The following is a 71,482-nucleotide window of genomic DNA, read 5'->3' as shown; positions in this document are numbered from 1 at the left end:
TAATTTGGATTTGGCAATTGAAAATTCTGATTATTTGTATGAGTTATGACTACTAGTATTGAACTTTTGTGCATGAAAGAATGCATACTGCAAAGTCTTTTATGTATGTATATGTTGAAAAAGAAGAAGGGAGGATTATGGACCTATGATCATCACTTTAGAAAATTAGACTTCTACAGGAAGGCCTATGAGATGATCGATAGTACAAGAAAATGAGATATAACATGTTGATGACAACTTTTGTCTAAGGGGCGACACTTGGATTGGGTCGACACTAACTAAGCAAAAGAGTAAATGAAGCAAGAAAAGAGAGACGACACAAGGAGATGGTGACGCGAAAAACCCAGGAATAGGGAGAAAAACCTCAGGTGGCAATGAGGCCACCAATCCACTATAATACCTAAAAATAATCTAAGTAAAAAGAACTAGTGTTTGCGATAATGAAAGTAAAATGATTGCGAATAGTTGACAAAATGCTTAGAATAATTGATAATGCTTGAATGCTAGAGAGAACTTGTGTTTCTGTCGTGCCTGGTTTCGTCTTCTTATAGCACTAGGGCAACGTCTACATTGGTTAATAGAATCCCCGCAAAGTAGGAGTTAGTTGGGTGGCCAACCTCTCCACGTCTCCCGCCTATCCGTAACATATTATTTAGTTGTTGGTTGCTCCTTTGACTTGATCAACCTTAAAGGCGGCGTTGAATACCAGACCTCGGCCCAAACTCTTGACCTAGCTTCTGGTCGCTTACTCCCTGTCGTCGGTCGCTTACTTCTACTCACGACCCTTCCAGGCGACACGTCCAAACCTGTAGACATGAGAGTACCTGGCGACACGACATGATCATTCGACAAGAAGTTATGACGTTGGTACAAAAAATGGGATAACAGTTTGCCCCAAATTGTGATTTTGCGGAAAGAAGTATAGTAAAATTACAATTCGAAATTTGAAATAAAAACCACCCCACTACTCGGAAGTTAGACAACTGCATCATAATTGTATCAATTATCATAATAGATACTGAAAAAAGAACACCTTGGAGTCACAAAAATATTTCAAAACAAACCGTGAAACTTCTAGATCTGAGTTTTTAGAGAGAGAGAGAGAAAGAGGAGAAATCAACTTTCCGTTCACCTTCTAGCAGCACCCAGGCAACTTTCTTCGAATTTTCCTTTGTTATTTCATGAACGATGGCTAGATCTAAGGTTATAGCTGTTAGAGATAGAGTGAGAGAGAGGAGTGAACCTGGTCGGGTTGCTTCGAACAACCCAATTTGTACTTCTTACTAAAGCGAAGAGTGAAGAACTATTGGGGATTTCTAGCTTACCGCCGTCGGCGGAGATTGCGATTCCGGTTCCGTGTGAGGAAGTGTTCCACTTACCTCGGAGGTATGTGGTGTTGTATGAGTACCCTTTCCTTATTGGGTTGCGTTTTCCTTTTACTCCTTTGGCCAAATCGTTTATCGAGGTGCTGAATCTGAGTCCGGGGCAGTTGATGTCCCAGATCTGGTGAACTTTCTCGGTGATAGACCGAGTTACTGCTGATTGGAAGAAGCTTTTTGATTGGTCAGATCTACTTTACACTTATGATTTGAAGCAGAAGGATTGTATTCGGTATACACTGGTTACGAAGTCTAAGATGACGAATTTGACGACTGGGTTGGGAGTAAATGACAGGGGTTGGCAGAGTAGGCTTTTTTTTGTGAACAAGGAGTCGCTTGGTGAAGTAGGCGACTTTTTGGTTGAGGAATGGACTTGGGAAGGTAAAAATTTGTCGTACTTTGTGTTTTATTGCTATTTTACTGAACGTCACCTTACTTTGTCTTGTTTTGCAGTTCTTGATGTGTCGCTAGTGGATCTAAACGTCGACTCACAAGAGAAGACGGTGAAGTTTCTGAAATATTCTGGAAGTGAGAGGAAGTTTCTTCGTGACGTGAGTCACTCCGAGGAGGTAGAAGGTAAGGAGACGGGCGACGTCGAGGAAGAGGTTGAGGAAGAGGTCGATCGGGTGACACAATGAAGGAGGAGGAGGGACTTGCGTGAAGTGATTGTCGCTAACTCGTCGTCTGAGGAAGGAAAAGAGGTCGGCGACGAGAGGGAGGTTTTCAAGAAGAAATGGCCGACACTTCAGGTATTTTTCTATGGATTTGTGTATTTTTGTTTGACAGTTGTTTTGGTTTTGGGGAACACTACTGATGCTAACTAAATTTGCGCAGAACATACCTTGTCTTCTAAGCCTGTGGCTAATATGTCTCCGTCTGAAATTGCAGAGCGTGTAAGGAAGCGTCTGAGGTCATTTGTTGTCGTTGCTGCTCTTGGTAGCCAGAGCTTGTCTCTTGTTGCGCGTCATTCCAAGATTGGTGTCAGCATGGAGACGCTTGTCGTTATTGGTGGCGACGGTCCTAACCCGATAGCGTTGTCTTCTCCTCCTAAGTCGTTTAGGATGCCTGCTCCGTCGCCAAGGTTGTCGTTTGCGTTAGGGTCGAAGCCGTCTTCTGTGAACGTGACCACTATTACTCTGCCGCCACACTTCTTGTCTTGAGATGGCAAAGCAGTTGTTTGGCCGTATGCGGAGCAACTGCTGCTTCCCCCTTCGCCCGAGTGCGACATCTAATGTGTGCAGGCGTTACAAGCCTTGTCGGCCGCTTGTGTGTATTGTCGCCAATTGGTTGACGACACAGCGAAGGCTGGAAAGTCGGTCGATAGAGCATAAAAGGTTGTTGCGTCATTGGAGGTGAAGAGCAAGGTAGAGGACAAGAATGTTTTGGATATGGCTGCAGTGGTGAAGGCCAAGGACGACCAGATTAGGGCCATGAAGAAAAAAGTGCAAGAGGCGAATGCTAAGTTGGAGCATCAGGTGGTGGAGTTGGGGGGACTGAAGGAGCTGTATGAGGCGTGCCAAGAGGAGGTGAAGGACTGCAAGGTTATATTTTTCATTAGGACAAGGGCACATTTACTATGGAAGTACCTGAACGACAAGGCTAGCCTTTGGGAAGCTGAAAAGGAGGTGGACGCCTGCCTCGCCTGTGGTGGCTATGCAGCTGATTTGGTGTCGGCTCGGGTGGCGAGGATGGAGGATACCATCGACACAGCTGGTACCGAGATTAACGAGTCCATCTTGGATCAGATAATCGATGACGACGTCGTTACCCCCACTACTTAGGGAGGAGAAGAAGAGAACAAGGAAATAGAAGCGTTCGTCGATGGCGACGTGCCCCAAGATCGGGAGGAGGAAGAGGCTCCAGCTTTGCAGGATTAGTTGTAATAGTTATAGTTATTTTAGTTTCAACTGACTATGGTTTCTTTTGGTTTTAGATGTTTTCACTCGTCATCGAAGGCGGCAACGAGGTGTTTGAATATTGTTACTTTTGGCGTGGTTTTTCCGTATGAATTGGCGGTAGTTTGGATTAAGGTCGCGGCCCTGGAGGTCGCGCATTTTGATGTTTATATGAATGGGTAATTTTGTGTTTATTTTGCTCGCATATGTTTGGTTGAAAAAGTGTTTGATGGATTTCTATGTTTCGTGCGTTGTCGCTGTCGTACGCAGTGTTATAGATGTCACCGGTAAGGTACTCGGAGAATGAAGTATGTGCACATAAATATAATACCTGCATTGTTATTGGTCGCGCGTTGTGACGAAGCGTCGTCATTGGGATCCAGTAAGTTTAAGGGTCATGACCATATTGACGTGGGGTTAATTGGTGTAGTCGTCGTTTGTTGATGACTCATGCCCTTGTCGATCGTTGTTCCTGCAAGATGAACATTGGTCACTAGGAGAATAGGCCGTTGGGGGTTCCAATGGCCCTCCGATGCCTAAGTCAGTAATTGTTGAGAAAAAACGAAAAGCGATAAAGTACGTAAAGAAAGAGAAATGAAACGAAAGCGATAAAACTGATAAAATTGTGAACGACGAAAGTGTCAAAAGTGATAGAGTTTAAGATGGGTGGCATTCCAGCTTCGAGGGACCTACTTCCCGTCCTTAGTGGCAAGTCTGTATTGTCCTTTGCCATTTATCTTTTCGATCAAGTATGTCCCTTCCTCAGCTAGTTCCAATTTACATGCGTTTAACTCCCTTGTAATTTGAAACACTTTGCACAGCACCCAGTCGCCCTCTTTGAAGATCTTTGCCTTGACGTTCTTGTTGAAACACTTTGCGACGATTTTCTATTGGAAATTCCTCCTTATCAATGCTTCTTCCCTAAGTTCTTCGGTGTCGTCGAGGTTCTCACTTAACTCCACGTCGTTCTGCTCCGACGTCATTAACCCGTATCTTGCATTGGGTAGTTTTACTTCTGGGGGCAGTACAACTTCACACCCATAAGCGAGTGAGAAAGGTGTCTGCCCCGTCGTCGTCCTAGGCGTCGTCCTATTCGCACATAGGATGGAGGGAAATTCTTCTGCCCAACGCCCCTTCTTTGCGTCTAGTCTCTTCTTTAATGACCCAATGATTGTCTTGTTGCTCGACTCTGCTTGACCGTTCGCTTGGGGTATCTTGACGTTGATGTTTTCAGCTTGATGTTCCACGTTTTTCAGAAAGCTCTCGTCTTATGGCTTATGGTTTGGGATCCGTTGTTGCATATAATTTCTGATGGTACACCAAACCTGCATATGATGTTAGTCCAAATAAACGAACACAACTCTTTGTCCCTTACTTGTTGGAACGCACCTACTTCTATCCACTTGGAAAAGTAATCTATTAGTGCTAGCATAAAGACCTTTTGTCCCGGGGTTACGTGTAGTTTTCCAACGATATCCATCCCCATTTCATTAAAGGCCAAGGTGTCAAAGTAGGATCGGATGTAGTAATTCACATGATTTATGCGTTATACCTGTGTGCCTTTGGCATTTATTGCACGTACCTCATGGCGTCTTTGAACATTGTCGGCCAGTTGTACTCGTTCCTTTTGACTCTGGTTGTAACACCCTAATAATTCATTGCCTTTATAAAACCATTTTCCAACTGAAATAAAGGAATTACTAAAGTATTACTGCCACCGTGATAACGGTTAAGGCTATTACCAGAATTACGCAGCGGAAATAGCCAACTTTCAAAACATTAAATAGTAGTTAATGGCCTCCATACAAATTGGAACCATAACGGCCCAAAACCAAAAAATTTAAGTAATCAAAATCCATTAACTAGCAGATTAAATAGTTTAAGTAGTCTAGACTAATAAAATAATAGAGTTTAACAATGTAGGAGAAAAACAACGCTCATTCAACATCCCCATGATATATAACTTCTCCAGCAAGTTATCTCTACAAACCTGTTATTTAAAATCTACTCCCCAACAACGCAAATACAATGGTGGATGATCATAGGGTCATTAATGCAAAGGCCATGACCAAAGACATGAAGCACGAAATCAGCGAAAGCTGAGTATGAACAAGCTAGAATGACATTCTATTCTAACATGCCTCACTCACAATAATAATCCACATGCAAAAGCCATATATATAAACAATTAAAGTCATACAAATAAACAATTAATCATGAAAACAAGACTCGACTCCTGAAACGACTCTTGACTCATAGATTAATTAAGAATAAGGTTCGAACGGGCCTAAAGAAATATCCATAAAAGAAAGGGTGTAGGCTACCAATTTGTATGTTGGCGACAACATGTGTACTAACGGTATGGTTGAGAAGGGTGATTTTTTGAGTGCCAATCCTAGGTTTGCGAGTGCGTTGGCTTGGGTATTTTGGTCTCTTAGGACTTGTTTAATGGAAAATGGGTTGAATTTTTTGGTTATCTTTTGGCTGCTTCGAGGTATAGGGTTATTTTGAGGTCTTTGGCTTCGAATTCTCCATTGATTTGGTTGACGATCAATTGGGAGTCACTGAAAATGTTGAAACCTGTAGCTCCTAGGTCCTCTTCCAACGTTATTCCGGTGATCAGCGCCTCATACTCTGCTTCGTTTTTTGTCGCCCTGAAGTCGATGCGTAGAAGATGGCTTGTGATATCATGTCCCCTTGTGGTGATTTCAGCATGACGCCTAATCTGCACCTCGAAAGTTGGAAGATCCGTCGATGAGTCATATTTGTATAGGGTATTTTAGGCGCATTTAGGTTGCATTATTAGGCATTTATATCATTTTAGTTGCATTTAGGATCACATTTTCATAAGTTATCGTTGTCGTACTCTATTACGCCCCGTTTGTGTTTTCTTAATGTTTCAGGTGATTTTACGGTCATTTGGATGCTTTCGGAGTGTTACGAATTGATTTGGATGATGAACAGATGGAATGTTGACTCGAGGATCATTGCATATCTCTACGGATAATTTTGAGTCAACAACGAAGCTAAACGCTATTTTTATAAGCATCAAAACGGACAAGCGTTCACTCTTTTAATGATATCTCAAGTTCTACATGTCGGAATGAGGCACTTTTTATTGGCCTAGAAAGTAGGCTTTAAGAGCTTTCTAACGACAGGTTACACGTCCTTATAGGCATTGTAGAACAAGAGTTATGACATAAACAAGATGGCTCGACTATTCGATTCGCCCACGGCCCACAACGCATGCCCAATTCTTCTCCTTGGGCGCGAAAAACCAACGACCAACCAGCGGGGCCGCCGGTTTCTCCGCCCAGCTACTTCCACGCGGGTTCGTTGCGTCGTTTCTCGTGATCGTTCAATTAAATGATAACTTATGTAATTATTATTTTCCTTTTTGTTTAGAATTTAGGAAACACTAAAATACCTCAAGGGAATTAATGTATTCCCTTATGCTTTTATTTTCTTTTACGTTTTCAATTCCTAGCACTCTTTCACGTGAGTTTTCTCTATTCTTCCCTTTTTTCCATTGTTGAACCCCAACTTTTCAATTTTCAATTCATCAATCTAGAGGTAATTCAAGAATCGTTTTTTTTTGCTTTAATTTATTATTATTGTTTTCGTTCCTTAGTTTAATTTTTCCTTTGATTATGAAATTCATGTTTATTATTTCTATCATGTTTGTTAATTCAATTATGAGCGAGTAGTCGTATTCTAGGGCTAAGTAAGGGAAGCCATGTTTATACCATGATTATTATGCATAAAGTTTGTTAATTTATAGATTATTGCTTGAGTATTCCGATTGATTTGTTTTAATTGTTGATTCATGTTATCGGCCAATTTCATGAATGGATTATCTAGCTAATAGGAATTAGAATCGAAAGATCGTATTTTTAGAGGCTTAGTGCAATTGGCAATTCTGATTATGTTAGCGATCGTACTGCATATGTTGAATTGAAAGTGTTAAGACCCGATCGTAGGATTAGCATGTACTTTAATTACTCGGCTTAGTTTATTCATTTCCGAATTTATTTGTGCTCTTGGATTGGAATAAGCATGGTGAACCGAACAGACGCCCTAGACCTTTAATTCATTGATAATTTGTACATTTACATTATTGTTTTAGTTTCTTGGTTAGCAAACCAAATTCAACTTTCGTTATTGAAATAGTTCGTATAATTGGGCAAAAACTAATAGAACTTGTCTCCCTGTGGGATCGACCCGTATTTGCTAAGTATCTGCTAACAACAGACACCGTGCACTTGCGGTATCACTTTTTAATCTATCATCCGTCGACGAATAATGTCCATGTTCCGCCTTTTTCTACGTTGTTGATGTGTTCTACTTCGTCGTTTGCTACGTTTTCCAAGTCGGGTTGAAGTCGGCAACAAAATCAGCTAGTGATTGCGACTTCACTGCTGTCCTTGGTCGGTATTTGATGTCAAATTCTCCCAACTCCATCGTCCATTTCTCCATGCGACCTGTAAGTTATGACCTACGCATCACATACTTAATGGGGTAATTAGTCATCACCACTATTTGGTGGGTTTCAAAGTAATGCTTAGCTTTTGGCGGCAATGACGAGTGCTAAAACAAGTTTTTTTAGAGAAGATTGTCGCAAGTGTTCCACATGGTCGCCTGTTTTCTTTGATTTCACTAACATGTCGTCGATGTAAACTTCCATCTTGTCTCCAAGCTGGTCTTGAAACATCTTGTTGACTAGTCTCTGGTACGTCGCACCTACATTCTTAAGACTAAAAGGCATGAATTTATAACAATATAATCCTATATCTATTACAGAAGCTGTTTATCCTAATCCTCGGGGTGTATGATGATCTGATTATATCCAGAATAAGCGTCCATAAATGTTAGCAACTCGTGACCGGTTGTGGCGTCTACGTGCGACAAAGGAAAGGGATCCTTAGGGAACGCTTTGTTGATGTTGGTAAAGTCTATGCAAACCCTCCACTGCCATTCCTTTTGCTGACGACGACCACATTTGCTAACCAATCCGGGTACTTGACTTCACGAATCTTCCTTGTCTCGATCAGATCTGAACCTCTTTGTCTATTATCTTGTTCTTTTCAGGTGCAAACTTTTGTCGCTTCTGCTTGAATGGTTTGAAGTTGGGGTCTACGTTGAGCTTATGGTTGATGACGTCTGGGCTGATTCCTGTCATATCTTCATGCGACCAGGCAAAGCAATCCATGTTTTCTTTTAGGAACGCCACTATCTGACTTCTGATGTTGTTAGGGAGTGACGCTCCGATCCTTACGACCTGGTCTGGCTTAGTTGGGTCTAACACAATCACGTCGATCTGTTGGTCGTCCGGCTCGTCTGTTGTTGATCTTTGCTGTAATTGCTAGATGGATGACTTGGATGGCTTTAGTGCAGTCTTGTAGCAGCGTTTGGCCTCGCGTTGTTGTTCTTTAATTTCCATGATCACCCATTTGGTAGGGAATTTTATTGATTGATGGTAGGTGGATGGAACTTCTTTCATCTTGTGGATCCAGGGTCTCCACAAGATGACATTGTATGCTGATTGGCAGTCGACGACGTTGAACTTGGTCATCATGTTGACACCTTATGCGGAAGTGGGCAAGGATATCTCCCATACCGTGCGCAACGATTCTCCACTGAATCCTACCAGAACTGCCGATCTCTTGACTATGTTCTTTTCGGCGAGCCCCATCTCTTGCAGAGATTCAAGGAACAATACATTTGTGGAACTCCCATTGTCAATTAGTATCCTTTTGATTAGAGAGTTGCCGATGGGGAGCGATATCATTAATCCATTGTGGTGCTCCTGGTTGCGTCGTCTGAATCTGAGTCGTCAAAGGTGATTAACATTGCTGCAAGGGTTTTGTCGAGTGCTATTTCATGCTTAGTCTGCCACTCTTTGACGTTTCCAAATTCGCCTCTGTTAATCTCTTTAGATGCAGAAGAGGTTAGTCCACAAATATCTGAACCAACAGAAATAACATTTACCACTTTATTATATTGCGTTGGGGTGGTCAGTCGCTACTAGGCATTGGGTTGGCCTGGTTGGTATTTTGCTTGTTGTAGGTCTTCTTCCCTTTGTAGCTCAGCAGCTCCTTTAAGTGCCCCCGCTCCAACAGATAGGGGTGTTCATTACCAGGTACCCGGCTTTTCGGGTACCCGAAAAGACGGGTACCCGCTTTTGCGGGTAGTGGAAAAGTCCGCCCATAACCCGACCCGCGAAAACCGGGTACCCGGTGTAGACACCTACTTTTGTCCCCATTCCCGCAAGGGAAAGGTTCGATGATGAAAGCATAAATCTCCACTTGACAACGCATCTCCTATAAAATAACCGAATCTCGATTCCCCATTTCATTTCATCCGAAACCTGCTATTTATGGAAACCTGCTAAAAATATTAATTGCCGTAAAAGGTAGCTTCTAAAAGTGGCAAATCATAAAGGATAGAAACCTGTCAGAATTAGGTGTTGCACTCAAACATAAATCCTAAATGAGATAGAAAACCGCGAGAATCCTATTCCTAATAGGATTCGGAAATAAGAGTTACGTATTAATTAAAATCCTAACAAGCCTAGAGTTCGTAACGGGCCCAGACGCATTCCGTCATAAAATTGATACGCGCTAAAAGACTCGATTAAATCTCAAACTCTACGGATTTCAGGAATCCGAATCTGACTAAAGAAAACAGTCCAGACCCTATTTTCAACGCCTGGCTCTGGGCACCGAAATCTTCGGCGCCCAGGCCTGGGCGCTGAAAATACCTGGGTACGTGTTTTTTCCTAATTCTTTGTGGATTAGAACTCTGCAATTCTATCTTTCCACGAACTCTTCCCTATAAATAGACCCCTAAATTCGACGTGAAAGAACACACAACAACACATAATTATATTCTGAGTATTGACTCCAACCCTTAGCCTAAGCCTCTCGCTGCGAAATTGTTCACGCGTTCTGTCGCAATCGATCCATAAATCGAACAGAACGTATCCTGTCCCATAATTGAGATTCGTTAAATAAAAAGGAGAAATAGCAAAGTCAAAGTGGTTAGTTTTCTGAGAACCGTGACGCACCTCTCAAGGGTGCGTCGTAATGTGTCACTTTTCGATGATTTAACTGCTTTCCTCGCCCTTTTTATGAACTGTTAAACTAACCTAATCTGATTGTTCTATCACACCTAACAAATATAATATTTTTGGGAAATCGGATTATCATGCTAGGTCCCTCAATGCTATTTAAATCAGATAATCACGATCGAATTAGTATTATATGTTGCATATTGCTAAAATCAACTCAGATTAGTTTAATAGTTAACGCATGTCCCTTCAATTATTTATGCTGAGCTAGTAAGGATATCCTGCCTCTGGAGTTATCGACGAGCGAAGTACTCCTCTCGGTAGTTACAGTCCCCCGAACCCTCAATCTCTACCTTGCGAGTGTATATTGAGAGATCCCCACACCAGGGATCACAAGGGAACCTACGGCCGTCGTGGTCAAACATAATTGCACTCCCTTTATGTCACGATAACCGGGTTTTGTCAGTTTTTCTCATTGTCGTTAAAAACTGAATGGCGACTCCTATATTACTAGTCAATTGGGTGTAAACTCACAGGAAATCCAATTACACTTGATTGAATAAAAAGAATCGTCACACCCACGAGGGACGAGGTCATGCATTAGCCTCGTCTTTTTCGACCCCCTCACAGTGGCGACTCCACTGGGGATAGTGAAGGAAATACTCGTGCTTGTAGGTAATCAAAATAGCCGAAGGGTGAAACGATCCTACCCCGCGTTTATTTCCCCATCAAGTTGGGAAGACCTGAAAATCAGCATATTAATGTGAACGGGCAGAACCTCATAACGAATCTCGGCTCCCTCGGGAGTTGGGACTAAGGATACCTCTTTTTCGCCAATAGGGGGGTGCATACGCCGCGCATGTCGCCCACTCGGTACTTGTGCAGGTAGTACACCTATCCCGAACCCAATCGCTCGCTCATTAGGTCCCTCTCGCCTGCATGCCCCCTTGGCTTGCCCTTGCGGGTTGGCCTCTTGAGCGAAATTCGTCTGTTGAAGACACTACCTCGACCGGGGCATGTGTTGAATCTACGATAGAAGCGGTACCAAGCCAGGCGCAAATAAACTACCCATAGAAGCCTATCATAAACTACGTGGCATATTTAATTTTTAAATCCATGTTTGTAATGTAGTTATGTGTAGCGAAATATGTGATTGTGTGTGACAAACTATCCTAGAAAACCCACGACCTTAAAAACTGCCCAAACATTCATAGACTAATTTGCCAAAGAGTTATACCGAAACACGTGTTCCGCAAACCCGAATGATCGCCACAAAATAAGCGACGCTCGGGATGGCTTGTAACGAATCCCACAAACACTGTTACGCGTAAAGGACGTTATTAGGCAAGCACGCAAATCGAAGTCGCATAAACAGAAGACAGAAAACGAGAACCAGCCAGGGACGCATTTTCAACGCCCCTGGCTGGGCGCCAGAATTTCTCACGCCCCTCGCTGGGCGCTGAAGTTGCTGCTTGGCCTTCTGGTCAGGCGCAGCAGCCTCGGTGCCCGCGCGAAAGGAAAATATGTAGCGCAAAAAAATGTTCATAAAAATGATTGCTACGAGGGCGTAAGAAAAGCACTCGATTTCAAAAGCGACTCGCGAAAAAATTAATAACTCTTTGCGTCGTTGTTAGGCCTCCTACGACGGCAATGCTCGACACTAAAAGTCGACCATGCAAATAATCATGAATGTCACACGGGCAGAGATTTTCAAAAACATAAAGAGTTCAAAGTGCACACATAACAGTCCAAATATACTAGTCCGACTTAAGGGTAGTCATAGAATGTCTAAAAAAAAAAACCGACTCACGAAACAAACTAATGTGTCTCCTACTCCACAACAATAATGCAGGGCCCCTGAGTACTTGCCCCTGATAGCCATCAAGGAACGCGATGGAAGAAGCATATCCCGAACATCTATACCTAGAGGTCGCACAAACCCAAGAGATGCATGCTCTGGGACACGACCCTTTACGTTCTCAAAGGCCACTCGCCCCAAAGAACCATGCTATGCCAAAAACACTCCCCAACTCACACGCTTTCGGGCTATTGTTTGGGTTAGAAAAGAAAAGAGCGAAGAAAGAAACAGAAATTATGGCATTAGCTCTCTAAGATGAAGTGTTCGATCCTACTAAATTGATCGCTCCATCACCCTCAAAAGATGACCAAATCCAACGAGGGTGGCGCAAGACTTTCAAATGGACTAACGCTCGTGGGATGAAGTTCAAGATATCTGCGGGAGAGGGTCCGATGTACGAAGAATTAGAGTCTGAATCCGAGTCTGACTCTAAGTCCGAACCTAGCAAAATTGCAACCCCTCCCAAAAATAGTTTAGACCCGGAAATCTCTACTCCAGGAGATCTTTTTGATGTAATGCTTCATGGCTTTAATAAGATAAACAAAACTTTTGAGTATGTGCCGCTTAAAAATCCGAGTAATAATGCAGAATGTCTCGCCACTAATGAGCACGAAAAAGAGCCAGAAGAGGAATATACCGAACTAATAAAAGATGTAAGTAAACAAGAACTCAAAACTCCTATAATTGAGGACACAGAATCGGTAAATATTGGAACAGAAGAAAATCCTAAAATTATTAAAATTGGCCTCACCTTAACTCCCACTGAAAAGGCCGATCTAATCTCCACTTTGCGGGAATTCGAGGGTGTCTTTGCTTGGTCCTACAAAGACATGCCAGGAATAGATCGAGAAATCGCTGAGCATAAAATTCTGCTAGATCCCAAAATGACGCCAGTAAAATAAAAGCTACGGCGGCTCAAACCAGAGATAGCCTTGAAAATAAAAGAAGAAGTCACTAAGCAATTAGACGCCGGCTTTATAAAAGTCTCCAACTACCCAGAATGGGTGGCCAATATTGTCCCCGTAGCTAAAAAAGATGGACGAGTGCGAATGTGCGTAAACTTTCGAGACCTCAACAAAGCCAGTCCTAAAGACGACTTCCCTCTACCTCACATTGACATACTAGTAGACAACACCGCAGAACACGCGCTCCTCTCCTTTATGGACGGGTACGCCGGATATGACCAAATACTCATGGCAAAAGAAGACATGGAAAAAACAACTTTCATTACCCCTTGGGGAACATATTGTTACACTGTAATGCCTTTTGGTTTGAAAAACGCGGGGGCCACCTATCAAAGAACAGCCACCACGTTACTGCATGACATGATACATAAAGAAATCGAGGTCTATGTGGACGACATGATCATCAAATCTAAAGACCGGCGCGGTCACCTCCCGGCACTTAAAAAGTTCTTCACCCGAATCTTGAAATATAACATGAGACTAAATCCACAAAAATGTGTGTTCGGGGTAACCTCCGGAAAATTGCTAGGATATGTTGTTAGTACGCGAGGAATCGAGATTGACCCATCTAAGATCAAAGCCATTACCGAAATGCCCCCACCAAAAACTGAAAAACAGATAAGGGGCTTCCTAGGAAAGCTGCAATACATTAGTAGATTCATTTCCAAGCTTACTATGACTTGTGAGCCAATATTCAAAAAATTAAGAAAAGAAGAAAAGATCGAATGGGATGAACAATGCCAAACTGCCTTCGATAAAATCAAAGAATACTTAAGCAAACCACCCGTCCTCTCCCCGCCTTTGCCTGGAATCCCTTTACGCCTATACCTAACCGTCACGGATACTGCAGCAGGAGCTATGCTCTCACAGTGTGTACATGGATCCGAGCGAGCCATTTACTACTTGAGCAAGAAGTTCATACAGTACGAGACGAGATACACAGAACTTGAGAAAACCTGTCTCGCCCTCGTCTGGGCATCCAAAAAACTCAGACATTACCTATTGGCCCACACTGTTCATATAGTGTCGCAACTAGATCCCTTAAAATACATGATCGAAAAGCCCGCCCTAAATGGTCGCCTGTCCAGGTGGCTAGTCATGCTCTCAGAATTCGACCTAAAATTCATGCCGGAAAAAACAATCAAAGGAAGAGCGGTAGCCGAATTCCTGGCCGAGCATGCCACGAATGAGAAAACCACGGAAGCTTACCTCCTCCCCGACGAGGAACTTCTGATGATACGAAACGACTATTGGACACTATACTTCGATGGCGCGTCCAACCAAAAAGGATGCGGCGTCGGAGTTCTCCTAGTCAGTCCCGAAGGAGCCCATATACCAATTTCCGTCAAACTTGACTTCGAGGCCACAAACAATGCCGCCGAATACGAGGCCTCCATAGTTGGGCTAGAGGCCGCAGTTAGCCTCGGAGTCAAACATCTACAAGTCTTCGGGGATTCTTCCCTAATAATCAACCATATATCCAAAAGATGGAAGGTCCGAAGCACTAGTCTCTCAAAATATCAAGCTCACTTGGACCAAATAGTCGAGCAATTAGAAAAAATCGAGTATACGTACTTGCCAAGAGACGACAACCAATTCGCGGATGCACTAGCGAAGCTAGCTTCAATGCTCAACATCCCGAATGAATGGGACGGAATGACCCTTCGGTCGAGCGAATGATAGGTTGTCGTACACCCGTCAAAAATAAAATCCTAACGAAACCTCCTAACAATGTAGTAGGGTAAGCAGGGTCGAATCCACAGAGATATGGCTATTTAAATCTAGCTTTCAAGGTATGGCGAAACTAACAATGTCACGAAATTTAGGATTCAATGTTTAAACTAAAATAAATAGAAAAATAAACTAAAATATCTAGGGCAACGGTTCACCATATTCATAGTTCAGAATCAATCAAAACATCATCAACAACTCAAATATTCAAATTATCTAGAGCACAAGTTAATCCTACGGTCGGGTCTTAACACTCTCAATTCAACATATGCAGTACGATCGCTAACATAATCAGAATTGCTAGTTGTAGGTAAGCCTCTAAAATTCGATCTTTCGATTCTAAATCCTATTAGCATGATTTAATCAAACAATTGATCAGATTGCAAAGATTAACAATATAAACCTAATCAACTAGAAATATCAATGAATAATCAAATCATCAACAATAATAATAAGGATTCATAATATAAACATGGATTCCCAAACCCTAGAAAGCGAACTACTCAATCATGAAACGAACAATGAAAATCAATTCTAAGAATGAAAACATAATTAAAAGCAATAAATAAAATAAAGAGAAAAATCAATTATACCTCAAAGAATTACATTGATGGAGTATGTAGAAAAACTAGGGTTCATGAAGAAGAAAAGAGAGAAAAAGAACGTGAATTCGAAATCTAGGGAATTGAAACCTAAAGGAAATAAAAGCATGAGGGATAAAAGCATTCCCTTGAAGTATTTATATGCTTCTCAAATTCTAAACAAAATAGGAAAAAATAACAATTACATAAGCTAAGATTTAATTGGACGATCACGAAGACCAAAACACGCGCGGAAATCACTTGGGCGCAGAAACCAGCGGGCCCGCTGGTTGGTCGCTGGTTTTCGCGCCCAAGGAGGAGAGTTGGGCCTGCGTTTTGGGCCGTAGGCGAATCGGATAGTCGAGCCATCTTGTTTATGTCATAACTCTTGTTCTACAATGCCTATAAGGGCGTGTGACCTCTCGTTGGAAAGCTCTTGAAGTCTACTTTCTAGCCCAATCAAATTCGTCTCATTCCGACATGTAGAACTTGAGATATCATCAAAAGAGTGAACACTTGTCCGTTTTGATGCTTAGAAAAATAGCGTTTAGCTTCGTTGTTGACTCAAAATTATCCCTAGAGACATGCAATGATCCTCGAGTCAACATTCCATCCGTTCATCATCCAAATCAACTCATAACACTCCGAAAGCATCCAAATGACCGTAAAATCACCTGAAACATTAAGAAAACACAAACGGGGCGTAATAGAGTACGACAACGATAACTTATGCAAATGTGATCCTAAATGCAACTAAAATGATATAAATGCCTATTAATGCAACCTAAATGCGCCTAAAATACCCTATACAAATATGACTCATCAAATTCCCCCAAGCTAGACTGTTGCTTGTCCCAAGCAACACTAAACCAAAGGTAGAGAAACAAGACGCACATGACTTTCACAAAATCATGGTAAGACCAACCCAACTCTCGAGCAAACAATCAAACAGAGTTATTGAGACAGAAATCTAGCTCGGATACAAATAGAACCACAAAGCATCGTGATCCACAATCGAAACAACCAAGCTTAGCCACAAACTATTCTCAATCAAGCTAGTCGTCGTCGCATACCTTGTAGAATATAAATATATGATGCAACATGGGGTAAGATGACAATAGCAAGAAACGATTTTCATTCAATCACAAAACAAACATGCCGATCAAGAGGTCTTTATAATAAGCTTGTAATGGGGATAGGTAAAAACAAAGGGTAGGGTATAATTTGGGAAAAAGTGAGAGTAAGGTCCAACTTGGGGAGCAAAGGTGAACTACATGCGTCGGCGAGATAATGCCGCAAATCCAACTCCATCGAACCATGAAACCCGAACAATCAACCAAGTTATAACCAAGGGAAAAACATAATATAATGTCAATGATCTTTCTTCATTCCCCTTTCCCAGCTTTCAGACTACATACAAAAACGAAACATATTTTTTTTTATTTTTCTCTCTTTTTTTTTTTTCTTTTTTTTCTATTTTTTTTTCTTCTTTTTTTTTCTTTTTTTTTCTTTTTTTTCTTTTTTTTTTATTTATTTATTTTGGTATGAAAATGAAACTAGATAATGAAATCGAAAGTACATAATAAATCTAATGCTAACTGTTACAAGCTTGGGTGCCAACAATAATATACACCATTTCCGAACCACAAATCCAAACATAGCCTCGAACCACGAACTATTGGCTTAGTGTGCCAATCAATCAACATCAATGAAACCATTACGAACACCGAAGCTCCCCCAAGCTAGATTCGGGACAAGTAACCAACGGGGCTAATAGGGCTCAATTTTGTGGAGTTAAAACAATAAACAGACAAGGCTACAACATGGGTATGAAAGGCAGGAACTGATGTTTCTAAATTCGTCTGAAGGCTTCCTAAGAGAATGGCCTCTGTCATACGCGGCATGCGTGAGTTGCAACTAAACTACTAATGAATCTCAAGCCAAAATCATACGATAACAAGTCACATCAATCACACAAACGCATAGTAAGGTGACCTGCAAGATAATTGGCTAGCTATTCTTGACACGAGACCAACATCTTACCGCATACCATTCAATTGGTTCACACAATGCCAAGCAGTTATCAATGTATAACATGACCGACTGAATTTCAGAATCATAACTAAGTTCAAAAGAAGCTCAAGAGAGTCAAATAAAGCCCGAACATAGTTTGAAAGTCAATTGCACAATGCAGGGTATAAAGACATATGAATGCAAGTAAGAATGCAACTAAATTGAACAATAACACTAGGAAAGCATTACATTTTTTTTCGTTGCACGTAAACTCCCACCCCTAATGGACGGTACAAAGCGTACAACACCTAAACAAGCAATAAAACTATACTAGAAAGCAATAAAGATAGATATCCCTCCCCCAAGCTAAACAAAACACAGTGCCCTCACTGTGAAAATAGCAACAAAATAACTCAAACAAGGGAGAAAGATGGGAAGTGCTCACTCGTGATGAGCCTCGTCTGCCGAGGATGACTCGGTAGAACTGTCGACAGTAGAAGCGGTGTGGCCAGAAGCTTCAAACTGACGACGAAAGGAGCCAATCTCCATGGATGTGGTTGAATTTGGGTGAAAGCTAGTTGGTTTAGTTGCTTTCATGATGCAACAACCACGATTTAAAATACCCCAATCAACCAAGACGATGCATACTTCAAGATTCAACGATCAATCCCAACGAATAGTTCAAGCAATAATCAATAATCTCCCAATGCTAACAATTTGAACTCAACAATCAACAAACGTTAACCAATCTCAACAAGTAATTCAGATAATATTCGTCAACAACGACAACCATTCAAATTCAACAACCAATATTGACATCAAAATTTCAATTTCATTGTCAAAATATGAGTAAGTGAATAAACTTTAGAAAAATTGAAACTTTAATATCTTTTGTGCACCACAAAGACCAGAATTTGGTTGCGAGCTCACATGAATGTCACAAACGAGCACTAATACTACACAATTTGCCAATGCCCACAATGAATAAAAAAAACCCCAAATTGATTTCAAAAGTTAGGGTTTTAATTCATGAACCAATATAATGGTGAAGGAGGGAGAATTCAGAGGTGAAGAAGGGGGTGGGAAGGTGGCGGATGGTGGCTGTTGTGAGGCGGTGCGCCGACCACCGTAGCACAGGCGGCCGACGGCTGTGATGGAGGACGAACGAGCAGATGCTGTTCGCAAGAAAGGGAAAGAATTCGAAGGAGGGAGAGGGAGACTGGGCGGGACTGCGGTGTCGTGGGTGAGGGAGAGGGAGGTGCGAAGGGGTTGCGAAGGTTCGGCGGGATAAGGTGATGGTGGTGCAGCGACGGGTTACCGCCGGTGGTTGCTGGCGGTTCGTATGGGTGGACTGGGCGAAAGGGGGGGCGGGTCGAAAGAGGGAGAGGGACAAGCGAAGTGCGAAGGAGGGCTTGTGGTGCGAGAGAAGGAGGCGGGCTGAGGTGGGGTGGTGCGAACTGGTGGTGCGCGAGAGGGGAATTGGCTGGTTGAGGGTGAACGTGTCCGGGTTGCAGGTGGAGGGTGGTGCGCCGACCTCCGGTACGGCACGTGACGGCGGCAGTTGTGGTTGAGGGAAGGCCAGTTGTTTTTTTTTTGTTTTTTGAATAAGGGGAGGGCGGGAATCCAGTGTGGTCGCTGGCAATCCAGCGGGCAAGGCAGAGATTTGTGAAATTTGGGCCAAAAACGTTCAGCGAGGCCGCTGGGTAGTCGCTGGTTGTCCGCACAACGAAGTGCGACCAGCTAGCTTGTTGGGCGAGCGCTGGAATGCGCGAGTGCAGCTCGTCGCTGCATTATTGTGGCTTGCAAAAACTTGTTGATGCATCGCATTTTCGGAATTAACTTGATCTTGACCCTATAATTCTGAAAAAATAATAATTCAAGCACCACTAAATCCAAAAGTTAGAATCGTTAGTGAAACTAAACGCAAAAAAATAAATAAAATAAATACGATGATGAAAAACTAATCTAAAAATAAAATAAAATTATGAATTCAAGTGAACTCAAAGGAAAAAAAAAATCGTTAGTAAAATTAAACGCAAAATAAATAAATAAATAAATAAATACGATTAACGAAAACTAATCAAAATATAAAATAAAATTATGAATTCAAGTGAACTCAAAGGAAAATATTTTTGTGCTTTTGTTGTTTTTTTTTTGTTTTGTTTTTTTATTTTCAATAAATTAAGCAAATAGAAATAAAATACTAAATTAAAATGGAAATAAATGAAGAAAATTGAAATGAAGGAAAGTTAGGAATCGGGTTGCCTCCCGATAAGCGCTCGTTTTAAGTCATTAGCTTGACTCCACTCAAATAGTTAATCAGAAGAATCCAACGCCTTGAGTAATTTATCAAATGCCCCTGCAAACATGTCATTGAGCACTACGTATGGCTTGAGAAAAACCAAATTCATCCTCGCAAATAGGGTATTAGATAAATAAACAGAAAAAATAAAACCAAAAGAAAAAGAATCAGAAGTAGAAGAAAAACCAAAAGAAAAAGAAAAAGGAGAATATTTACAACTTCCCTCTAATGGCTCCTCGGTCAATGTAAACGTTTTAGAATGAGCATCAAGGTCGGCAAGGTCAAATGTATCATGGAATGGAGACCTATTGATAAAGTGCGAAAGACTTAACATGGGGGATGTAGGAAAAAGATCAAGCCTTCGCGAGAACGAGACATAGGCGGGAGGAGATATAGGCTCAACATTAATGCTTTTACCTATAATTCCACCCTCGTGAACAAACTCGTCACTAAAATCGTCAACCGAAAGTTTCGCAACCAACGATTCTACCACCATTAGTGATTCTTCATCCTCCAAAGTCTCCTTTATATCCAACTTTTCCTCATCAGTACCAAAAGTCAAATGATAACCTTCCTCTAATGAACTAACATTCTCAACAAATCCACCATCATCATCATCATCATTATAAAGGATTTTCATGTCACAATAAGATGGTTCGAGTTGGAAATTTTGCATATTAAATCGAAGGAAAGGGTTAACAGTACTAACATATGACTCGTTATAGGGACAAAGAGAAGTATCAAGGTCATGACAATGACAATAAGAACAATAATATGGGGGAGGGGTGTGAGTTTGAGAAATAGGAAAAGAGAAATTTTGCAGAGTAGGTTCAACAAACATTGTCGTCTCCCACTCATATGTATCCCTAGCTAATTGTTCAATCAAATCCCAACACTCTTCTGGAGTCTTCTCCACAAATATATAACTACTCATGGAATCCAACACCAATCTTGTACCTTCATTCAATCCCTCATAAATCACCATACATAGTTCCCATTGTTCAAAAAGATGATTTGGACCAAGAAAATCTCCGAGCCTATAATAATACCTCCAAAACACTTCATTCTCGAATTGAGGAAAACAAATAGAAGCCATGTATATTTTTTATAAAAAAGGAATTTTATACACAAATCGAAAAAATATATACAATGTAGCCTCACCAAAAATGAAAGCTAAAAAGAAAAGTAAAACCGTCTCCCCGGCAACGGCGCCAAAATTTGATAGGTTGTCGTACACCCGTCAAAAATAAAATCCTAACGAAACCTCCTAACAATGTAGTAGGGTAAGCAGGGTCGAATCCACATAGAGATGGCTATTTAAATCTAGCTTTCAAGGTATGGCGAAACTAACAATGTCACGAAATTTAGGATTCAATGTTTAAACTAAAATAAATAGAAAAATAAACTAAAATATCTAGGGCAACGGTTCACCATATTCATAGTTCAGAATCAATCAAAACATCATCAACAACTCAAATATTCAAATTATCTAGAGCACAAGTTAATCCTACGGTCGGGTCTTAACACTCTCAATTCAACATATGCAGTACGATCGCTAACATAATCAGAATTGCTAGTTGTAGGTAAGCCTCTAAAATTCGATCTTTCGATTCTAAATCCTATTAGCATGATTTAATCAAACAATTGATCAGATTGCAAAGATTAACAATATAAACCTAATCAACTAGAAATATCAATGAATAATCAAACCATCAACAATAATAATAAGGATTCATAATATAAACATGGATTCCCAAACCCTAGAAAGCGAACTACTCAATCATGAAACGAACAATGAAAATCAATTCTAAGAATGAAAACATAATTAAAAGCAATAAATAAAATAAAGAGAAAAATCAATTATACCTCAAAGAATTACATTGATGGAGTATGTAGAAAAACTAGGGTTCATGAAGAAGAAAAGAGAGAAAAAGAACGTGAATTCGAAATCTAGGGAATTGAAACCTAAAGGAAATAAAAGCATGAGGGATAAAAGCATTCCCTTGAAGTATTTATATGCTTCTCAAATTCTAAACAAAATAGGAAAAAATAACAATTACATAAGCTAAGATTTAATTGGACGATCACGAAGACCAAAACACGCGCGGAAATCACTTGGGCGCAGAAACCAGCGGGCCCGCTGGTTGGTCGCTGGTTTTCGCGCCCAAGGAGGAGAGTTGGGCCTGCGTTTTGGGCCGTAGGCGAATCGGATAGTCGAGCCATCTTGTTTATGTCATAACTCTTGTTCTACAATGCCTATAAGGGCGTGTGACCTCTCGTTGGAAAGCTCTTGAAGTCTACTTTCTAGCCCAATCAAATTCGTCTCATTCCGACATGTAGAACTTGAGATATCATCAAAAGAGTGAACGCTTGTCCGTTTTGATGCTTAGAAAAATAGCTTTTAGCTTCGTTGTTGACTCAAAATTATCCCTAGAGACATGCAATGATCCTCGAGTCAACATTCCATCCGTTCATCATCCAAATCAACTCATAACACTCCGAAAGCATCCAAATGACCGTAAAATCACCTGAAACATTAAGAAAACACAAACGGGGCGTAATAGAGTACGACAACGATAACTTATGCAAATGTGATCCTAAATGCAACTAAAATGATATAAATGCCTATTAATGCAACCTAAATGCGCCTAAAATACCCTATACAAATATGACTCATCAGCGAAGGAAAGAGCCGGCTTATTGTTGTGCCATAGACTCCGAACCTGAAAACACCGAAGAAGAACCATGGTACACGGACATCCTTCGTTACAAAACAAGTGGGGAATTCCCCCCAAACACTTCCCCGCGAGCACAAAAGGCCCTACGCCTCCTCGCTTCACAATATAGCATAATTCTGGGAGAACTGTACAAATACACGCCGAATAAAATCAAGTTACTTTGTGTCCATCAAAACCAAGCCCAAAGACTGATGGAAGAATACCATAACGGCGTGTGCGGACCCCATATGAACGGGAAAATGCTATCCCGAAAAATATCCCGCTCGGGGTACTATTGGACCACTATGGAAACTGATTGTCATCACTTTGTAAAAACTTGCCCAAAATGCCAAATCTTCAGTAACCTTAACCATTTGCCTCCCTCAGAACTATACACCTTCACTTCTCCATGGCCCTTTTCCACCTGGGGTATAGATATAATCGGCAAGGTAACACCAACAGGTGTAGGGGGACACGAGTACGTTTTAGTCGCAATTGATTACTTCACTAAATGGGTAGAGGCAGTCTCCTATGCAAAATTAACGGCCAAACATGTCGCTCGATTCCTAGAAAAGAACATATTCTGTCGATACGGGGTTCCACATGAAATCATAAGTGACCAAGGTTCCCACTTCAGGGCCGAAGTCCAAGACCTGCTCGAAAAATATCATGTCAAACACCATAAATCCTCTCCCTACAGGCCGCAAATGAACGGCGCGGTAGAGGCGGCCAACAAAAATATTAAAGTCATAATCGAAAAAATGGCCGAAAATTATAAGGATTGGCCCAACAAATTACACTTCGCATTATGGGGCTATCGAACCTTAATCCGCACCTCCATTGGAGTAACACCCTACTCCTTGGTATACGGAATGTAAGCAGCCCAACCGGTCGAGTTGGAGATTCCCTCCCTCCGGATCGTCCTAGAAAGCAAGCTACCCGAAGCTGATTGGGTTCAAGCCAGGTACGACGAGCTCGTCCTTTTAGACGAACAGAGGTTGAGAGCTCTACATCACGTGCAAGTGTATCAAAAGCGCATCGCAAGGCAATTCAACAAAAGAGTCAAACCTCGAAATATCAAAGAAGGCGATTTTGTATTAAAAGAAGTCCGCGCACCTACTACGGACCCTCGAGGAAAATTCCGGCCTAACTAGACAGGACCGTATTTTGTAAAGATCATCCTACCTGGCGGAGCAGTCCAACTAGCTGACATAGATGGAGCGGAATTCGCTAACCTCACAAACTTAGACCAATTAAAAAAGTACCATATTTAAATTCAGTCCAGAGTTAAGGCATCTAATAAAACACATTAAGACTCATAAGCAAACATTCTGCGCATTACTCTAAGCAAACGGCATAAAACTCGATAAGGTAGAAAAAGCGAAGGACAAAACTTCAACGCCCAGGACTGGGCGCTGTTATTTTTCACGCCCAGGCCTGGGCGCCGATATTTCCTTCGCCCTTGATCGGGGGTCATTCTCTCTTGCCACCTACCCTCCCGCTTCTGCAAAGTGTTCGTACTCCTTTTTCTAACCCTCAAAAGAACCACGAACACTTGGGGGGAAAGCAGACGTGTAATGAACACCATTTCAAAAAAAAAATTCAAAAGCTAGAACTACGCGCGACCTGATTCTGACAAGATACGTAGGCAATCCTTCTCAAGGATTCGGTCCAATAAAAATTAAAAAAATAATAAAGTCATGCAACGCATCAAGAAGAAAAGATATTGCAAAGGGCACTATACCCTAACCCATGCACGGGCAAGACCAAATAGAATGAAAAAACAAAGCCACAAGAATTTCCAGGAACAAGCCCAACAAAGGAGTATGGCACGAGTCTGCAAAAAACAAAAAATAGTGAACATGCATATGTAATACCCCAAGTAGTCGGTTAGTCTAAAAATATGTGTGCACTCTTATATGAACTCATTATTTTTACGAAAGTCTTTTCCTTTTCAAAATTCGTCGTTGGTTTAGAAAGCTAACATTGCTATAATATGTTAAAACAAAGCCCACGGAAGGCTCAAAACATTCTTGCACCAAAAAACGCAAAAAATATATATATACATGCGGAATACAAGAATGAATATATACAAAACAGGAGGTAAGCCTAAGACTCGTCATCGGCTCCATGTCTCAAAGCCTTGCCGAACCATCCACTCCACTCCCCGTGGTATGAGGGCCCCCAGCCAGAGTCACCCCAAAAATGAGGTTGTGACTGCAACTCGGGGCTAGGCTCTCGGGCCACCGACACGGAACGTCGCCTACGCTCCGGCTCGGACCTCTCCCCGGAAGAACTCACCCCCGCGTCGGAACGGCGATGCCGTAGGGGCGAGTGTCGTGCCCTCTCTCTCTCACGACCGTGTCCCCCGCCCGAGGGACCCGCGTCGTCGGCCCCGGCACGTCCAGCAGCCGTCTACATAAAAGAGACAAAAAAGAGAGTGAATAACCGAAAGCCAAACAAAAGGTACAGATCAAAAGAAAAAAAGAGGGCACATTACCCGAGTAGAGTGGGGGCTCCTGCAAGAAAGTGCAGACCGAGCTCGAACCAACGCGGACTTCAACCGGTTGATCACCCCCACCATCGCATTGGCCGTACGGGCCGGAACCTGAAACAAGAATGTTAGTAAAAAAGAAAGAAAAAATATAAGAAGAGTACACAAATAAAAGGTGCATACCGCCTGTACTCCCTCAGGGAGCGGAGCATGGAAAACCCGGTCTTCCGGGAAAGTCTCCACAATCTCGGATCCACTCTCTCCTGTATACGAGATCCGAGCATCGGGAAGCACCCATCCCCCCAACGAAGGGTCAGGACACTCCTGCACAAAACACAGTGGGCATAAACACATGGGCACGAGCATGAAAACACTAAAATCAATACGAAGAGAGGAGGCAACTTACAGCGCCAGGCTCCGGGAGACGAAGAGAATCCTGGATAAACTGGTAATAGCTAGCTCCCTCTATCACCAACTCCGTCGCCGGCACGCCAGTCCTCGAGTGGACCCTCCACGACTCGCCTATCGAGCGAGTAGACAGCATGGTCGCAGGCGGAGGCCTGGGCACCGAAAAAGCCCCGACCGTCTGCATACGTACCCGCTCTCCCAGGTACCAGACAGGGTCCCGGCGGCCAACGAACAAGACCCGCATCTGGCTCAGGGCATAACTATCCCTGACCGAAGAATGGGTACCCCTAAAAGAGAGCCATGGGGTCCAAACCACCTGTTTTTGTACAAACGCAGTCAGATCTCGCACGTAGAAAATATAAAAGAATGACGAAATACGAGATAGAGGATAAGATTCTGTACATGCTCTGGGTTCCCGTCCCAGATAAGATCCCACACGATATCGGGCGGTGGACGCACTGTCAGCTTCTTCTTCCAACCCCAATGGCGACCGGCAGGGAACTCCAAAGGCCTCTGCCCCTTTCGGGGAGCCAGCCAAGATAAGTGCTCAAAGGCCCACGGCTGCAAAAAGAAAAGGACAATAAAACATTAAAAAAAGAGGCCCGGTAAAAGCGAGAAAACAAAAGAAAGTCTAGGCACATACGTCGATCAAACGCGGCACTCCCGCTAATGTAATCACAAAGTGACGTCTACTCGAGTCCGAGTCGCGCACCGACAAACTCATCTGGCCGACAAGCGTCGCATAGCCCAAATCGCCCCAGCGATAGTCACCCAGTGTAGACACGTCCTCTACCATGCCTATCCACCTCGGGTCAAAAGTGTCAGTCGGACCCGATAGAAAAGTGGAAGTAATAAAATGGAGGTAGAACAGCCGAGCCTGTCTCGAAGGCGACTCCTCTACCCCATGCTCCAAAGCCCACATCAGGTCAGCGAAAGGTATCCCACGGGGCTGGTACGAAGGTAATCTACTACCCATCCAAGAGCCCAGGAGCCTGGTACCCTCAGCAACAGTCGGCGATGGGCCATCCGACCTCAGACGAACGGGGTTCCCTGTAAAGGTCAAGCCCGTCAAAGCTGTGTAGTCCTCAGGAGTGATCGTCATCTCGCCCCAAGGAAAATGGAAGGTGTTGGTGGTATCCCACCACCACCTCATGAACGACCGTAGAAAGGACAGGGAGATGTTAAGCCGCAGTATCTCCCAGAAGGTCTCAATCACCGGAAACAGTGAGCTCGCCATCACCAAGGCCTGGGCGTCCGAGCTCAGATAGCTAAAAACGGTCTCACTCGTCGCTGCGCCATAGCCGTGAACCGTAGTCTCTCTCCTCGCGTGAAGGCGGGAAGTCACGTGGTGCTCTAGGTCGTAGTGCAGATCACGACCGTCGTAGAGCTCAGGGCCCACCCATAGGGGACCCGGGCCAGTAGACTGACGCGTCATGCCACGCTCCTCGTGGCCACCAGGAGGGGGTAACGACTCGTCAGACATGCTGATCAACAATACAACAAGGCATTATACCTTTGACAAAATCGGCACTCATACCGATCCCTAAAAAGAGTGCATTTCACTCATGAAATGGAGTCATACAATTTTTGTTCCCTAAAAACATGATACTAAGTTCATACTTAGCAAAATTCCCTAAGTAAAAATTAACTCCAGCAAAATCAAAATTCTCCCATGATTTGTCACCCATGAATTATGAGGAACGCAAGCAATATACCAAGAATACCTACATTATAAGAAAATACTAGGGTCGTAGGTATACTTGGGGGCTAGCATAAAAATGCCCAAATTCAACAAAAATCAACATACTTGCAAAAATTAACATGCACAAACTAATTAACATGTTATGTGGAACATTTCCAACTATCTTATTGAAGGAAAGGGGCACAAAATCAAAAAACCCCAAATCAATTTCATGCACAAAAATACTGAAATTGACAAAAAAGCTCAAAATTACTGAAAATTACTTACATTGGGAGGATTAGGAAGTGATTTGGAGTAGAATTCGTGAAGAAAAGGAAACGAGCAAAAATCAGTAGAAAGAAGTGAAGAGTTTGAGCGAGAATGGTGGAAATGGGAAAGGAAGGAGACGGTCCGCGTATTTAAAGACCAGCCTCCCCCTTCGCATTTTCAACGCCCAGCTCTGGGTGTTAGAAATTCAAGCGCCCACAGTTGGCCGCTGAAAATGCTTCCCAGACAGCGAATATTCGCTGTCGGGCACGCGTACTCCCCTATTTTGTGTAAGATATCCGTTATCTTGATATTTCTTCCCAAAAAAAACGGTATTTTGAAAAAAAAAAAATATATATATATGGTTAAACAAAAATATACACAGTGTGGACCCACTTATAGGACACATCTAATCAAGAAATATTACGACCCACCAACAGGTTGTAATCACAAAAGCCCTTCTACATAGGCAAAATAAGAAATTCAAAATGGGCTCGCCCACCCTCAGCGGGCGGGGTCTGCGTCACTAGCCGCGCAGTTCCTCAGTTTTCGAAAGAAATAAAATCTTCAAATTTAAAACAGGCTCGCCATCTTCAGCCGGCGGGGTCTACGGCGCAAACCACGTAGGTCCTTATTTTCAAAAAAAAAAGCAAAACAAATTTCAAAATAGATTCGTCCACTTCTATCGAACGGGGTGTCCACCCTTAGCGGACAGGCTCGCCATCTTTAGCCGGCGGGGTCTGCGCCATTAAACCGTGCAGGTCCTTAGTCGCTGCAACGATAACTTTTGCTGGATTTTCCTTCGTTTTACGTCCTATAAAAACAAGGGTGCTGGATTTTCCTTCGTTTTACGTCCTATAAAAACAAGGGGGTTGGATTTTCCTTCGTTTTACGTCCTATAAAAACAAGGGAGTTTTCTCGTTTAACTAGCCTTAAAAATGAGAATCTTTAAAAACATTTTTTACCTCGTGGTTGGGCTTGTCCAGGCCCAATTACACTTCATAGCTTTGATTTCGAAAACATCTGTAGCTACTCCCAATGACAAAGTGAGGGAGTTTCTACGCCTCTTTAGATACTTCCAATGACAAAGTGAGGGAGTATTCTATACTATCCGTTGACAAATCCCAATGACACGTGAGGGATATGTCGACATTTCAAGTGATGACCCTTAAGTCAAATGTTATCACTCGGGGGCTCGTGAGACCCTCGCAAAACAGGTCACATACACCATGGCTTGTGTGACGCACTCCGCCTAATACTTTGACCATCGTCTTACTCCAAGACTCAGTCAAAGTGGGGGCTAACTGTAGACACCTACTTTTGTCCCCATTCCCGCAAGGGAAAGGTTCGATGATGAAAGCATAAATCTCCACTTGACAACGCATCTCCTATAAAATAAACGAATCTCGATTCCCCATTTCATTTCACCCGAAACCTGCTATTTATGGAAACCTCCTAAAAATAGTAATTGCCGTAAAAGGTAGCTTCTAAAGGTGGCAAATCATAAAGGATAGAAACCTGTCAGAATTAGGTGTTGCACTCCAACATAAATCCTAAATGAGATAGAAAACCGCGAGAATCCTATTCCTAATAGGATTCGGAAATAAGAGTTACATATTAATTAAAATCCTAACGAGCCTAGAGTTCGTAACGGGCCAGACGCATTCCGTCATAAAATTGATACGCGCTAAAAGACTCGATTAAATCTCAAACTCTACGGATTTCAGGAATCCGAATCTGACTAAAGAAAACAGCCCAGACCCTATTTTCAACGCCTAGCTCTGGGCGCCGAAATCTTCGGCGCCCAGGCCTGGGCGCTGAAAATACCTGGGTACGTGTTTTTTCCTAATTCTTTGTGGATTAGAACTCTGCAATTCTATCTTTCCACGAACTCTTCCCTATAAATAGACCCCTAAATTCGACGTGAAAGAACACACAACAACACATAATTATATTCTGAGTATTGACTCCAACCCTTAGCCTAAGCCTCTCGCTGCGAAATTGTTCACGCGTTCTGTCGCAATCGATCCATAAATCGAACAGAACGTATCCTGTCCCATAATTGAGATTCGTTAAATAAAAAGGAGAAATAGCAAAGTCAAAGTGGTTAGTTTTCTGAGAACCGTGACGCACCTCTCAAGGGTGCGTCGTAATGTGTCCCTTTTCGATGATTTAACTGCTTTCCTCGCCCATTTTATGAACTGTTAAACTAACCTAATCTGATTGTTCTATCACGCCTAACAAATATAATATTTTTGGGAAATCGGATTATCATGCTAGGTCCCTTAATGCTATTTGAATCAGATAATCACGATCGAATTAGTATTATATGTTGCATATTGCTAAAACCAACTCAGATTAGTTTAATAGTTAACGCATGTCCCTTCAATTATTTATGCTGAGCTAGTAAGGATATCCTGCCTCTGGAGTTATCGACGAGCGAAGTACTTCTCTCGGTAGTTACAGTCCCCCGAACCCTCAATCTCTACCTTGCGGGTGTATATTGAGAGATCCCCACACCAGGGATCACAAGGGAACCTACGGCCGTCATGGTCAAACATAATTGCACTCCCTTTATGTCACGATAACCGGGTTTTGTCAGTTTTTCTCATTGTCGTTAAAAACTGAATAGCGACTTCTATATTACTAGTCAATTGGGCGTAAACTCACAGGAAATCCAATTACACTTGATTGAATAAAAAGAATCGTCACACCCACGAGGGACGAGGTCATGCATTGGCCTCGTGCTTTTTCGACCCCCTCACACTCGGTAATCGGGTACCCGACTATTCCGGGTCGGATCATAGGGTACCTGGACTTTTTTCCCCTCTTTGAACTAATATACTGATCTCCTTGCCAAACATTTAAACAAAATAAAACAACACTTTGACATTTCCAAATCTAAAATCGTGAAATAGGATGATAAAAACAACAATATAAAATCACATTCCTCAATTTCTCCATGAGTAATAATGATATTAAGCAGTAGAAATGCATAACACTTGAACAAGACAAAAAAGATGCATATTACAATTGTGTGCAGGTACCATAATAAAGTTGTTCAATTAGAGCGCATCTTTAGCTTAAGCAACTAACAATAAAAATCAAACAACCTACAAAGAAGATAAGATTGGATCTGGAAAGGGTGAGGTGCGGTAAGGCCGATGACTCGATGAAAATGATTGCAGACGTTTTATGGTGAGTTTTGACAGTGTTCTTTTTGGTGGGGTGCTGAATATAGGATAGAAATACATCATATGCCAAAAATCGTTAAAGATCAGCCGTAAAAGTATTTGAAGATGAGGGATTCCTGTGAGAAATTTGCATAGAGGAGAGAGGAGGAAGTTTGGGGGTGAGGAGAGAGAGTAGAGGAATAAAATGAGTCAGAGTAGAAGAGTGAAGAGTCAAACTCATCCAAATTCCAATATTATTTTTCAAGTTAACGGGTATTCATGTACCCGTTTACATAAAATAAGCGGCCCATGACCCGACCCGGATAATTGCTTTTTTCCCGGGTCGGGTACCCGACCCGCCATTTCCAGAAAAATTCAGTAAACTACCCGGTTTTTTTGAAGCGGGTCAACGGATCGGGGAAAGCGGGTTGGATACTTTTGAACACCCTTATCAACAGATATATGACCTCCTTTTTGAGGGAGATGCAATCTTCGGTTTTGTAGTCTTATCGCGGTGGAACTCACACCATTTGCTCATGTCCTTCATGGAGTCTGGCTTGTCCCTCTTTCTGGGCCACCTGATGTTCCCGCCTATTTCTTAAAGGGTGTTGATGACGCCTCCAATGTCGACATTGAAACTGTGTTCTGAGATGTCTGGGTAGTCGGCCCACTCATGCCTATAACCATTGTTAGTATCATCATATTGATTGACATTTTGTACCTGGTTTTGGCCATTATATGGTTGGTGTAGCCAATTGTTGTTCCTCGAGGTATATGTTCTTCTGTCATTGGTGCCCCCTACTAGTCGTGGTGCTGATTCCCGGATAGCTTCATCATCCTCCATGCGCATTTGGGCGCAAGCTCTGGACCTGACCTCTTCGAACGTTGCACACGGATATTTGGTGATTTCTCGGTACAACTTCGAATTAGGGATGAGACCTCTTTTAAAGGCTTCGTTAGCTATCTTGGCATCACAGTTTTTTATACTAACTTTTTCACAATTAAATCGACTGAAATAATTACGTACCGACTCAGTGGGATCTTAGAACAATCAATAAAGGTTGCTATTTTTCTTCTCTAGCTGACGACTGCTGGCGAATTGTTGATAAAAGGCGTTTATCAGGTCGGCTAGGCAAAAGATGGTTCCAGGGGTGATGTTAATAATCCCATTCCAACACTAGTCCAACTCGGGTAGCTCCGAATGATTTTCACATAACAGGTTTAACTAGGTCCCATGGGATACCGATCTACCACATCCACTGCTTGTAGACGTTGACGTGGTGGTAAGGGTTTGTTGTTCTTTCATATAGGGTGGTCCAGACGGGGATCCTCATCAGGTGCGAGAATGTTACTCTGGCAATCTCCTCGCAAAAGGGTGATGCAGCATATCCGTTGGTCGGTTCAGTCTCAACAGGCCCTCTACAGTTTGGTCACCAATTTCAGCATCAACGAACTCTATTTCTCCAGGAATTTCAGACAACGAGCTAAAGGGTCGCGGCCTCTGGTTCTAGCATCATCGTCTTTGGATGACTGCGGCTCATCCTCGTAGTCGACGTCTTCTTCGCCGTCGACGAATTCATTGATCAGCTTGTGAGATTTTCCAGTGAACTTGAAGCGGGATTTGTATTTCGAGCTCTTCGCATACTCTATCTCCTTTTGGAGGTTCTCAACATAGGCTTTGGAGGAAACGTTTTCTGACGCAAGTCGCTCATTTTCTACCTTTTGGTGAGCCAACTTATCTTGGGCCTTGACTTTGGCGATCCGGATCTTCTCGAATTTCATATCACCATAAGAAATTTTGAAAGATATTTTTTTTGATAGAGTTTTTGGAGGAAAACCTACCTAATGTCCCCACAGACGGCGTCAAACTGTTTATGCCAAATGTCGTCTATGGGGAGACACTTGGCTTGAATCGACACTAACTAAGCAAAAGAGTATATGAAACCTGAAAAGAGAGACGACCTAAGGAGACGGCGACGCGGAAAACCCAGGAATAGGTAGAAAAACCGCGGGTGGCAATGACGCCACCAATCCACTATAATACCTAAGAATAATCTAAGTAAAAGGAACTAGTGTTTGTGATAATGAAAGTACAATGATTACGAATAGTTGACAAAATGCTTAGAATAATTGATAATGCTTGAATGCTTGAGAGAACTTGTGTTTCCGTTGTACCTGACTTTTTCTTCTTATAGCACTAGGGCAACAACTACATTGGTTAAGAGAATCCCTGGAAAGTAGGAGTTAGTTGGGTGGCCAACCTCTCCACGTCTTCCGCCTATCCATAACAAATTATTAGTTGTTGGTTGCTCCTTTGACTTGATCAACCTTATAGGCGGTGCTGAAGACTGGACCTCGGCCCATGCTCTTGACCTAGATTCTGATCGCTTACTCCCTGTCGTCGGTCGCTTGCTTCTACTCACGACCCTTCAAGGCGACACGTCCAAACCTGTAGACACGACAATATCTGATGACACGACATGATCATACGACAAGAAGTTATGATGTTAGTAAAAAAAAAGTGGGATAACATAACATTCTTACGTACCTTTTGATTCGTGTATGAGAAAACAAAAGAAATTATATGTATGGAAAATTAAACTATGGCAATCTTGGACATGATAGTTCGAATTTGGTTGTCTAAGAAGATGATCTAGACAATATATTTCAATGTGTCATGTATCCGACTTTTTCACGAAACTTTGTCATGTGAATCATCCACATTCACTCTCATACCCGTGTCACGTTATACATGCAACTCCTTTTTTATATTTACTTACACTTTTTTTCTTTTCAAAGCGTATATGTATGTTCTTGAATCTAAAACTTTTTAACTAATACGTAGTACGTACTATAAAATTATTTTAATATTAACTAGTAGCTGGCTGCACGCGTTGCGTGCAGTGTGGCTAGAAATTTCAAATATAGCACTGATGGATTCTAGCACCCTAATTTTTTTTTAAAAAAAAATTGTATTCGGATTGATTTCGCATTTTCTGGTAATCCGAAAAATTCGGATAACCCAAATTTTCGGATTGGATGCGGATCACATTTTTCCGATCAGAAAATTTTGGACCAGATCAGATCCTATATCTGAAAATTGAACACCCTAATACGTAGTATATGTTCTACATTTATTACCTTAAATAAATTAGGATACAATATTGACAGAAGGCTATCATAATTTCAATGTATTTTTCCTTTAAAAAAAAAGAGTTGACAAGTTGGATACTCGAAACTCGATACTAAACACCAGTACGTGTTCTACATTTCATTTGAACAAAAAATGACATGGAAACGTATATGAGAACTTTTATCTTGTTCCTAACTATACGTATAGTTAGGTGTACTCTGAATCGGTTCTTTTCTTATTGATCGGTTGTACTAAATCGTAAATAAACAAAACCGATAAAGTTAGTACAAAAAAAAAAAAAAAACATTTGGTACATGTACTCAGCTCTAAATATACTTCGTACTTAGGAGTGAGATTATTAGATTAAGGAATATGAGTTTAGGGAGTACCTAAAAAATATGCAGTGAAGTGTTTAGATTAAGGTATCAATAAAATTATTGCCCTTAATAAAGGTAGTTGATAAATTAGTTAAAAAAGAAATTAGGATATAATTAGTAGTTAAAAAAGAAATTAGGATACAATTAGTTAAAAAGAAGTAAAATGATTTATTGGTATATGCAGTTACTGTTCATAAGGAAGTAATTGATCTCCCACTTTTTAAAGTGTAGATATTAATATCGGTAGAAAAGTCACAATAATAGGCCATGTGTCCGCAAAATTGATCATAATGAGTAACTTTTATTTGTTGAGGAGCGGGCAACTGCCAACTAGTAGCAGATAAATGTTACTGATATTATGAATGTTCGAAAAAAGTAACGCTTGAGATTGTAATATACTATACAATAAATACCACATAATGTATATTGTTAAAAAATTAACTACATACTGGAGTACTACATAATATACTACTCCCTCCATCCATTTTTGTTATTTACGTTTAGTATCATGCACGCGATTTAATAATTAATTAATGTGGACTGAGATTCATTTTATTTTTTATTTAAACAATGCAAATTACGTTTATTTAAAATATTTTCACTTTTATCAAATTATTGTTGGTTATAATGCAAAATAAAATAAAATTGGTGTGCTTAGCTTTATTCCCAAGTTCACAGTTGCATCCACACCTTGGTTGTGGCTAAGGCTTGTTTGCCGCAGGGTAGTCGTGGAACTCACTGATTGTGAGTGAAACACAAAGCTAATCATTTTACCAACAATTCGTTTCGTGAGGTGCTAAGAGTTTGGAAGTTACTAAAATACTCCACCTAACTCATGTTTCCTATTTGCAAGAGTTTTTTTTTTTTTTTTTTTTTGACAAGAGGACTAGAAAAGCGAAAAAGCATACAAAAAGCCAATAAAACAAACTAAACAACAACAAAAGAACTAAAACCGATGGTGGAGAAGCTGGCGACGACGAGCGGAAGTAGCCAGAACATGGGCAGGATAAACCAAGCGACGAGAGACCTTGCGAACATAAAACCCGGACAACGAGTGAAGAGTAGCCCGCAAACGCTGAACAAGCCAGCTAACTGAGATTGGACTAGTCTGAGCACCAGACAATAAACCAACCATAATAGCGGAATCCGTAAAGATAAGGACCCTAGCAAACCCTCGCCTAACCACCATTTGGAGACCCCATAAGCACGCAGTCAATTCTGCCTGAAGAGCAGATCCTACCACACAAGCCTGAGCCCCACCCCCAACCCGAACTAACGAGACTGGGTCTTGAAGAACCCAACCAAGACCTGCATTATTAGAAGCAGCCAACCAAGCACCATCTGAAACAAGACAAATATCTGGTTGAGAAAACCCTAGGGAATACAAACCAGGAGCTCGAGCGATAAAAGAACCATCCAGCACCCTATGTTGACGACATAGAACACTAAGAGCGCGGACCTCAGAACACCGGAGATTCCAGCCAGCCAAAATAGATTGAAAAGCACCAGGGTCCCACTCCACACTCCTAAACCGAGCCTGATTACGCATCACCCAAATCGTCCAGAGCATAGAAATAAACCCATCCAAAAGACCCCGAGGCGCCTTTAAAAGATTAGTAATGAACTGAACACACCAGTGTACAAACGAATTCAAAGAAAACGAAGGACAGAACATACGCAAAGGCTCCACCGACCAGAACTGAAGAAGCAAAGGGCAATCCCGAAAAAGATGGCAGGCAGTTTCTGGGTGTTGATGGCATAAAGAGCAAACCGGATCAACCGGCATCCCACGCTGGCACAACAGAGTTGCCAGAGGCAAGGCATTCCGAAATAACTTCCAAAGAAAAACCTTAAAACGCGGGAGAATGTCTAGGCCCCAAAAACGCTTCCACCAAGAAGCAGACGGAGTAGAAACCTCAGATGCCACATTATGGGACTGTCGGAGAAGCATAGCATATGCCGAGCGAACCGAGAATCGACCATCAAGAGTAAATTTCCAATACATAACATCATCTAACAAAGCGGTCGGTCGTTCCAAAGCCAGAATCTGACTAGAGATGGCATCTGTAAACAGACGACGAACGACACTAACGTTCCACGCGTAAGAACGCGGATCAAGTAATGAAGAAACATGGGTAGGACAGTCCGACCCAATAGCTGAGGCCTTAAAAGCCACTAACTCAGAAGAAACCCAAACATCCTGGAGAATCTTAATACTAGTTCCCGCACCCGGCTTCCAAGCAATACCCTGACCCAGAACCTGAAACCCTTGGGCCAAACTCCTAAATCCCCACGACGGGCGAGAAACACACACCGAAGGGGGATGAATAGCCAAGGAAGGATACCGAACCTTATAAATCCGAGATAGTAATAACTGGGGATGATGGAAAATACGCCAGGCTGACTTAGCCAGAAGGGCATGGTTGAAGGTAGCAGTTTTACGAACATCCAGGCCTCCCATACCTTTCGAAAGATGGATAATCGAAGAAGGAGCCAAAGACATTCCTCGAGACGAATCAGACGACCTCCACCAGAAACGAAGACACAAGCTATCAATTCGTTCACAAATGGACTTCGGAATTAAGAAGACCGAGAGAACATGAGTGATAGAGGCCACCAGAACTGAATTGATAACAACCAACTTTGCTGCCGCCGAGAGATTGCGAGAGGAAAAGTTAGCTAACTTACGAGCGATGATATCCACAAGACCGAAGAAAGCAGAGCATCTCGAACGCCCAATGTCGACTGGAACACCCAAGTAAGGACCCAACGAAAGACGTTGGCCAAGACCGAGAGAAGCCGCTAAGAAATCCCGATAGTCTTGAGGTGTATTCGGACTAAACTTGACAAAGGACTTCTGATGATTGATAATCTGACCTGAAATAGCACTAAACTCCGAGAGTACTGACACAACCTGATTGCACGCATCCGGTGAAACCTGAAAGAAAAGGAGAGCATCGTCCGCAAAGAATAAATGGGAAACCGAGGGAGCACCCCTACAGACTGAAATACCTTGCAGAAGACGAGCCTGCTCAGCACGGCGAAGCAAAGCCGAGAAAACTTCCATACACAAGACGAAAAGATATGGAGATAAAGGATCTCCTTGGCGTAAGCCACACCTGGGTTGGAAAGAGCGAGTCGGCTCACCATTCACCAACACTTGGTATGAGACTGTAGACACACATTGACGTATAATATTAACCCAGGAAGGCGGGAAACCAAACTTCGACAAAGCCTGAAACAAGAAATCCCAACGAACACGATCATAAGCCTTATTCATATCCAATTTGACAACTGCGTAAATTTTTTTCCTAGCCCTTGTCCTATTGACCAAAGACAAGAGCTCATGAGCAATCAGGCATTCATCAGACATTAAACGCCCTGGAACAAAGGCATTCTGATTGTCACTAATCAAAGATGGCAAAACTGTACGCATCCGATGGGTGATACATTTCGCAATACATTTGTAAATGACATTACAGAGGCCTATTGGCCTAAACTGGGAAACCAGTTGAGGATGCAATTCCTTAGGGAGGAGAACCAGGAAAGTACGATTCCAGTCCTTAAGCATAAACCCATGAGCGAAGAAGTGTTGAATAGCCTGGACCACCTGGCCCCCAACCACACTCCAATGGATTTTAAAGAAAGCAGCAGAAAATCCATCTGGGCCAGGAGATTTATCATCAGCTATATTAAACATGGCCACACGAATATCCAGAGCCGAAAATGGAACCATCAGATGAGCCTGATCTGTTGAAGAAAGCGTTCGAAGCTGGAGATCGCTCCAATCATACAATAATGGATCTAAAGAAGGAGAATTCACCTCAAAAAGATCTGCGTAGAAGTCCGAAACATGCTGACGAAGCTGAGGACCTGCCGAATAAGTATGACCTTCACTATCCTGCAAGCTATGTATATAATTTCTGCGTTTCCTAGCCTGTACCGAAGCAAACAAAAGCTTAGAATGAGAATCTCCCTGAGCATCCCATTTCACCTTACATCGTTGCCGCCAATACATGAACATAGCTTGAGTCCGAGAAACACAATCATCCTTAATGGTTACGAAAAGAGAAGCAGACGGACCTGGACCAATAGCAGAGGCAGCAGACTCAACTGCCAAAGAAACCTCCCGCCAATTGATCCCCCACATCCGACGATTTTGAATGCACCAAGTGAAAAGGAAATTTCGAATAGTTGTAAGTTTTGAACTCAAAGTAAACATTGGTGAACCAATCACGGGCTGATTCCACATTGAAATGACAAAATCCACAACAGGCTTAGCTTGTAGACACCAATTCTCGATACGATAAGGGCGACGAGGAGCATTGATATTATCAGAGCGGAGAATAATCGCCGAGTGATCTGACAAGAAAATTGGTTGGTGAATCACCGTGGTTTGAGGATGAGAATATAACCACTCAGAAGAGGCGTAGGCCTTATCCAATCGCTCAAAAGTGACACTATTATCTCGATGATTATTCGTCCAGGTAAAAGGAGGACCAGAGAATGGAATATCAATCAAACCATTCTCTAAACGCCATTGAATAAATTCAAATCGACCTGGAATTAACTGAGACCCACCCAGCTTATCCTCTATAAACTCCACCTGATTAAAATCCCCAACAAGGAGGATATTAGGAAATTCTAAAATGATATTTGCAATATCATTCCAAATAGAAAAACGATCCTGGACATGAGGCGCACCGTACACAAACAGCATGTAGCTTATTTCATTATCAACAACATTTGTACAAGAGCAAAGAACAAACCTACTTGACACTGACACAGGAGATAAAAGTACATTCGATGACCAGAGCAAAATTAGACCACCACTTAAGCCTTCCGCATCAACCCCACAGAACCCAGAAAAGGAAAGGGGAGCTAACTTTTGACAAGCACTACCTAAAGAAACCATAGTTTCCATAATAAACATAATATCTACACCAAAAGAACGGACTAACGAAGCCAAGTAAGGAACCTTAGGGGAGTCCGCATTACCCAAACCCCTACAGTTCCAAGAGCAGATTTTCACTGATCATTTGGTGGCCCATTAAGGTCGACCACATTACCCTTCCCTGAAACAACAGAAGCATTAGTAACCTTAGGCATAGGGGAAACATGCTTCCCCTTTGAACCAGAACAACACATCCTCTTCCTGACAGGTAACATAAGTGAACAACAAGGTGAAGACTGAGAGCCCGAAACAGATTTAGCCCGCGCCCCATCGTGAGATTTACGTTTAACTGGACACATATTCTTCACCCACTTCCACACTTTGTCCCCTTTACGAGACAATTTCAGATGACCCTGTTGAACTTCAGAGAAAGCAGGAGGAGAAGAAGTAACAGAGACAGGGGATTGCCCATTTACCGGCGACGAGCCACCAGAATGCAGAACGGACTGCGGGGAATAATCCATCGGGGTTGCCTCATCAATATCCTGGGAATCAGAATCCCCATCAGATTCCGAGCTTGACCGGCGTTCCGAAAGCGAAAACGGTGGACTACCCGCCGATGAAGCCTTGTAAAATTGAAAATCCCCCGAAGAGGAGTCAGCCAAGTAACCCGCCACTCCTGCCGCCTCCGCCGGACCAGGGGAAGTGGGAAAGCTGTGGGAGAGAGATGGTGACGGAGATGTGCGCTGGCCAGAAGCGCTTGCCGGCGAATTAACTGGAGTTGGAGTTCCGTTATTTGCAAGAGTTTGGAAGCTAGTGAATTTCTCCTTAGGATTTTTTGGTATTTACTACCTTAAAAATACACCACTTTTGTATTTACTACCTTATGAAATTTTTATTATAAATTACTACCTTAAAGTATGATTTTTTTTGCAATCACTACCACTTTACGGTTTTCTCATTTTAAAATTGAGATATCTCATTCGTTTCTTAATCATTTTAAGTGATTCAAAGCCCATTCTTCTCGTTTATGTGTAACGATTCCATAGGGATCTTGCTTTTAACATTTTGTAAAAGGTTAAACATATTAAATATTATCTTTAAAACTTTAAAATATTTATGAATCACCAAACGAATTATTTTGAAATGTCGTTCTCAATTAAATCCTTATAGAAAAAGGAAAATAATGAACTTTGAATCACTTTAAACGGTTAAGAAACGAAAGAAATATCCCAGTTTTAAAATGAGAAAACTGTAAAGTGGTAGTAAATGAAAAAAAATTGGAACTTTAAGGTAGTAATTTAAAATAAAAATTTCATAAGGTAGTAAATACAAAAGTGGTGTATTTTTAAGGTAGTAAATACCAAATTTTCCTTCTCCTTATTCATAATTTTGTGGAGGAGTATATCTATACTTATGTTTTTCCATCAATAAAGAAAAATATACAAAAAAAAATTAACCCTAGACACAATATCAAAACACAAACCCTAAATCCTACTTCCTCCATTTTTTAATAATTGCACCATCTTGGTTTTAGCACTATTTACATATTATTGTATAGTTATATTTTGTGATTTATATGTAAGGAAAAATATATTCATGTGGGATCTTGTTAGACTCGTCTCGAAATATATACTTTTAAATTATCAAATTTAAATAATTTTTTAAAATGTATAATGAGAGATATTAGTGGTTAAAATAGTGCATTGACAAGCGTGAAATCACATATGATGCAATTAAAAAAAATGGAGGAAGTATTAAAGATCTGAGTAGTTCTTGAGCAGTTCCACCTTTTAAGTTCAGGTGCACGGATTTGAAGGAGGGTTGTGTTAGCCTTGAGGGGCATTCGTCACTTGAGAGCATGTACCGGCAGTAGCGAAATTTTCTTCTAAGTCAGTGGCCTTCATACCACGACACATTTGTTTTGCTACATGATCATAACCGGGTAACATCTTACTCCCTCCGTCGCAAATTAGTCGCTACACTTACTGTAACACCCCGGCCTCTAATTCAAGTATTAAAGCATACTTAGCAGCGGAATTAACCTAATTCGATCGGGACATTACCAGTCGTAACTCCCTCTTGGGAATTACAAGGCAACCATCAATTAATCATAAGCTATTAAATCCTTCAAAATTAACATAATAATCCTTTATATTCCCAAAGTAAAAGTACATAACTTACTAAAAATCTTTAATTAAACTATTAAAACTTAGAACATTAACTAGGTGAATATTGTTAAAGTGAAATCCTCGCCACTACTCGTTTCCATCGTTCCCAGCAGTACCTAAAACAGAAAACAAAAACGGTGAGCCGAAGACTCAGTAACGAACTATTCTAGCAACGTAAATTCATTTCAATTCATTTTATTTAATAACACAGGGAGAGTACGTAGAATAATGTAAAATATTTTATAAAGTCCTTTATTTAATTCATTCATAACTTTAGGGTGCACATGCTAGTCGTGGCAAGTATGACATGGTGGAACGTCTTCCACGATGGACCGCTGTCCATAAACATGGGGCCTTGGCCCGAAAACATGAGAGCCTTGGCTCAATGGGCAGATGCCCCATGGGTACATGCATGACCGAGAATCGTACCTGTGAACATATACTGCCAAACGGACTAGGTCTTTCACTTTCCTTTATCATGTTTCGTTTAATTTTACGTTTTAGCCTTTTTACTTCAGTTGAAGTAACATCATTCCTTTTAGATCATGTGATCAAAATAAAAGATCCTTTAGATCCTGAGATCAATTTCTTTCATGGCATCATATAAATATCATTTCTGTCATGGTTTCTTATAAACATCATTTTATAAGAATTTCAATCAGTCATATTATAAGAAATAATTCCATCAAATCATATTATAATAAATAATTCAATCCAATCATATTTCATTTCCCGCAATTCATAAAACATGTCAAAACATTCAGTTCATAAATCAATCATAACGTTGTAATTTCATAATCGCATTTATAAGGGAATTGCGGGTACTAGCAATAGCCGTTACCTACACTCCACGATTGCTAAGGCTTTTCCTTGGTTCTTTCGTCCTAAGCTCCGAATCCAATTTCTTTCAAAATATTAAATCACTGAATTAGTATTAAATCGACAAATAATTTAAAATCGACAAATAACTTAACGCATTTAAACAAACAATTCCATTATTCTTAACAACTTAACTTCCACGTTTTACAGATCATCTTGGTTGGCCCGGAAAAAGTATGATCGGGTTTAGGTAAGATTTTGACTTAAAACATCTACAATAACATTAAGTTCTCTAGTAGGGTATTGTATACCAAGATCATAAGTAAGGTAGTTCTATTCAGGGACTTTGAGTTGGCGAAAAGCATCATATATGACCTTCCTTTTCCATTTTGACACATCATATTCCATGTTTAGAAATATTACTATTAACAACAAATCTCTCAGTTCCAAATGGAAGCCAAGGAAATAGGCAATGGTGATACGTCTCTTAAGTTCTCAAATTACTGATTCACAATCATCATATCATTCCCCATAAATTTGATATTCTTCCTAACCAATCGGATTGTGGGTAAGGCAACCTTAGAGAAATCATAAATAAGTCTTCGATAATCTTCAGCTAAACCCATAAAATTTCGTACTTCAGGAACATTGGTTGGTCTAGCGTATTCCACGATTGCTTTTACTTTCTCATGATCAACAGATACACCTTTCTCATAAATAATATGACCTAAAAACGATATTTCCTTAAGCCAAAATTTACACTTTGACAACTTAGCACATAACTGGTTTCCAATCAATGTATCTAACACTTTTCTCAAATGCTCCTCATGTTCCTCATTACTCTCTGAATATACCAAGATATCATCAACGAAAAAAACTACAAACTTATCAAGGTATGGTTCAAAAATGCGGTTCATTAAATCCATAAATACAGCTGATGCATCAGTTACCCCAAAAGGTATTACAACAAACTCATGGTGACCATAGTTGGTTCTAAAGGTTGTTCTTGGAATATCCTCAAGTTTATTATAAAGTCGATGGTATCCAGACCTCAAATCTATCTTTGAAAACACTTTTGTACCTCGAAGTTGGTCAAACAAATCATCAATGCGGAATAAAGGATATTTATTCTTGTCCAACTCTCTATAATCTATGCATAACCTCGATGTTTCATCATTTTTCCTCATAAATATGACAGGGCTCCCAAAAGTGATGCACTTAGTTGAATATACCTTTATCCAAGTAAATCATTTAATTGATTCCTCAATTCTTTGCAACTCAGTTGATGTCATTCTATATGTGCTTTAGGAATAGAAGTGGACTTTTATGCTAAAGTTTAATTCTCTGGTGGAGGCATACTAGGTTTCTTTTCTGGAAAACATTTGCCTATTCTCAAACGATAGATGTATCGGTGATGAGTGATCGACAACAGTACAAGGATAACTAGAAAAACTCACCATCAGTCATTAGGGGTTTTCAAAGCAGAGACAGTTTGAATCATTGGTTTTCTTCACTAACTTTTTGGGACGAAATCCTATCCTCATTTGCCATTTGGTCACACTATGCCCCAGACAATTAATGTTAGCTTCAATAAGTCTGCCAATTCATTCCCATAAATTATATCAAACTAGATAGGTCGAAGGCTATCAAGTCAGCTAGAACTCAACTTTCCCTAATCACCATAGGACAATTTCTATGTCACAATTCCTCTACTAGGAAATAAAACATTCATGAATGCATCGATATGGGAATAATACTCGTGGGTAATGTGGTTATCATTGTGAACATGGTGCTCGTTGCGAGCCCTTGGGAACATCATTAGTACCCTCGATAGACAACATTCAACATAATATGTCTCAACAAATTGAAGCAATTAAATCGTAGAAAATAAGCCCTTTTATCCCGTTCCTACGCTCACACTCATATTCATTTTAACTTAATTAACATGATTTTAGAAAATTCTTTTTAACCAATTGCTTAAAACTCTCTTCTTAAAGCCTAATGAATTCTATTACGTGCAAAACCCGTAAGGTTTAGCACTTATGGTCCAGAACCTTGGCTCTGAATACCAAACTGTAACACCCCGGCCTCTAATTCAAGTATTAAAGCATCATTAGCAGCGGAATTAACCTAATTCGGTCGGGACATTACCAGTCGTAACTCCCTCTTGGGAATTACAAGGCAACCATCAATCATAAGCTATTAAATCCTCCAAAATTAACATAATAATCCTTTATATTCCCAAAGTAAAAGTACATAACTTACTAAAAAAAATTTAATTAAACTATTAAAACTTAGAACATTAACTAGGTGAATATTGTTAAAGTGAAATCCTCGCCACTACTCGTTTCCATCGTTCCCAACAGTACCTAAAGCAGAAAACAAAAACGGTGAGCCGAAGACTCAGTAACGAACTATTCTAGCAACGTAAATTCATTTCAATTCATTTTATTTAATAACACAGGGAGAGTAGAATAATGTAAAACATTTTATAAAGTCTTTTATTTAATTCATTCATAACTTTAGGGTGCATATGCTAGCCGTGGCAAGTATGACATGGTGGAACGTCTTCCACGATGGACCGCTGTCCATAAACATGGGGCCTTGGCCCGAAAACATGAGAGCCTTGGCTCAATGGGCGGATGCCCCATGGGTACATGCATGACCGAGAATCGTAACCTGTGAACATATACTGCCAAACGGACTAGGTCTTTCACTTTCCTTTATCATGTTTAGTTTAATTTTACGTTTTAGCCTTTTTACTTCAGTTGAAGTAACATCATTCCTTTTAGATCATGTGATCAAAATAAAACATCCTTTAGATCCTGAGATCAATTTCTTTCATGGCATCATATAAATATCATTTCTGTCATGGTTTCTTATAAACATCGTTTTATAAGAATTTCAATCAGTCATATTATAAGAAATAATTCCATCAAATCATATTATAATAAATAATTCAATCCAATCATATTTCATTTCCCGCAATTCATAAAACATGTCAAAACATTCATTTCATAAATCAATCATAACGTTGTAATTTCATAATCGCATTTATAAGGGAATTGCGGGTACTAGCAATAGACGTTACCTACACTCCGCGATTGCTAAGGCTTTTCCTTGGTTCGTTCGTCCTGAGCTCCGAATCCAATTTCTTTCAAAATATTAAATCACTGAATTAGTATTAAATCGACAAATAATTTTAAATCGATATTTTATAAATAATAAATTTTATAAGTAATGGTTTTATAAATAAATATAATTTCATACTTTAATGAAAATATTATTAAACGAAATTTAGTCGAAATATATTTATATATTTCATAAATCGATTTACATAAAAAAATATTATATAAATTCGGTTTTTGTTAAGTAAAGCTAGTAATTTATTTCATTAAAATCGATAATTAAACCTGAAAAATAATAACCAACTCTATTAGTAAATAATTATATTATAAAGATTATTAAAACATGAAAATTAATAATTATAGAATCTGAAATTTAATAATTAGGAAATCTGAAATAGTAATTCAATTTTTAACTCACCAAAGGCCCAAATTGAAATATGGCCCAATTTTTAATATGGGTTGGAAGGGAATCAAAGTTTTAAAATAAAACTTTGATTTTGGTTTGTTTGGAACAGGAGAGGGCACGAGCAGGGGGGAAAGCACGGCGGAGCAGAGCCGAAGAAAAGGGGCGACGGGCTGGGTTTGGTGGCGCCGGGAAACGCCGGTGAAGGCGAAGGTGGTGGTGGTTTGTACGGCGGTGGTACAGTCGAGGAAAGGAGGAGGGAGTATGGGGCACGACTTAGGGGAAAAACAAAGGAGTTCTATGGGGTTTTTCGATCGGTTTTGGGGGAGGAGGAAGGGCTGTGGCGGCTGGCTGGGCGGCGCAGTAGGTTTGTGCCAGTGGTGGTTATGCTGGACGGTGGTGGGGCGTTGCGTTGGTGGTGCTGTTAGCAAGGAAAGAGAAAAGAAACAAGGGAGGGGCAGGGGAGTTCGAGGGAGGTGGAGAGCAGGGGGAGTACGGTGGCGTGTGGTGGTGTGTTGGGCAGTCGGGTGGTGCTGGGGGGGCTGAGGCTAGGTGGTCGGTGGTGGTAGGATGACGGTGGTTGTGGGTGGTGGTGGGTTTGAATCACAGAAAATTGAGATTGAAATTGGAATTGTATTTGGTTTGTTGTTGAAATTCTATCAAAAATTTCTGATTCTTTGTAAGTAGGTGGAGTAAAGAACAAGGATATATACTTAGGGTCCAAGGATTGAATTTGGACTGAATTGAGGGAAGGGGAGTGAACATACGTGGAGAGCAAGGGAAGAGGAGAAGGAAGAAAATTTCTTCACTCATTTGTACGTGGAAAGCAAGCAGAAAAAGAGAAAAGGGGATTTTGGCTCTTTTAAGGGCAATTTCGTAATTTCACATTATTTGGCCAAAAATTCAAAAATTGTTGCTATTTTTGAAACTTACTAAAAATAGAAATGTTTAATTAAAATAATTCTTTATAAAAATTATCGTTAACGATAAATAAATAAATTTTCGTTTATAAATTCATCGTTTAAAATAAATCGTAAAAACGATTAAAATAACGAAATTCGATTATTCGTAATTATTTAAAACGAAATCGAGCTAATAAATAATGTTTAATTTTAATAAATCAAGTTTAAAAATTTCGGGGTATTACACTTCCTTTTGCACACAGTTTTAGGTGATAAGTGTTTGTTTGGTTATCAATTGTTATTTTATTGAAAAAGTAGATGTGATACGAGTTAGTGGGGTATTAATTTAATTGAATGAGAGAGAGTATGGGGACAAAAAAAATAGCGGTGAGAGAGACACTATAATAATTGTGGGGTCATTCCTAATTTAGAAGTGTAATAACTAATCTGGAACGGACAAAAAAGGAAAGTGTAACAACTAATTTGAGACGGAGGAAGTATATAACTAATATTCATAAATTTTTGGTTTCAACAGTTATTTTTTCTACGATTTAGAAGCAAATTTTATTACTGTTCATTCTTGAATTGTGTCGATAACAATACAAAGAAATTATTCGATTGAATTAGGCAGGTTAATTATGGAGCATATGCTTGGATATTGGTTGATAATTCACATTAACGAATTTGTTGTATTGGATGGATAAAGACAAAAAGTTAAATACGTTGGTCATCAAAATGTCGCTGATTACTCTTGTTATGAAGAAAATGCACTTCTTGGAACAAGATTTTTTGTATGGTGGACTTGGAGGAAATATTGTTTCATAAATTATGATATGACTGGGATTCCCTCGTTCATGACTCGATTGAAATCTTGATAATGGAACTTATCGTATAATCGAGTTAGGTTTTGTATACTACGTACATAATATATGACACTCAATGTGGCATCTGAAAAGGAGATGGTCTACTAATATCTATAGATAAATACAAATCAAAAGCACTGGTTTTGCTAGACTAAGGTAGGTACAATGGAATTGGGTAGTTGTAAGAAATATTAATAGGCACAAGGAGACTAGTCGATGCATGGGTGGCTCGAGAGTGATGTTATTCACTTTATTATTTAAAATGAAAATTTGTAAGAATAATTCGTCGGGAAAAAGAGAAGAGCACCTAAGGCTCTAAACATCAACATACCACGGTGGAAGGGAAGCTCTTGTTACTATTGTTTAATCCCTAGCTTTGTACATAGTTATTATTTGACCCCGTTTTACTTATTTTTCTTTGGTGCTTGTGATAAGTTTTAAGGGGGTGAAGCTAGTGTTTGAAACTAACAAGTAAGTTGGTTTGACTCTCTTTGGTGAGGGTGCTGAATTGAGTATCTTCCTTGTGGGTTTGTTTTTTTTTTAGAGACCTTGCAACAAAAGTGGATGAGACCAAAGAGTGAGGTCAATTAATTTGGAGAGACTTGTTTTCCTTTGTGATGCAACTATTGAAGTTAGGTGATTTCACCCATGTGTGGGGTTAGCAGTTGGTTTCTCTCTTCATAAGGTTAATGATTTCTCTCACTTGAAGTGTTTTCTGCCAGACGTGCCCTTTAAAGGGTATGTTTATTATCACGAGTTCGGGGGTGTGTAACACTTGTGAGACTTTTGACTTTGACGTGAGCCAGAGTTAGTGTGTGCACTTATGGTGCACTTGCTTTTGTTGTGAATTCTAAGCAAGTTGCATGGTTTAAATGTTTCTTATTTTTTTCATTTATTTGTATTGAATTATCTATCTTATTGTGAATCTTATGAAGCTATCATTTGACTGTGAAATCTTGCACAATGTATGATATAGGTATGTCTATATTCACTCATTGCTGTTATTTTCGCTTTGGTTCTGGTAATTTCTAATGTGTTGGATGAGTCGATTTTTATTGAGGTGTAGCAAAGGTAAGAACGCAACTAGTGGAGTCCTTGCTCTTTTCCGTTTTGTTTTAAAGAAGTTACAAGGGACCAGTGAAGTTCATGGGTTTTCTTCGAGAAGTAATGGATAACTTTCATGAATCATCTTAAGAGGTCATATGCATTGGTTGGAACTAGTTGGATTAGTGTTGTAATATAAAGGTGATTATGAGTCTTTTAAGACCTATTGTACCTTGGATATGTTAGCTCAGACTTTCCCAATCTTAGCAGGGTTGACTGCTAAGTTTCTTTCAGGTGTGAGTTGAAAGGTAAGAGCTTATAAAAGGCTAAGGGCAAGTTATGTTTTTAGAGGCCTGATTCACTCTGGCTTTAGTATTGACTGCATATCATATATCTCTTCCGTGACTAAGTTTGCCCAGCTTAGGAAGTATATTTGCATCAACATAGTTTCATGTGATATTGGAGTTCAAAGAGATTTTCAAATTGCATTGTTGTGTGGCACTTTAGGTAACGTGTACATCGTGCAATTACCTGATGGTTGTTTCCTAGTAAGGAATGTTTGGTAGTGGTTTTGAGAAGTCTAAGGTCAGTTGCAAATACCTAAGCGTGGCATGAGTAGTTTCATTTAACTTGTCTTGTCTCTTTGGCTTGATTATGATTGGTTAATGCTTGTGTATGTATTGATAGACTCTGATGATTGACTAATCATATGGTGTTGCATTGAGTATACATAGGAAGCTTTAGACCAGACTAAATTTGTATTATTCAAGCCAAATGTTGATTGATTGCGTTCGATGCAACTGTTGGTGGTAAGAGCAATGAATTGGTAAAGTACATCTAAAATCAATCTCTTTGTGTAGAGATATATGTGGTATGTCATCTATCGTGTATACTAGCCAATAACATTTATTGCAACTCTAGCCAACTGGTGTGAAAAGCGATTGAGAAGGTATGTCTCAAAAGTTGTGTATGCTAGGAGTTTGAGATTCTAATACTTGAAAATTGTTTTCTTCACTAGGTGTTGCCTTTGCAGTGAAGAAAACTTTCTAGTTGAGCCGGCATTCATGTTTGAGTGGCCATAATTTATCACCTAGGAGTTCTCATATTCATGAACGGTCTGGTAGAGTGACTCGCGCTCCTCGAGAAAACTTTCTTTTATTGACAATGACAGTGATTGTGGTTGCACAATTTAGAAGGTGGACCATGGTGCACATCAAAATATCTTGCGCGCACAAGGTGTACAATAAATTTATGGTACACCAACATAACTTTTACCCATTTTTTTTATAACTTTAACCTAATTTTGATTAACTTTTATATTAGTAAAAAAAAGTTGATACATAAATATTTTAAAGGATAAAATGATTAATTTTATACATTATTATTGATTTTGAAGAAATAAGTTTTACTAAAATGAAAAAAATTATCACTACAAAATAGATAACTTTTACTTATATAAGCTTAACTTTTAAACATTTTGGGTTAACTTTTATTACGGTGTACAATAAATATTGTACACCCTTTGTAAATAAGAATTTGTGGGTGCACATAGAGCATGGTGCACCTTAAGAACACTAGTATATAATTGAAAGAACATTTGGTTACGAGAAAAGAACATGAGTATTTTTTTTATTTAGGTTTTTAATAAATAGTAAAATAATATATTATTTTATAACAAAAAAGTGAAATATTATATCGCATGTTCTTTTGGCATAGTGTCATGTTCTTTTGTTTATGCACATATGTTCTTTTGGTGCACCATGCTCTATGTGCACCACGGTCCACAGTCCACAGTCCACGGATTGTTGTGGACCTACTTGTGGTTGGGTTTTGGAGTTTGGGTTCGCGCTTGGTTGGTGACAGATTCGTCCTTTTAGACCAGGTAACATAGGTTCCCCCTCCGAAGCGTCGACTTTCACTGAGATTCTGAGAACTTGAGAGGAGAACAAACACCATGAACTTGCTGCACAAAACCTTGCCCAGAACGTTCAAATCAACCACCTTCTTCCCCTCAATTCCCTCCATTCGTCACAACACGTTTTCTCTCTCCTCCCCATACTCCACAAAACTCCCCTCTAATGATCTATACAATGCTACGGAGAAGAAGAAATTGGCGAGGCCAAGTGAAATTCGGTTCCAACCAAAGGTAGCTAATTTGGTCAATCTTGTTGGTACTGTAACAATGCCCGTTAAATTCCGCACTTCTGTTGATGGAAAATCGTGGGCTTCCACTCTTATTTCTCACCAACGCCCGCCTTTCTTTAATCAGACTTCTCTATGGTATATCATCTTCAATTTCAAAACTCCGCTTCAATTTCCTTGTTTGTGTTTTTTTTTCTTTTGCGGGGTGATTTTTTATTGTGCATAATTCCATTGGGTTGATGTTTGATTTGAGTATTATTGTGTGGTTTTGGTTTTTGATTGAGCTAATTAGTTTACTTGATCAGTAGGGTTTATTGTCAATTACTGTTGATTGTATGGAATTGTTTAGGGTTGGTTTATTGTCGAGTTATCCATATTGATTAGCGTTTGTAGGATCGTTTAATGTACTACCATGGAAATAATCAAGGAAAACCGGGTAAGGCATTATAAAAAACAGACACATTTTACATAGACTCAACCTTAAATGTAATCTCAACCATTCAAAAGTGTCAATACAGAATATGGATTTCTTTACGGGGTTATCTCTGAAGAATGAAACAGTTTGCGCTTTTCAATCCCAAATCATTAGCAGTTAAGGAGTATAAGTAGTAGGACTAGGGAAGATGAAGTTCAGTGGCATATGCAATTAGGATTTGGTGTTGTTTTCTCTCACTACCATTTCCTCTTTGGGGGTAGCAACACTAATATGTCATCTAGTTTATGAAAAAACTTGTTCTTCTAGGAATTGTTCTTTGCTAGGAGGAATTTGAACTGTGAAGAACTATCCTAAAAAGTTTATTACTTCGGTAAACTATGAGAATATCCTATTCCTTTATGAATAGTTGAATACAACTAGTACTTAATAGTTGATAGTTTATGTTGGGTGGGGGATTCTTTTCCCGACAAAGTTGTTTCGTACCTCAAATCTTTTCTTCAGAGTAGAAGACGTACCTTGGGTGTGGTGGTCTGCATGCTCTCACATTTCCTGCTGGAGAACTCCTGCGAAATGCAGTTTGATAGATGTTGGTGAATACATTGCATAGAAAGTTGGTTGATCTGTTCTTCCATAACTGGAGATAGCTAGCTTGTTGCATGTGGTAAATTAACTTGGGATGAAAAAGTGGGAATTTTCCTCTATTTATGTAGGTCTGGTCCTTAACTGAAGCCTATACTCCTTGTAACCTTGTTGATTAGCAATGACTGGAAAGTTGTCACGTCTTAATATAAACTGGAAGGCCCACTTTCTGTTGCATCTGTTGGCCTCAAATAGCTTTTGAGTGAAAAATGTTATCGCAGTTCTAAATTAGTTGTTTATTGTGTTGGGCTCATTCACTGCTGCAAGTTTTATGCCTGTTCTGCTAGCTATCTTTAGATACAAGCCCAGAGGGAAGCCGTGTTATGCTTATGCATCCTGCCATGGTATTATAAAGTTTACCAGATTTTTTTTTTCATTTGAGCCAACGCAAAAAGAACTCTGTATAGATTTTTTTTTTTCCTTCCTTTATGTATTTGGTGGGGGGATGCCAGCTGAGTGCCGACCAGTGTATAAAAAGGTGGCGACACACGTCTAGGAGCTGAGGCTCTTTGCGATACGGGTGAAGCGCCTTTATTTGCCCATATGAGGCGATTCCAAGGAGGCGCACTTGAGGTGCACATGAGTAAAAAAAAAAGCATACAGTGCCTAGGCACAGTAGGAACCCTATACCACGTTGAGCCTTTTTATACATTGGTGCTGACCGAGAGGATCGAATATTTGAGAACATAGCTAGTTAGCTACTCCTACGAAGCAGCATGTTCAAGCAATGGCGGAACCAGGATCATTCTTTGAGGGGGCTATTAGAATTTTAACTAAGGCCGAGTTAAGTTTGAATGTCCGAAATGTTGCCTTTGAAGTTGCAAATTTTTTTCCCGGTAATAATGTAGTCCAATAAAAGGCCTAAACTCGTTCTTTTGGGCAACTCTTTTAAAAAGAATTTTTATGTTATTATGGGTTAAAATGATATTGAACATTGCAAACATCACACTTCAAAATTAAAATGTCAATGCATTTGGAAAAAAAATGGATAGTATATCTCGAAAATATGGATATATATCAAAAAGGGGTTAAGAAAGAAAAAAGAAACTGAAAATTCTGTCAATCGGTACCGAACCTGCGACCTTAAAACCCAAACAATCCCTAATACTCCTCTACTTTGCCACTGGAACAACCTGATTTGTTGGGTATTATAGCGTTGAGTTTATTTTTATAGATTTTTGTAGGGGCTGGTCACTGGTGCCACCCCCGCCCCTTCCTGTCTCTCGTGTAGTCGTGTTCAAGACTTCAAGGATAATATCACATCAGGCGTGTCAAAAATCTTGTGTTATTTAAAGTACTGACATGTGATTGGACATTTTTTCTAATTGAAAATCGATGTGATTTGTCTTTGACATGTCATGTTGCTTGATGTGCAGTTTGATTTGTTATTCTTACTAAGCCCTTTAAAGTAGGCATAAAAGTTTAAAGACTATCAAGTTAAACAGTTTAAAGAGGCATAAAAGTTGAAAGACTACCAATACCAGATAAAATAAAAATGGAAACCATAGTCTATATTAGTTACTTTGTTGGTTTAACTTGTAAGGGTTAAGCACCTGAAATAATAATTAACCGAAGCTCATTAGTCTGGAGCAAATGAATGGACATCTTTGTGAGGTATTGCGTTTGAATAAGAAAAGTTGCGTTGGAAGGACAACTTATGCTCTTTGAATGATTGGAGAGTTAGACTAGTTGATGTACGACACTTCTCTCCAAGTGTTTAAGTGGGTGTTTGCTGCCTCTGCCTGTATCAGTTATTTTAAATAAACAATGTCTGCTAATATATGTTTGTTATCTAGTGGGAAGTCCTAATCTAATTAGTCATTGAATGAAGCTCTTTAAACTAGAAAATGGATGGAATTCATAGTAAGTTGTGTTGGAAGAAGAAATGATACAGTGATGTTAATGGCTAACTGAAACAGCCTATGGTCAAACAAGCCAAGTGAACCTTAACCAGCTAACAGACAGCAACTCATTGTCAAACAAGATCTATATGTGCTACGGAGTATTTGGGTGGTTGGAGATGCCTGTTTTACACTCTTATTATACTCTTGTTGGGATGGTGTAAGTTCAAGTGATTAAGTGGTGGTGTTCATTGCTTGTAACTTCTCTGTTTCTATTCTGTTCCTTTATATGTTTTGATGCCCATTGATTGCAAATGTGATCTACTTTGTGCTTCTTTCTTGATTTGTATACTTTTCTGTTTTGAATGATTGCAAATTTGATGTTTATTTACTAGTTGTGGCACCATCGTCCTTGGTGTGTGGTGACTGGGTGATAAGTGATAATCGTGATAGTGTGTTATTCAAATAAGGCGATCTAGTGGTAGCTGGGAATTCCAGTGATGAAAAAGGATGGCTTGATGTTAAAGATTTAGTCTATCTCCCTCTCTCTTTCTCCCGTTTACACGTGAGTTCGCGTGTGCACACACCCTCACCTCATCATCGACATCAAGTTGACTGAATTTATACTTCTGGAGATGTATGCTTATTGACCACCTAAGAAATAGGCTACTGCAGGATTAACAGGTTGTAATCTTGTAGTTTCTTTGTGGCCTAGTGGTCTGGTTTTCTTGTAATCTTTGAGTTTTTTGCCCATGCTCTTTGGTATTAATATAATCCTAATATTAACTGCCAAAAAAAAATAAAAAAAATAAATTATTGAGCTAAAACCTTAAATGCTTGTGCTAATTTATAGTTATAGTTCATACATGCAAGCGCACTCACACAGTATTGTACACGTCATTATCAAATATTCGAGGGCATTGGCGTTAGAACATCGTAAAATTTTCATGATATGCATGTATATGACGGAGTGTACTTTATGTTATAGTTTAGCTCTGTTCCCCTTCTAATTGATTAACTGGTCTTTTAAAAGCATAATTTATGATGTAAGTGAACTTTGGACTGATTATTTCCCTTTCTATATATCCCTTCTTTAACTAGGATTCGTATAATATTTGAAGGTGACTTGGCTGTCACTGCTGCTACCCATCTGAAGGAAAAGGATACTGTACACGTAACCGGACACTTGAGTTCAGATTTCTTGCCAATCTATTTGACTAATGACCAGTCAAAATCCCAGGTAGTATTATGCTTCTCTCGTTAGTCCATATTATTCCTTGCTTGGTCAAATCAAATGCATTTATTTAAATTATTTGGCCTTGAAAAAGCCCAGGCTTTGCTTATAACATGCTAAACTTTATGTGGGAAGCATGTACTGCAACTAATGAGGTTCAGGCTGGCATTTAGCACCTGATAAGAGTTGAAATATGCTTCTTATGTCCCTTTCTGCTTTGTACGGCAGGCCATTGTTTTGAAAACTCGTGAGTTGATTTAGTTAAATGCAAAATTAAAGTTCTGAATCAGGAAACTAAAGAGATTTTTTCTGTTATGCTTGAACTCCAAAATCGAAACTGTACATATCCATTATCAAGTGCCAATATATAAAGTGACAAACTTGTATTTTAAAGAGTTGTCTTGCGTACTGCCATCACAATCATGAAACTAGATCTTGTTTTTAGAAATCTGAAAATGTTTTGTAGACACAGCAACTCCACCACAATGGGAACTAATGAATCTGTCAATGTAGTGTTATTTAGCCTCTATTTGGTTCGGTGTAAAACGTTTTAAGGGAAAAATAATTTTCCATGGAAAACATTTTCGAAGGGAAAACACAATTCTAAACTAGTTTTCCTTTGTTTGGTTCCTTAAAATAAAATTAATAGAAAAGGGAAAATAGGAGAAGATGGGTGAAGATTGAGGGGAAGATGGGTGAAGATCTAAGGGAAGAAGGAAGAGGAGGTAAGGAGGAAAGGTGGAAAAGTGTTTCCCTTCCTTTCAAATGGAAAAGGTTTCTCTGACCTCTGAGGGAGTTAGGAAAAATTGTTTTTCATCCCTTGTTAAACCAAACAACGTTAAATGATTGAAAAGGGGAAAATCGTTTTCCATGAAAACGTTTTACACCAAACCAAACAAACAGTCAAACTTAGTATTTTAGGTTAAGATCTCCCAAATCCACCATTGAGGTAACTGTGAATAGAAATGCTGAACATGGTATACTACATTGTAATGGCTTATTCTAACTCTCTGTTCCTCAACTATGTTCATGGGCGATTACATAGTTAGCTAATCGAAATTTATAAACTATTCCTTTATGTGATGATAACTGTGTCATTCTTATTTTGTACTGAGTAACTAATTATTCTCTTGCCCTATGTCAAAAATAAAATGTGGCAGCTTATGGTTCACGATGTTTATTTAGTTCGTCAATTTCATCCTGAAGTGATGAAACATCTCTACCTTCATAAAAGGAAAGATATAACATATCTACCGTCAAAAGAAAAGATGAAACATCTCCCCAGATCATAACCATTGCCTAAATATATTGGTAAATCCTCTCTTAACTACATCTACATTGTCTGTTTGGCTTGAAGTTCATATGTTTTCTTTGTTGTGTTCTTGCAGATAATTCTATAGCCACTGAAACACTCCTTTATATGATGAGCAATAATACACTGTAGCTTCCTTCACTGAACCAAACACGTGGAACATTTATCCGAGAGTCCGGGGGACCAATGAAAATATCTGGAAACAGAGAACTCTTGCCATACTAATCACAGAATATCTTGACAATTAAGACTGTCTAATTAGTGATCAGTATCCAGTCTAATTACTATTATGAAAGTGATGTGAAAATATGTTTGAGTATCTGGGAAGTCGGCAGGTGTTTGAATATCAAAATAGGAAAGTACAGCTCCATTATTGTGTCGATATGAAACTTATGTAAGTTTTAGGTGTTAGAATGATATATGTACTTCTACAACAATGAGGTCGAGGAAAGAGAGTCGTGGAACCTCAACCTCACGGTTGAATTGAAGATTTGCTTATCTATTTGAAGTCACTTCATACCCCAAAAAATCCTCTTCAAAAGTGAATGGTGTTCAACAATTTTGTGTGATCATAATGTCGACTTCGTTTGTCATGTTGATAATAATATGGCAACGTTTCTAACTAGATATTTCCAACATAGCCATCACGTTGAATTCGGTTACTTGCTTAGGGCTCTGGTGTCTAGCTGCATACCATTCACGGAAACTTTGTGGTCACTTTTTTTTTTTTTTGCTAATGCTAAATTGTTCAATATCATAGCCCATATCCTAAAAGTTGTAGCTACCCTTTTCTGCGTAATGATTTTCATAGATAATGCTTAAAAAAGTTAGAAAGCAATAATTAAAATGACATTTTTTTCGGGACAAATCTGAACTTAATAGAATTTATTGGACTTGATAAGACCTTATTGTAAAAGAGTCAACTTTAAGACCTGATAACTTATTCATGTGATAGCAAATTATCTGAATTTTAATGAAAAACACACTTGACAATTACGGTTTAATTGCATACATGACACATTAACCCACAAGGTCACAACCTAATACATATGCACTTTACACAATCATTTTCAAAATGGGTGTGAATGCAAGAGTTGAAAAATGAGATTCTATCAAAATGATGGAATCTTAAAGAAATTTGCTAAAATTCTTTTTTGTTTTTTCCTTCCCCAATTTTTACTCTCGTTCTTACTTTATTTTCCTTTCCACCAATATAATAACATTAATATAGGGTAAATCGATCAAAGATCTCGAGTACCATTCTCAATCAGCAAAGACTATACAACTTAAGTCAGTTGGCATCGACACATGTTTACTTTTAGAACTAGAATGTGGTTGTGCATAAGCACGGGATATATAGATTGTATCAAATAAAAATAAAGGTATATAGTCAATTTTAAATTGATAATAATTACAAGTAGTAAACCCTCACTGAGTTATATACTCTTATTTAAATGATTCAACATTTTCATTACAACCGAAATATTAGAGTATCCCAATATTATAGAGTTGTAATATTAGTGTTGAGTTAGAGTAGAATATATTGTATTATACATACGACGGCAATCAATTAGAAAGATTATGCTTTGAATTATACTCCGTATTTGACAGTATAAAGCACACGTGTTTTCTTTTAAAATAAGAAAAAACACATAAGATTCTTGAGAATTCATTACCCAAGTTAATCCACGGTGGTCCAATCTCACAATCCCAACTTGAAAATATTATTTGATCAGCAGAATTTCACCGGCACTCTACATACCTTTTCTTTTTCCAACAATCCATCTGAAAAACTCAACAAATTTCCCATCAAACTTTTTGAAGGGTTTTTTTGGGTTAATTTCTAGACGCACAAGATATAAAGGGGTCAGCAATTAACGGAAAAGCGGGAAAGGGAAAGGAGGTAAAGAATTGATTCGATTTTCATAAAAGTTTTCCCCTTATTACCCATTTTTCTTGCTAAAAAGGTTCAATCTTTTGATTTTTGGTGTGATTCTATAATACCCAGATCGTTAATTTTTGTGGGGTTGTTTTGTTTTTGTGAGATTTGTGTTTTTGGTTGTTGGGAATTTTCTATCTGATTTTGCCCAGGTAAATTTGTTTGTGTTGAAATTAATGTAATTTTTTTGCGTTTATATGGAGAACATTTTGTTGAATTGTTTGATCTCAGCTGTTGCATGGTGATTTTTGTTGGATTGGGAGTGTGAAGGTTAATTTTTGTTTATTGCTGAATTTTCTGAACATTTTAGTTGTTTTTCAGTTTGAAATCAAAGTTGGGTAGCTGGGTTCTGAATTATATGTTAATTTGAAGAAATTTATGTCTGAATATCGATTTTGGGATATGTTAGATATTGTAATGTGATAATCCATTCAAATTCAATGTCTTGTGGGATTTCTTCAGCTGAATTTGATATTATTTGTGGTGTTTTAGCAGAAAAAGTTATTATTTGTTGATTTTGATTCACTTGCAGAATCAATGCCAGTCACCTTGTACATTTTTATTGCTGGATTTTTTAATCATGGCACATGGCCTCAACTATGCGAAACTCGAATTTTTCTTAAATGGCGCTACATATGTAATGCTTCAAGAGTCTTTGAGGAATTTGAATTGCTAATTGCTTTGCTGTTTTATACTAAGAGCGAAAACTCAGAGGAATTTGAGAAAGAATATAGTTTTTTACTTCTATTTAGTTAAAAATTACATACACACATGATTTTATTTAGTTATCTTTCTCCCTATACCCTATCAATCTACTCCCTCCGTCCCGGAATACTTGACCTGTTTTCCTTATCGGGCCGTCCCTTAATACTTGACCTGTTTCTAAAAATGGAAATATTCTAACAATATTATATTATTTCTCACTCCACCCCTATTAACTCACCTACCCCCTACTCCATACAAAAAATAATTAAAAATTCAACCCCTACTCTCCCCCAACCCCACCTCTTAACCCACCTCCCACTAACTACATTAAAATAATACCCCACTATCAACTACTACCTATTAAATTAAATAAGTCAATTCAAGTCCCTTAAACTCTGTGCCGGTCAAACCGGGTCGAGTATTCCGGGACGGAGGGAGTATCATGTATTATAATAACACCATTATTTAAATTTGATTCCAAAATACGCACATTGCGTCGCACTCGCACATGTCAAAAGCTAGTAGCTAGTTATTTGGAAGTAAACGTTTAAAACATTAAATTTTAGATGATATGTGAAGATAACATAGGTTTATGGCCAATAATAACTTAATCTTAACATCCTTACCTATGTGAAGACATAATGAAACTATACTTTAACCCTTCATCTTTATGTACTACAAGTCTTATATGCACGCGATGCGTGCGAATATAAGAAATATATTTGTGTTATTTTATTTAAACATGAAATAATATGTAAAAAGTATAATATAAATGCAATACGTGCGAATATAAGAAACGGTTAAACGGATAATTTAAATGCAATACGTGCGAATATAAGAAACATATTTGTGTTATTATAATTTAAATTCAAGGTGTACACCACCAATAGATTTACTAAAATAACCTCAGTTTTTCACTTATGTAATAGAGATACTACATATAGGCCCTGTTTAGTTCACCTTATTCCATATTTCAGATTTAATCAGATCAAAACTGATTTGTACAGATCATGTCTAGATCAAACTGATTTGTACAAATCATGTCCAGATCAGAATTGATATACAAAGATCATGTCCAGATCAGAACCGATCTCTCCAGGTCAGAACCAGTACATGCATGGTAGTTCCGATTCAACCCTTAACTTTGACTTGTTTTGGTTTGGTATAAGCTTTGATTTTGTGGACAAGTCCATGGGGCTTTTCACAAACAGATCCTGGTATAGTTTATGTCCATAGAAATGATAATACCTATAACACTTAAGCTGCATATTTAGGGATGTTTGTTGATCCTTTATAGGCTGGGAGCACTATTCATGCGTAGTATGTCTTGGCTGCAAATATAGGCCATAACAGTTTAACATGCAAGTCTCAGATTGTCTTTTGACAATGGAATGGTATAGCTGTTGATGCTGTCAAGTCGTTATATATTTACTAATTATTTCGAGAGGGCTTAATCAACTTCATAGTTTGAATTATTAAGGAACCTTTAGATCTACATTTCATTATGAGAGACTTAGTCATCAGTGGTTTCACACCGAGCAGGGCTTCAGTTCTTATGTATCTGATGTGCTTAGCTTGGTTTTTTGTTAGACATTGTTTAAGTTTGATCATATAGCATGGCTTAGACGTGGTCTTCTATGTTGCCTACGCTTCATCAGGTCATACTAGTCAAGTGTCACCTATGTTAAGGATGCGTAGCTAATGGTTTGGTCGCCAAATTTTGTTTCGTATCTGTACGTATGTATGTGTTTGTATTTTTGTAATGAATGCGATATATGTATTAAAAAGGTGGTGACGTGAAATCGTAGATGGAAAGCGAAGTGACTGAGCGTCAAGCAAAAGAACGCCTGAGGACAAAATGGACAGCTCCCCTTGATAAGATTTTTGCAGACTTGGTTGTGGAACAGATTCAATTGGGAAATAGACCAAATAACATTTTTGACAAGAAGAGTTGGGGCTACATACGTGACGAATTCAATAAGAAAACGGCTCTAAACTTCAATAACAACCAATTGAGAAAACACCTAGATGTTCTCCGTGTCCGGTATAACCAGGTTAAATCTGCTTTAGTTCAAAATGATTTCATCATGGAAGATTCATGCTCCACTGGATTTGACTTATGGGAAGGCATAGAGGTATATACTCCCTAGTTTTTTCTGCATTCTTTTACGAAGTATTGTTTTTTTTTTATAAAATTTTGTCCATTGTTGTTGTCGAGTTGGCAATAAGTTCGTTGTGCTATTGGACTTTCAGGTGAATCCTAGACCAGAAGCAGTTAAAATTAAGGACTGCCCCATCTACGAGCAATTATGCATTATATTTGTTGATAGTGGGGCTGATGGGAGATATGCTCAATCAAGCCATTATGAGGAGGTTGAACATAAATCTAGAGCAAATAATGGTAATCATATAGGTTTAGCATCTGTTAGGGAAACTGAGGCAGCAACTCCTGAAGCTGCATCATCAATGAAATCCACGCAAGTGAATATTTCTTCGGTTGTAAAGGGAGGCAAGACTAATTTGGAGAAAAAGAGGAAGCATACATCTGAGGTAGATCAAAATGGAGAACAACGAAGGGAGCAAGAAATACTCGATTCTATGGCAGAAGCAATGTTAGATATGATTGGTTCCTCTAAGCTGAGGACAATTACAAAGACAGAATGTAAGGAAATGTTCTCTATCACAAATTGCATTAAGGCATTGGATGAAATTGGAAGCATGGGAGAGTCATTGTACTTTGCGGCTTTGGATCTCTTTGATGATCCTAATATAAGAGAAACCTTCATATTGCTTAATGGTGTGGATAGAAGATTGTGTTGGTTACAGGAGCAGTGCAGTTCAACTAGTTGCTTTGAAGCACTAGGACACATTAGCTATAGAGATTAACTGTTAATGGAGTGAACTTTCTGTAATTATTAGGACAAACTAATTTAGGGATCATTCAGTAAAAATAGACAGAATTATTATAAGCATCTCAAGGCAATGAAGTGGATCTCCAAAATCAAGAGTTTGGAGTTTCTTTATTTTACACAGATAGGGTCTTCACTGTAAGCTGTAATCCACATGTATCACATTTAATTGCACTAGTAATATTAGACATATATGCAATTAGCAGAAGACATTTACACGTCAGGCTTGAATGCAATAGATCCAAATAGACGTTATACAGTCTAAGATTAAAATGGTCCACAAAATTAAAGAAAAAGAAGCAATGCTCAATATGTGTCTGGCTCTGATTACACAAAAAATATGTCCCTGGCACTCAACATTTCAATTCAAGCATGACACATCAACATTCCTATGGGCACTTAACACTTCAATTCAAGCATGACACATCAACATGCCTATGGGCACTCAACATTTCAATTCAAGCATGACACATCAACATGCCTATGGGCACTTAACACTTCAATCTGCATCAGTACATGAAATTGTCAAACACTCAAACCCAAGCAAATGTAAGCAAAACTATGCCTTGGAAATTTACAAATTAGTTTCTTTCCATCCACACTACCAAATACCTAAAGAAAACCACTAATTCTTTAGCTTTCCTTTTTATTTTGCTTATATTACTAGTGCCATCAAAAATGTTATATATATTTTTATTTTTGATGCTGACGTTAGCATTTCACCTGGCAGCTTGTGTGGCAGTTGATGTGCCATCAAGGCGGTCTTTCCTGTAAAACCGTCTTTTACAAAAGTTTGTAGCTAGTTAAAACCCAAAGCCCCAACAATATCAAAATATCCAAGAAAAAAAATAGAAGACTTTAAATATAAATTGTTTTCCGTCATATCACCCATTCATATTGACGCTGAAAGGAATTTTGGCCTACGTTCCAAGCAAGGATTACAGCAAAATATATAAAGTTAATCTTGCTTAATCACACATCAGCTAACCAATCCCTAATTCATGCACAATAGATGCTCACGTACAAGTTTTCCCTTGTGGTTGAAATAGAGATGACGGTGAACATTTTTTGATAAAACGTACTTTGCCAGAACTTAGAGCCAATGTATGTACGGATATTTCAAGAATGCCACTAAGTCACTAAGATCCCCTTTTATCACCTCAGTGGCTTCAGTGATGACTATGCTCATCTATGTCATATAAGGATGAAAAACAGATGATACTCATCTTTAAAGTAAACACATCCATATTGAAGGCAGTTTATTTGAAGCCCAACTACATAAAGCATATATCCTGTAGCGCACCTTAAGAAACCAACCATATGGTGGCTCAAAGAATGAAAGAATTCAAGACAGAGCCACCCTTTCATACTGAAAATCCGAATAGGAATAGTTCCTTCATGGCCATGAGGGCCTCAAGGCCATCAAAAGCTACTACTAGATTAAATGTCATTGACTTTTATAGGGCTAGGGTTTCTCGGGAAGTGATCCCTCAACCCTATCTGCGGGGTGCGTGCCCCCCTTGAGGATTTGGGACACGTGTCCCTTAGCCGTTAATCATGGGCCTTTTACAAACTGGGCCAGAGACCATGGGCTTCCCCACTTAGGGTCGTGCCTTTATGTTTGTTTGAACACCTAAGGTCCAAGCCTACTTCCTAGGCTTGAACCATGGGTTAGTTAAGCTGGCTTGATAGGATATTATGGCTTCTTTGGGCCTCGTGGTGGAGGCAATTATTAGGCCCACATCACTAAGTCCACTAGCTAGGTAGCAAGGGAAGTCAAGATCGAATCCACAGGGAAACAGTGTTCTTTCTACTATTAATCAATTAGACTAGACTATTGGGAACAAGAGTTGGTTGATGATTTGTATACTAAGACTACGAACGAATATTAAACGAGTATGAATCAATATATTAAGGAATCTAGGGCATAGGTTCACCAACAAATAACAATCTAGGACAATGAACAATCACGATAATCAGCAAGGTAATTAATTAGACTAGCATGCTCTCTCGAATCGATACTAATCATAGACTCAGAATTAACGGGCTCTCGCTACGTATTAACTCTAATTCCACCTATTCACACAAGCCTAAACATCAAATTGCATCTCTCGAATATTAATTTGATATTGCATAACTACCACAATTAAACCTGCGCAAATCTAATTGTATACTGAAATAAACCAATCAATAGGAATTAATTACAATGCCAACAATATTCATTTACGAATAATGATTTCGTGTTCAAAATCAACACAAAAAGTCAAGTACAAAATTTGATGGGAGCATTAGATTAAATGTCATTTTAGTCTAAATATGAACTATAACGACCCAATGAGCCTTAAATGTGCATAAATAGATTGAAATGAGTATTTGAAAACTTTAAAAATAAGCATATTAAACATGTAATAAGTTTGAAATAAGTCATTAGGTTCTTTAGTTCACATTTGGGAACGAAAATGTCATTTTAGTCTAAATATGACCTATAACGACCCAATGAGCCTTAAATGTGCGTAAATAGATTGGAAAGGGTCTTGGAAACTTAAAACTAAGAATATTAATCATGTAAAGGGTTTAAAATGAGTCTTTAGGTTCTTTAGTTCAAGGTTAGGAGCGAAAATGTCTCATTTTAGCCTAAATATGACCTATAACGACCAAACAAGTCTCAAATGTGCATAATAGATCGGATTGAGTCTTGAAAAGTTAAAAATAATCATATGAATCATGTAATAAGTTTGAAATTAGTTTTTAAGTTCGTTAGATCAAAGTTGGGAGCGAAAATGTCATTTTAGCCTAAATATGACCTTTAACGGCCAAAGAAGTCTCGAATGTGCATAAGTAGATTGGAGTAAGTCTTGGAAAGTTAAAACTAATCATATAAAACATTTAATATGTTTAAAATGAGTCCTAAGGTTCTTTATTTCATATTTGGGAGCAAAAAAGCCTCATTCTAGCCTAATATGACCTATAACGACCAAACAAGCCTTAAATTTGCATAAGTAGATTGGAATGAGTGTTAGAAAGTTAAAAATATTCATATTAAACATATAATAAGTATAAAATGAGTCCTTAGGTTCTTTAGTTCAAAGTTGGGAGCGAAAATGCTTCATTTTAGCCTAAATATGACCTATAACGACCAAACAAGTCTCAAATGTGCATAATAGATCGGATTGAGTCTTGAAAAGTTAAAAATAATCATATGAATCATGTAATAAGTTTGAAATTAGTTTTTAAGTTCGTTAAATCAAAGTTGGGAGCGAAAATGTCATTTTAGCCTAAATATGACCTATAACGGCCAAAGAAGTCTCGAATGTGCATAAATAGATTGGAGTAAGTCTTGGAAAGTTAAAACTAATCATATAAAACATTTAATATGTTTAAAATGAGTCCTAAGGTTCTTTATTTCATATTTGGGAGCAATAAAGCCTCATTTTAGCCTAATATGACCTATAACGACCAAACAAGCCTTAAATTTGCATAAGTAGATTGGAATGAGTGTTAGAAAGTTAAAAATATTCATATTAAACGTGTAATAAGTATAAAATGAGTCCTTAGGTTCTTTAGTTCAAAGTTGGGAGCGAAAATGCTTCATTTTAGCCTAAATATGACCTATAACGACCAAACAAGTCTCAAATGTGCATAATAGATCGGATTGAGTCTTGAAAAGTTAAAAATAATCATATGAATCATGTAATAAGTTTGAAATTAGTTTTTAAGTTCGTTAGATCAAAGTTGGGAGCGAAAATGTCATTTTAGCCTAAATATGACCTATAACGGCCAAAGAAGTCTCGAATGTGCATAAATAGATTGGAGTAAGTCTTGGAAAGTTAAAACTAATCATATAAAACATTTAATATGTTTAAAATGAGTCCTAAGGTTCTTTATTTCATATTTGGGAGCAAAAAAGCCTCATTTTAGCCTAATATGACCTATAACGACCAAACAAGCCTTATAGCAATTCAAAAATTGAAGAGACCATAAAGGAAGCAAAGGTTGTTACCAGGATGGCAGGTTTCCCTGTAACTAGTAGTTCAGTACAAGTCATCGATCCAGCCCTAGAAACAATAAGATCTGCAGCTCCATATCCCATGTCCATAGAACGCAAAAACCTTATAAAAAACGAAAATTATGTTCAGATCATGTACGGGAAAAAAAGAACAATCAGATGGACTTTACTGATCCTAAAGATGATAGTAAAAGTTTTGAGACACACACGCAAGCATATATATATATATATATATATATATATATATATATATATATATATATATATATATATATATATATATATATATATATATATATATATATATATATATATATATATCTGAAACAGACAAAAGAGGTTTACGGATAATGATTTCGTGTTCAAAATCAACACAAAAAGTCAAGTACAAAATTGACAGTTGAAGCAGGCCTGTAAACCAAAGAAAAGATTTGGATCAACAACATTGACTTCCAGGAACAGAATTGGGTACTGAATAAAAGATAAAACATATACTCCCTTCATTCTATAACATAGGGGATTATCACACATTTTGATGAGGCCCATGTGATAAGGAGAGGAAGGGTGACAACTGACAACCACAAACCCCAAAAGGAATGTGACAATCATTTCATTTCAAAACAGCTAAAAAGGCCATTGTTAAAATTAATCAAGTATTCAAGAGCTGAGGGAATAAACTTGCTTCTGGGATAGGTTATTCTCTAGTCACCACTTATTAGTTATTATATGAATTTCTTTACAGGATAAAAGGTAATTGGAACACGAGCAAAGATGCTCTAACCTAACGTAACAATGACTTATTATCTATGGTGAAGATAGGACACTTGTGGTACAGCAGTGCCAAAATATCCTCTCCAAGGAACCAAAATCTTATGCATTTGGTGTACAAGCTTGGCATGTAGCCTGCGGATTTATCTTGACAAATTGTAATTTGTAAATCAACATAGGCTAGGATTATCTATAGTTATATGAAGCAATTGAAGAGGAGTAAAACTACTCAGCTAGTTAGCAACTTAGTACAGTATGACAATAGCTTTCTCATAAATAAACATCAATGGAACATTGGAACAGCTATAATGGTGAGTTAAAATGGAATGGGAATCGAAAACTCACGGTGCCAATACCAATCGAGGATGGTTTCGAACAAGGCTCTCCATCTCATTGAATGATTCAACACCAGTCTCCCAAATTATATGCAAATTTGGCCGCTGCTCCAACATCTGAAAATAAATATTGAATAGAGCAATGTTCATAGAATTAGCCCCAAAGGATCCCCCAAGCACCAGCAGCACCACCGCCTCCGATTCTGATACCTTAGCCAACCTAGGGAAAAAATACGTCCTTGCCACGGCTTTTGACACAAACTTCTTTATTAACAACCTAACCGGATTCCCACTCACCACAATCTTCTTCTTTTCAGTAGGAAACCGGTCAACAGATGAATTATAAGCTACCAAAAAAAATCAAACCCTAACAATCAATATCGGAAAAAAATGTATTAATTAACACAAAAAATAAGAATAATTTATGTAATCAAACCCTAAAAATACGAAATTGGGGGAAAAATCAAGAATTGACTGAAAGCAAACCCTAAAAATACGAAATTAGGGAAAAATAAACACATAAAGTTGGAAAACTATACCTCCTCAAACAGATTCGCGCAAGAGAGAGTAAGAGATCGAAATACTTGGGACTGTGACGGCGAGAACAGAACGCGATGGGGGAGATGAGGCGAGAACACAGACCCACCGGCGAAGACAGCGACGCAGGGCCGAGCAACGCCTGAGTTCGACGGCTGCTGAGTTCGACGGCGGCTGAGTTCGACGGCTGAGTTCGAAGGCCAGATGCTTGGAGAGAAGGAGTTGAGAGAGCACTGGAAAATAAAATTTTGAGATATTTTGTTAAGTGAAAAAGCTATTGACGAAATAACGTTATTGCAGCAAAAAATTTTGAAACGCGGACTTGTTGCAGGGGGCAATAACATGTACGCTGCGATAAAGTCGGGTTGTTGCTGCGGGCTTTTATTTTGTACGCTGCAACAAACACATTTGCTGCGAACATTTAAAATGTACGCTGCGATAACCCTTTAAAGGGTTTGACCCGCGTTGACCGACTGGTTGTTGAAGCGTATTTATACATGTACGCTGCAACAAGGGGGCTGCAACAGGGGTTTTTTCTACTAGTGACTGCAACTACTACTGCTACTACTATTGTATACTATTCCACAAGCAAGTCCAAAAATCCATTTCATATACAGACCAGACATCAAGTGTTAAGTAATTTAAGATTGAAGATATTCTAAACATTATTTAGAAACAGAATGCCCAAGCTATGGATTTGGAGCACTCTAGCTAGCTTCTAAAATTACAAGAGTGCCCTGCATTATGCATAAAGAAAATGACAAAATATTTTTCGATGGTAAAAAACTACTGCCCGTTCATAGATAATAATTCCAGAATTCAGTATATAATTGCGAGATGAACTGTAATTTGAAAAAGACGAGCGTAAAAGAAGGCAAAGAGTAATAACTACACCTAACAAACAGAGATTATGCCGACCAAGGTCACGGTTTCTTTTAATCTTTCCATAGAAGCTGTCAGGTCTCCATGTCTCGGTGAAGAAAGGAATAGAAATTGTCTCTCCATAACGATACAACTGTAATCCACATACTCCAATTGCATTCATCACTGATGCATCGTGTACCACCTTGATATCAACTCTTATCTGCTTTCCCCGAACAACAAGATTCGTGTGTGTGGTGGCTCTGCAATCCACATTGGATTTAGGCAACAACAATCACAAATACATCTTAAGAGAACTCTTCATAAAGGAAGTAAACATGTTTACAAGAACATCACACTGGAATATACGAATTAAAGCTTACAGAAGTATTTGTTCATTCTTCAGAACACTATCCTTCTAATAACAAGCTACTCTAAAGTAAATGGGCTTTAACCTAGTCCTTGTTCAAGACATATGGCTCAAACTGTTGCCTGTGATTGGTGTCCTCAAATCAAAGAGGACTCTCTTCACATTTTGAGACAGTAAGAAAGCCAGACATGTTTGGGACCTGTATCCTCTCCATGACTCCTTTTTATCCAGCCACTTCAAACATGGCTAGCCGATCACAACACAACCCTCTCATGGAGGACATTTTTTCCACGTACCATTTGAACTATGGTTAAGGAGAAACATGGCTATCTTTTAAAAAATTCTCAAACCACCACAACTCTGTAACAAAGAAGCTTATAATCTTTCCTGAGAATTTTTCTCTTCAAAACCGCAACTTAGCCACCCTCTTCTTCCCCACCCAGCTAGCCTCCATTGGACCCCTCCTCCAATAAGTTGGTTAAAAATGAATTGTGATATTTCCTTCTCCAAGGAATCAGAAGTTGCAGGTATTGTTGGAGTCTTAGAAACAGCAACAAGCATTGAATCCTAGGCTTCCAAAAGAAATGCAAAGTGCGTTTAGTGCTCATGATGTGAACTCTTGGCTATTAGGGAAGGATTGAAAATTGCAAATCAACAAAGATGGAATAAAATTGTGGCTCATTTGGATTCTAAAGACACAATAGCTAGGATCTAGGAATTTAATGGCATCTATTATATTAATCGAAACATCATTATACAATGCAGGGCACTCACATGTGAGGTTGAACATTTCAAGCTGGAGCATGCAGGGAGGGAGTTCAACACAACAGCTGACATTTTGGCAAAACTATGCAGGACCACTAATTGTAATAGTAATATAAATACTTATGCTAATTCTAATTCTGTAGAAACTATTTTACCTAGTCACATGGTTTAGTACTGTGAGGGGGTCGAAAAACACGACGCGGCGCCTCTGGAAAGAGTATACGGCCGCACGACTTTTCCCCTCTGGACACTAGTAAAAAAACCCCTGTTGCAACCCCCTTGTTGCAGCGTACAAGTATTAATACGCTTCAACAACCAGTCGGTCAACGCGGGTCAAACCCTTTAAAGGGTTGTTGCAGCGTACAAATTAATTGCCCCCTGCAAAAGAGATTTTTGCAGCGTACATAGTAAAAGCCCCCTGCAATAGACCTTTTATTTTGCAGCGTACATGGTAAAAGCCCCCTGCAATAACATATTTGTAATTTTTTTCGCTGCAACTTTAACTCAGACCAAACATTTCTACCTCAAACCTCATGACCAATTTCGCAGCGAATATCCCACTCTCATTACTCCCTTCTTCTTCTCTCGGCTTACCCTGCGTCTCGCCGGTGGTTCTCACCAGTGGTCGTCGCCGCGTGGTCTCGCCCGTCGCCGGTGGTACTCTAGCAAGAGTCTATTTAATTTCCTCACCTCTCACCGGTGGTTCCCTGCTCGAAAAACCCCCGCAAAAGGTATTCCCTGCTCGAAAAAACAACCGGCGAAGTGATTCCCTGCTCGGAAAACTAAGCTTCTTTGCTCGGCCGGTTCGCGAACCCTGTTCTCCGTCAATCCTCGCTGCGGCAAGTAACTTTCTCCCATGTCCCTTTTTATTTTCGTTTTCAAAATTAGGGTTTGTTCATTTTTCATTTTTGCAGAGAAAGCCAAAGAAATTGTTGGCTGACAAGATTAGGAGAAAATACATACGTTTATCTCGGGTGGGTTATGATTTCTTTTGTTTTAAATGATGAAATTTTGCAAATTCTTGAATCTTGATCTTCGTATGTAATTTAAACAGAGATATATCAATTAATTTGATTTTCTTGATGAGAAAAATATTGTAATAATCCCTGATTAAGGAAATATAATTCTGTTCATGCTAGAAAAATTCACTCAAAGATAAATGTTGAACATCCGACTACCGTAAAAGTGATGTAAAATCGAATGTTTCTGGTGGTTTCATCTTGGTTAGTACCTCAAATCATGTTTTAGGCTCTTTCATTAGGCAAATGTGAAAAACTACTCCCTCCATTCTTGAATGTCAGTCCTTTTTTGAATCTAAAGCAATCCAATTTAAGTAATTTCATGTTTCATGTTTTAGGCCTTTTCATTAGCCAAATGTGACAAACTATATATTATTCTGATGAAATTAATATGCTTATTTTGAGGTGTTTTCTTACTTGGTTCATTTGGTGGAGTCACAGAGACTTCCTCCACCCTTTTGAAGGGCGCATATACCAGTAAAAAACCGTACTGTTATAGTACTCGAGACAGATACTGGAGAACAATACGAAGCCAATTATCTGCCTCAATATCGTGGACTCAGTGGTGGGTGGAAAAGGTTTGCCATAGTTCTGAAATTGGAAGGAGATACTGTTGTTTTTCAACTAGTTGAACCTGCCAAATTTAAGGTAGTTTTTGATAAAACTTTGTTATCTTTAGTTTGCATTTATTTTCTTCTTGGTCCTGCACATTGAAGTGTTCTTTAATACTAGTATATGTTATTGTTCATGGACTGACTGATATAAGGATAAGGGTAAATGTTAGGATTCTGCTTTACTTCGGGGGAATTCAATTGATCAAGTTTATATTTTGAAATCAGCCATACTTTGATACGTTAAAACAAAAATTGATATGTTTCAGCTAGGCCAGGCTTACTATTATCTGTCATTTTTTATTCCTTGCAGAATTCTTTATGGTCATCTAATAGTTCTATTCCACTTTCAAGTAATTATATGAATACAAATGATTTCGTGCAGTGGGTTATAGATGTGGATGTTAGCATATTGTTGTTAAGGGGTAGACCGAAGCTTGAAAATAGTGGCCAAACAATCCAACGCAACTTTTATTCTTAACTTTGAGTGAATATGCATTCCTAACTTAAGCGTAACTGACAACATCGAGGGTTGTTGATTGAGCGAAAAGTCTTTTCAATTCCTAATTTTTATCCGTCCCAAACACATGTCTTAGCATAAACATCTGAACCACCTTTCAGCTAGCTGCACTTTGATTTAGCGTTTGAGGTATTGTCGTATTTATGCCTTTCCAAAGTTTCAGCTTTCATAATACTAGTCCCATAGTCTGGCTAGTATTATTATTTTCAGTTTTTCAAGGTCTTGTAGTGATCACTGATTCACTGCAAACTGGATATTGATTATTT

General features: G+C 39.2%; 5 protein-coding genes and 1 long non-coding RNA gene across 13 annotated transcripts in view; 3 read left to right on the top strand and 3 right to left on the bottom strand.

Moving 5' to 3' along the window:
* Positions 1-24,446: 24,446 nt before the first annotated feature.
* Positions 24,447-33,200, bottom strand: LOC130467902 (uncharacterized). Of its 2 annotated transcripts, XM_056836905.1 has the most exons (8): positions 33,082-33,200; positions 32,709-32,982; positions 26,056-26,896; positions 25,815-25,973; positions 25,411-25,728; positions 25,188-25,328; positions 25,011-25,118; positions 24,447-24,925 (listed from the first exon to the last, which is right to left on the bottom strand). In XM_056836905.1, exons 3-8 carry the CDS (start codon positions 26,893-26,895, stop codon positions 24,620-24,622), a joined length of 1,872 nt encoding a protein of 623 aa, XP_056692883.1. In that variant the 5' UTR covers position 26,896; positions 32,709-32,982; positions 33,082-33,200; the 3' UTR covers positions 24,447-24,619. The 2 variants fall into 2 exon arrangements, with proteins under 2 accessions (XP_056692883.1, XP_056692884.1); XM_056836906.1 differs by having other exon boundaries at positions 32,709-33,172.
* Positions 33,201-34,989: 1,789 nt separating this feature from the next.
* On the bottom strand, positions 34,990-38,958 carry LOC130467471 (uncharacterized). The gene has a single exon (XM_056835980.1). It carries the CDS (start codon positions 38,956-38,958, stop codon positions 34,990-34,992), a length of 3,969 nt encoding a protein of 1,322 aa, XP_056691958.1.
* An 11,187-nt stretch (positions 38,959-50,145) lies between these two features.
* On the top strand, positions 50,146-56,341 carry LOC110796813 (protein OSB2, chloroplastic). The gene is made up of 4 exons (XM_022001899.2): positions 50,146-50,547; positions 54,427-54,565; positions 55,720-55,870; positions 55,948-56,341. Exons 1-3 carry the CDS (start codon positions 50,222-50,224, stop codon positions 55,849-55,851), a joined length of 597 nt encoding a protein of 198 aa, XP_021857591.1. The 5' UTR covers positions 50,146-50,221; the 3' UTR covers positions 55,852-55,870; positions 55,948-56,341.
* A 1,187-nt stretch (positions 56,342-57,528) lies between these two features.
* Positions 57,529-61,545, top strand: LOC110796812 (L10-interacting MYB domain-containing protein). 5 transcript variants are annotated; one of them, XM_056836904.1, is made up of 4 exons: positions 57,529-57,774; positions 59,523-59,614; positions 60,324-60,650; positions 60,769-61,545. In XM_056836904.1, exons 3-4 carry the CDS (start codon positions 60,324-60,326, stop codon positions 61,399-61,401), a joined length of 960 nt encoding a protein of 319 aa, XP_056692882.1. In that variant the 5' UTR covers positions 57,529-57,774; positions 59,523-59,614; the 3' UTR covers positions 61,402-61,545. The 5 variants fall into 5 exon arrangements, with proteins under 5 accessions (XP_056692882.1, XP_056692881.1, XP_021857589.1 ...); XM_056836903.1 differs by having other exon boundaries at positions 59,523-59,635; XM_022001897.2 differs by lacking the exon at positions 59,523-59,614 and having other exon boundaries at positions 60,304-60,650.
* Positions 61,546-65,358: 3,813 nt separating this feature from the next.
* Positions 65,359-66,888, bottom strand: LOC130467901 (uncharacterized). Its single transcript, XM_056836902.1, has 2 exons — positions 66,544-66,888; positions 65,359-65,533 (listed from the first exon to the last, which is right to left on the bottom strand). The coding sequence occupies exons 1-2, from the start codon at positions 66,681-66,683 to the stop codon at positions 65,374-65,376; spliced, it is 300 nt and encodes a 99-aa protein (XP_056692880.1). The 5' UTR covers positions 66,684-66,888; the 3' UTR covers positions 65,359-65,373.
* A 2,450-nt stretch (positions 66,889-69,338) lies between these two features.
* The window catches only part of LOC130467900 (uncharacterized), a 6,373-nt gene continuing 4,229 nt past the window's right edge, over positions 69,339-71,482 (top strand). The window contains exons 1-3 of one of the 3 annotated variants that reach the window (XR_008927918.1): positions 69,348-69,909; positions 69,981-70,040; positions 70,527-70,733. This is a non-coding gene — a long non-coding RNA (uncharacterized lncRNA). Of the gene's footprint in view, positions 69,910-69,940; positions 70,734-71,482 lie in introns of those variants that run through there. The other 2 variants (XR_008927916.1, XR_008927917.1) reach the window with 2 other exon arrangements.

The sequence above is a fragment of the Spinacia oleracea genome, chromosome 2 (assembly GCF_020520425.1).
Source record: "Spinacia oleracea cultivar Varoflay chromosome 2, BTI_SOV_V1, whole genome shotgun sequence".
Lineage (NCBI taxonomy): Eukaryota > Viridiplantae > Streptophyta > Magnoliopsida > Caryophyllales > Amaranthaceae > Spinacia > Spinacia oleracea.
Note: the sequence above shows the minus strand (reverse complement) of the source record. Positions and strands in the feature narration are given on the sequence as shown.

What these genes read in the sequence shown, in the direction of transcription:
- LOC110796812 (XM_056836903.1), top strand. An exon ending in ACTTATGGGAAGGCATAGAG is followed by an intron (nt 60,651 to 60,768) that starts GTATATACTCCC and finishes TTGGACTTTCAG; the next exon opens with GTGAATCCTAGACCAGAAGC.
- LOC110796813 (XM_022001899.2), top strand. Translation starts at nt 50,222, where the DNA reads ATGAACTTGCTGCACAAAACCTTGCCCAGAACGTTCAAATCAACCACC. An exon ending in TTTAATCAGACTTCTCTATG is followed by an intron (nt 50,548 to 54,426) that starts GTATATCATCTT and finishes TTCTTTAACTAG; the next exon opens with GATTCGTATAATATTTGAAG. An exon ending in ATGACCAGTCAAAATCCCAG is followed by an intron (nt 54,566 to 55,719) that starts GTAGTATTATGC and finishes AAAATGTGGCAG; the next exon opens with CTTATGGTTCACGATGTTTA.
- LOC130467902 (XM_056836905.1), bottom strand. Translation starts at nt 26,895, where the DNA reads ATGTCTGACGAGTCGTTACCCCCTCCTGGTGGCCACGAGGAGCGTGGC. An exon ending in GAGTGCCGCGTTTGATCGAC is followed by an intron (nt 25,974 to 26,055) that starts GTATGTGCCTAG and finishes TTCTTTTTGCAG; the next exon opens with CCGTGGGCCTTTGAGCACTT. An exon ending in TCCCTGAGGGAGTACAGGCG is followed by an intron (nt 25,119 to 25,187) that starts GTATGCACCTTT and finishes TTCTTGTTTCAG; the next exon opens with GTTCCGGCCCGTACGGCCAA.
- LOC130467901 (XM_056836902.1), bottom strand. Translation starts at nt 66,683, where the DNA reads ATGAACATTGCTCTATTCAATATTTATTTTCAGATGTTGGAGCAGCGG. An exon ending in CCTCGATTGGTATTGGCACC is followed by an intron (nt 65,534 to 66,543) that starts GTGAGTTTTCGA and finishes GTTTTTTATAAG; the next exon opens with GTTTTTGCGTTCTATGGACA.
- LOC130467471 (XM_056835980.1), bottom strand. Translation starts at nt 38,958, where the DNA reads ATGGTTTCTTTAGGTAGTGCTTGTCAAAAGTTAGCTCCCCTTTCCTTT.